The following is a 72089-nucleotide window of genomic DNA, read 5'->3' as shown; positions in this document are numbered from 1 at the left end:
TATTTGCCTAAAATTTTACCGCATATTGTTGTCTAAATAGTTTCATGTTTTTCATATCTAGACAATTACGATTTAAATTTGTTACAATGCATTCAACAAATTCAACACAAAAAATCCCACAATCTAATGATGAACCCTGTTGCAACGTGGCTTTAGATCTAATTATTGGCCAATGGCTGAATTTGAAATTTTCTACTGTTTATGCAGTCCAATAGCTACTGCCAGTGAGGGGATGCATCGTGCAGGTTTTGTAAAAGCTTCATTAAAAAGTTCTTTTTTAACATAGTTAGGCATAGAGTCTAACACAAAGATCTTGTACTTCCTCATGTCAGCTACAATAGCCATCCAGTGTTCCTTGATATTGATGCAGCCAATCATGTAGTTGGCACTTGCCCACCCTACTTTATCTAAGATTTCACCAACTACGAAATTAAAATAGTAAATTAAATCTTTTTCTGCCCATATAGCTATATGTGCAGTTGTGGTAGGCCATTCAACTACTTCTTTGTCTGGTGTCAGCACACGATCATCAAAAAGTCGTTCATGAATTGTTGGTTCATTGTTGATGTCAGACTTAAAGAATAAATAAAAAAAATTTAGCCAACATATGATTATGCAGTTTAATTTATGTACAAAAAAAGTTTAAAGAAGAATAACTAACCATAAATGACGAATCTATTATTGCAAAATGAGACTTGGAAAGATGCTTTATTGATAACATCTTATTTTGCACCTGATACAATAATGTATCCATGGTCTACAAAAATACAAATAATAGTTTAACAAATACAAACGATTGCTTAGCACATACAAGCAATTGCTTAGCACATACAAGCGATCGCTTATCAAAATTTCAATGATTGCGTAGCAAATACAAGTGATTGTGTACAACATTCTTCTCGAAAATAAGCAATCGTGTATTATATATAAATGAGCATTTAGTTAAATAAAGAATGTTGTAAATATAAATAAAATTTTGAAAGAGTACTTACATCTCCTATTATCCATGTGTTTTCTTCAAGCGTTTTGAAAAGTGGCTTCTTTCAGAATGAGAAGACTACAGTCCTCTCTTCATTATTTATTTTTCTAGATCTCTTCCATGTTAAGTATGCTTTCTACAATTTTGGATTCATTGGCCACATGGGATCGTATCTATCTACGTCTCTCAATATGACATCTAGGACAAGTACTATAGGCTTTGATCCGACTCCATTAGGTGGTCTGAGTGGTTTAACTTGTGGAATAGGCACTACATCTTTTTTTAAAACTCAACCATTTTCTCAAGTTCTAAATCTTTTCTTTTTCAACTTCATTTGGTTACATCTAAACAACCTTGTCATAACATTTAAACGTTAAACAATAAATCCTAAACCGTAAATGATCTTGTCATTACATGTAAATAATCTTTCTATAACATCTAAATGATTGAGTTGTTGGTTATAAAGGATCCTCTAGTCATTACATGTAAACGATCTTTCAATAACAACTAAATGATTGAGTTGTTGGTTATAAATGATTGAGTAATATAAACGATTGTTTATGTAAGTAAACGATCTTGTCATTACATGTAAACGATCTTTCAATAACAACTAAATGATTGAGTTGTTGGTTAGAAATGATTGAGTACTATAAACGATTGTTTATGTAAGTAAACGATTTGGTAATAAAATCCAAATGATCTTGAAACAACATCCAAACAAATGTTTATGTTGATTATTTCAAACGATTGTTTTACAATACGTAAGCAATGTTGTTATAGAAGTTAAATGATCGTGTAGCTTAATTCAAAATGTTTACATGTTAATGTTCAACAAGTGTAATACAGAGAAATATTCAAAGTGTTTATACATTTATTGTAAACGTTATTACATGTAAAATACATATCGAAAAAATGTAAACGTTTGATGCAGAATCTGAATCTGGAAGCTTGTAAAGTACTAGTTGTTTTAGAAGTAGAAAAATAGGATTTTTTTTAGCCGTTATCTTCCTTAATTAAACCCACCGTCCATTCCTTTCCATCTAAATCTGAAAATGTATATTTTCATGAACAAAATAAGTGTATAATTTTCACCATCCGAAAAATTGTACATGCATTTCAACCAAGAACACAAGAGTTTCAAGCCCTTATCTTCACTTCTTAAACCCACATTTCATTCATTTCCATCTAGATTTGGAAGCTTGTAACCCACCATTTTTCATTTGAAGTTGGAAGAGGATTCATAATCAAAGAAGTAGATGAGTGATAACTTGTAGAAATACAAGTTATTATAGCCATTTAAATAGAATAATAAAGCCAAAACTCGTAGTAAAAGTGTTAAAACGCATAACTTCTGTTGTAAACTCATAAGTATTTGAAAATATAGTGTACATAAGTCTCCATGTCTGTTTTACCATGTTTTCAGTGTCCTAGCGCAGGAAAAACACAAAAGAATAAAATAGTGAATCGCAGAGGACCTTGCACAAAGCTATATGAGAAGAGGTCGTCTGGCAGGTACAACTTTTAGGCGAGGATCTATGTCATCACGCAAGGAAGGTTCACAAGAAGACAAGAATGATAGTTGGGGTGATGTGACTTGACAAAGGCTGCGATTGGTACTAATATGATAAGAAGAATAGAAGTTTTACACCGAAAGTTGCTTATATAAATCCTCCTTCTCTACCAAGTAAAAGGGTCAACTTCGAGAGAAGTCAAATGTCTGAATTGACCGACCATGGTGCCTGAATGAGCCAAAACCTAAAGAGTGGCGGAAACGTGTAACCTTTCTTCCATTTGTAAAAGATATTCATTTTTTTCTCTATTTTGTAAGTAAGATCTTACAATTCGATAAAGAAGATGTCATTTTTTGTTTCCTCTAACTTGTAATGTCATTTCCATACTTTCCATTTTTTTATATCTTTGCAATGTATTTATTCATATTGTACAGTGACCTAAAGCCTATATTCTTTTATATATTGCATGTTTATACCTTTTCAATTCCACATTTCTCTACTGTTTACTTGTCAATGTGTTATTTGTAGGTTGGTTTTACAATAAGTTCTCGATAAGAAGCTTAGCTTGTAACTTTTATTGCGTTAGCTGAGCTATAGTCATCATTTGGCCAGTGTTTACCACCAACTACCCGAGAGCGCAAGTAGCAAGGATATGGCTAACGCGTCCAAGGAGGAGTTTGGAGACAAACTCCACCTTGGTGAGATAACTTTTATTATTTGTGTCCTGAAAGGAAAATAAGTATGGGTATTTGGCGTTAAGAGACTGTCACCCTTAAAAAAGAAGTTCTATAAGTCTTGTAAGTAAAATTTTCTAGATATCTTGCTTAATCAACACTACAAGAAGAATGGGGTATGCCGATGTAGAGATGCATCGGCAGAAGCCAGGAATGCTGGGAGAGCCTACGCCAACATAAAATGGACATCCACAATACGTCGTAAGAAAAGTGTTGTGAGAGGCTCTCTCGATGTGCTATGGGTCGACGTCGACAAAGGGTTATTGCTGACAAATTATTCGTCGACATGGTCAACATGTTGGCATTGAGGAACTACCAACGTCTAGAAGTGGCATCGTAAACAGATTACTATCGACGTCATCAAGTATGTCAGAGTATATAAACCACCGAGGCAGCATCAACAGACCTTTTGACGACGTCGCGTCATCAGAATAACCAATTGTGACGCATAATGTGCGTTACGAAATCCTTATTATAATATTTTTTAATTTTCTTTTTTAAATTTTAATTTTAATTTTTTTTGCAAAGAATCGAATTCGATTTAAATTCATTCAAATACTAAAAACAATGGACGTAAAAATAATGAAATCCAAATGAAATTTATATTAAAAATAATTAAAAATACAGGTTCATAGTTAAAAAATTACATACATTATGGAAATGAAAAAGTTAAACTAAAAACAGAAAGTTAAATACATAATCTATGTCGGTTCCCCATGCCTTCGAACCTACAATGACACGAAATTAAGTTTAAATATATATCACCAATAACATGAAATTAAAGAACGTAAAAGTTGAAAATTATGTACCTCAATGAAATCAAGCTTCTCTCGAAGCCCAAGAGAGGTCTTCAATCATTTTCCTCATTTCTTCCATCTGTGGAGCCAGTGCTTCCATCGAGCAAATACTTTCTCTATTCTTCTTGTTACTCTTTTCTTCCACAACCTCAACACGAGTTTTTAGCTCCTCATTAACCTCTCAAATGTGGGCCAACTTTCTCTCAATAGATGTAGATGAAGAATGATAGCATGTCGGGACTTTGGCTTGGGGCCCCAACTAAGATCTATTAAGTAGTCCGATCGTCTACCCAAAACGGTCTTGCATATCTCGTCGGAAAATAATAGTTAAGAACCCTTTAGGGTAGGCTAGGACTGAAGTTCCAGCATTTGATTTTGCAAATCAAATTTTTGTTAATTAAGTAAAACGTGTAAATCAACTGTTATGTGAAACAAGACAAATGACAGTTTATAAACTTACATGCACATCCACAGCTGCTTGCAAAACGAACAGGTCACCCTAGTGTGTGTTTCCCTAAATAACTCCACACGGTCAATCGAATGATCCTACTATTCAGCGAGCTCATGTTGTCGTTCTAGAAACGACTTCACGTCGCTACTATGGTTGTAGAGCTGCTTCGCTCTAGTAGCCTTGTTCATCGGCGATTGCTCCTACATGTAAACAATTAAAATGTTACATAATAAAACAAATGAAGTACCATTTGAGAACATTAAAAGTACTAAATCACCTGAAATTGTCAAGTGAGGTAGTAGTCGCAGAGGAAGTGCCAACCAACAGCGGTAAACACGGAACAACGAACAGCGGACGGTGAAGATAGTGACCCTCTCCTCTCTTTTCTTTCTTTCTCTTCTCTCTTTTTTGTTTACTTCTTCAAGTGCATCTATGTTTTGTGAATGCAGAACTAAATTGAGAGAGGATCTCCCAACATAGCTCGAAAACATCATGAGATCTTCTAACTCGCGACGCCATCACTTATGGCATTATCAGTTCGTAATGAATTGCTGATGCAATCACTTATGGCATCATGACAACTCTATCAAAAGACGACAAAATGACACACATCTCACAATGTTACCTACCCCACGTCGGCACAAGTCCAACCTCTCACGATGCTATACAATCTGACATCATGATATGGTTGTCAGATTTTTTTTACATGTTCAACCTTTGCCGACGTGGTAAGAGCAACATCCACAAAAGGTCGACCTTTCACGACTCATTGCATGCATCCTTGGCAATTAGAGGGAAACTGGGACGCGTACGTGCATGGCATCGTGAAAAGTCTATATTATTATTTAAATTAAAAGTTTTCACGGTATCTCCTCGTTCGGCATTGTGGAAGCCGCACCCTTTACCAACGTTATTTATGCGATGTCGTCATACCTTCCTACTGCCGACGCCTTCTTCATGGCATCGTGAAAAGGTTCTTCTTACGACATCCCTTTTTCCGACACCTCTTTCTGCGTCGACAGACCTCGGATTTTTTGTAGTGCAAGTTTAGTCTTTTGCATCCCTAGAGGCGAGCAAGTGTGGCGTTTATAATACCGAGAGATACTTGCCTTAATCATAAGCTAGTTATCTAAGATACATCACATCAAGGCTCCTGCATGGTTTAAATGCCTAATAATGCAGAGATTTTCCTTCACTATTTCTTGCATAAGCTAATTCGCACTCCCATCTCGCCTCTATTCTTATTCCCCTTTTATAGATTCTCTAGTGTAGATATTAGATATAGTTTAAACTTACATTCCTTCATATTGTATAGATGATTCTTTTATACCGCTTAAGTAAAGAGTGAACCCTAGAACTAAGATTTGATATCAATTCCCTGTGTTCAACCCTGAATTATCCAGAAAGCCTAATGTTTTACTTATACTTGGGCAAACAGTAGAAAAACTTGTACTTAACAAGGACTTAGTAACAACACGAGACATAGAGAGTATATAGCATACCATGACTATGTCTCATCTCATAAAGTAAGATATAGATATGATAGATAATATACATGCATAGTGGAAAACGGATCATAAAATTACCCTAATTGTTAAGGTAAAATGCATAAAAATAAACTACATGAAATAGGGTTTTCAAGAAATAACCTTTGTAGTTTTCAAATCACTAGAAATTTCACCAAACACGAACTCAGACCACCACTAAAGTTGACCCGCTATACTCCGAATGAAGAACCAGGTTCTGGGACCTAAAGGAAGAAGGAATTGAGAGAGAGTATAATGAAAATTTAGGAAAGGTAAAGAAAAAGTAAAAGGACTTAGGTGATTTCATTTTAAGTAAATTAAAATGGCAAAAAAAAAATTAAAACAAAATGAAAAATTACATTCAAACATTGCATGTAATTTGAGTCACCAAAGCCCAACAACTCACAATCCACTAACTATTAGTAGACTAATTCACCATTCCATTTTCTCTTAGTGGTCTTGATGTCATCACCATGAGGCTCCACTTAGCCCATTAAGAGTTAATGGGATTATCCAATAAAATGCTGGATTTTTCCATTAACTTTAGTCAAGGGGCAAAATGATCATTTGACCTTTCTAGTCAAAGTCAAAAGTCAACATTTTGACTTTTTACCATTTTGACCTTTTTGACTAATTCCGACCTCCCAAGCATGAATCCATGTTCATTTTCTCAAGTTTCAAATCATATTTGAATATATTGCGGTCAAAATTTGACTTTTCAAAGTCAAAAGTCAACATTTTGGCTTTTTACAACTTTGACTATTTCCATCTTTTCGAGCTTTCTAGTATGAATCTACATTAATATATTTAATATTTAAATCTAATTAAACATAAAGCTCTATGTATAATCTAAAATTCGACGACTATATCACATATACTTGTTAGTTTCTCTCTCCTCTTCTAATTCAAACAATTTGTATCAATCCATCATACTGATCTAAGTTTATTTCTTACGAGCTAGCAGGGGAACCTAATGGACCAATTTATCATTGGCTCCAACGATTCAAGATTGGCTGGCTAAACTTTTTTAGACCAAGATAATCAACATTCATTAACTAACAAATGGTTACACTAAAGTCTAGTAGTTACAATGCCCTCATTATAGTTATTCACCCGGTCTTACCCCTGAAATGAGAGGCTTATTGGGCCAGCGCTAATGAGTTGCCCTCACCTATGCAGATCTAAGGATAATCTCGTGTGAAGAGGAGTTCATAGTTAGCTCAGGATTAAGATTAAGTTACCTAGGTCAACAAAAAACGAACTAGTCAATTTTGATTAGTATACAACGTTATAACATAAAAGTAAACAACGTTATAACATAAAAGTGACTATTTCATGGTTCAGTCTTATGTAAACTGTTTACATAGGATGCCCCCACTTTCATGTCTCTACATGAACAATTCAGGATCACCTCGTTTGTACTAACTACGAAACGGATCGCATCCATAGTGTCTTCGAATAAGGCACCAAACCTTTATTCATATCTATTTAGGCTATATACTCAAACTTGATCCATGTTTATGTCTCTACATAAAGTTCAAGTTTGTTTAAAATAGCCTCAGGACCTTAGTTTATTGGATTTAAAATTATAGTATTCAATTTTTCAATAACGACTTTATTAAATAGAATATGATTACAAACTACACCCTAGTTTATAAACTCTGTAGTGAAGGAATGGAATTCCTAAAGCGGAAGCGTATGAACGCCATGCAAGTGAAATTCAATTTGTAAAACCAATAAATTAACACAAAAACTAAAGCCTAAGCATGCTTTTATAGAGGAAAAGGTGTAAAGAAACTAACCTTTGTAGAACCTTAAAGAACTCTTCTTCCAAGCTTTTAAGAACACCACGAAGTCTTCCTCGTTATTCTCCAAATAAAGAATCACAGAGAGTTGTGGGCTTCTGTACTTTTGGTGAGAGATTTTTTTTTTTAGACAATTCATTTTCTTTTGGAACGCAGAGAGATTGATTAGTTAAAAAAAACAAAGAGAGCATTTTAATAAATCTTTCTCTTTCTTTTTAAAATATATCTTGACCATTGATATAGAAAGGGAAGTTATCAAAATAACTTTTTCCCTCTTTCCCGTGTATTCTATTTATTTCAAAAACTATATTAATTAAAATAAAATAAAATTAATATAAATTTAATTTATATTATATCTCATATAATATAAAATTTATATTATATCATATATAATATAACCAATTGGTTAGATCTCTCATATGATCTATAGTTTTAATATGAATCGAATCCATATTAATTTTAACCTATAGTTTATTTATGAATCTTATTCATATTATTATTATTATTATTTGAATCATATTCAAATATTAACTTCTCTCATAAAAACTTTATATTACAATGTATCAAATACATTATATTAATTGTATCATATACAATTTATTCCCTATAATCAATTTAAGCAATTCAAATTAAACCAAAATAAATTTGATTCGCATTTATCATTATTGAGCTAACAAGAGGACCTTATGGACCTACAGAATGAAGCTTCAATGAAATGAGATTAATTAATTACTCTTTAATTAAATTAATATCTATTCATTAACTATTACTTATTCCAGTAAAGACTAATAGTTTCACTCTTCTTACTGTAGATATATTTTTATGTCCATTAAGTATAACCAATCAACAGTGCAATGACCCTTCACAAATTGCTCGTAAGTACAGCTAGGCCAAAAATTACTGTTTTGCCCCTGTAATTACATCTAACTCCTTAAGTACCACTGATTCCTCTAATGAACAATAATTATAGTCCTACTATAACTGAACTCCTCTCAGGCCAAGAGAGGGTGTGACACCACATTGTTCAAGCCTTGGAATCAGTCCTTAACAGAGCAATTTCTCTACTTACTCTATCTATAAAGGAGTGAATTCCTTCTTGTGTAGTTGTGTTCCCAACTTCCCAATCAGACGAATCATCGAAATGGTAGGCATATTGAGTTAATGACATAGGCCACTCTCACCCATGCAAATTAAAGGACCGCCTTCATAGACAAGAGTTCACAACTCACTCAGGGTTCAGGTCAAGTCACCTATGGTAAGCCTGGTGAAATGTAGACTCTACTAGTAACGGTGTTAATAACAGAGACTATTCATTTCATGGTCTGATCTTATACAAACTGTTTGTATAGAATACCCTCTCTCTAATGTCTTGACGTGAATGATTAGGATCAAATCATTTATAGCACTTTAGAACAATTGTAACTACTACAAAGTAAGTCGTATTCGTATCCAACCTTATCCATTTACAAGTGACCATTTAGGTTATCACTTAAACATCATTCACTTATATGTCTCCACATACCTGTTTAGGTTATAGAAGATAACATTGGATGTTAGTTTATTGGTTTTGTGGGTTAATGCAACTAAATGTCAAATAAAATAAAACATTTTACTTTATTAGATAAATAAAAAGTTTGTATAATATGTACAATTACAAACTACAAGACCATGAGATTTAGGACATCAATCTCAACAATCTCCCACTTGTCCTAAAGCTAGTGGGGTGTACAACATAAAAGTTAAAATACTATAATATACACAAAACAAGAAACTAGGGCATACAATACGCACCCAGTAAATCTCTCACTTGCCCTAGATTAAATGTGGCATGTCATGTAGACCTAGACTCTCCAGGTGACCCTCAAACACCTTAGCCATGAGGGACTTTGTAAATGGATCATCAACATTGTGCGTTGAAGCTACCTGTGTGACGTTCACGTCTCTATGATGCACTATCTCTCAAATTAAGTGATACTTGCGTTCAATTTGCTTTCCACACTTATGGTTTCTGGGCTCCCTAGAATTTGCCACAACCCCACTGTTATCGCAGTAAAGAGTAATTGGCTAACATGTTTGGAACTACTTCTAAATCAGTCAAGAATTTCCTAAGCCAAACAACCTCTTTGGCAGCTTCACAAGCTACGACATACTCTGCCTCCATGGTGAAGTTAGCAATACATCCTTGCTTGATACTTCTCCAAACTACAACTCCTTCGTTAAGAGTGAACACTAAATCTGAAGTAGATTTCCTAGAATCTCTATTAGTTTGAAAATCAGAGTATGTGTATCCTGTAAGAATCAAATCCTTAGAACCATACACAAGCATGTAGTCCCTCGTTCTTCTAAGATACTTGAGGATAGTTTTAACGACAGTCCAATGAGCTAATCCTGGATTAGATTGATATCTACTGACTATCACCACCGCATAACAGATGTCAGGTCTAGTACATAACATCGCATAATCAAGCTACCAACAACTGATGCATAGGCGATATGTCTCATTTCCTCAACCTCTAGAGGTAGTAAGCCTCTCTTGGAATTTTGCATTGAAAATTTAACAACTATATTGTCAATATACAATGCTTGAGACAAAGCTAGCGTTTTGTTCTTACGATCTCTAAAGATCTGAATACCCAGAACAAACTATACCTCTACCAAATCTTTCATTTGAAATTAGGTTCCTAGCCATTGTTTGATGTCAGTTTGTAAACCTACATTATTTCTAATAAGTACGATATCATCTACGTACATAACTAAGAAAGCTATTGAATTGTTGATGATTCTTTTGTAGACACAAGGTTCATCAATGATTTGATCAAATCCATAAGATTTTATTGCAGTATCAAACCTTATGTTCCAAGATCAAGAAGCTTGTTTCAATCTATAAATAGAATGATTAAGCTTGCAAACCTTTTGCTCTTGACCTGGAGTTATAAATCCTTCAGGTTGTTGCATATAGATAGTCTCCTCAAAATTTTCATTTAAAAAGGTAGTCTTAACATCCATTTTCCAAATCTCATAGTCAAAATATGCAATAATAGATAAAAGTATTCGAATAGAATTTAACATGGCAACAAGTGAGAAAGTCTCCTCATAGTGCACTCCCTCAACTTGGGTATAACCCTTTGCCACTAGTCTAGCTTTAAAAGTTTGTACCGTACCATCTACACCCCTTTTTCTCTTGTAGATCCATTTACAACTCATAGGTTTTACCCCACCAAGTTGATCTATAAGATCCAGACTGAATTGAAGTACATAGACTCCAATTCAAGATTCATAGCTTTGATCCATTCATCTTTATCCACATCCTCCATTGCCTTTTTAAAAGTCAATGGATCCTCAATATTGCCATCAGATATGACAGTTAAGGTTTCAATTAAACTCATATAACGAATAGGTAAGTTTGTAACCCTTCCACTTCATCAAGGTTCCCTCAACGATTGAGGTTGATGTGTCCTAATAGATGAACTGATATGAACAACTCTTGTTAATGCAGTAGGCTCTTCAAGAACTCTTGTTGAAGGTTCAGTAGTTTCATTGGAAAGTTCATTTAATACTATCTTACTATTCAGTTTGTGCTCCCTTATGTGGTCCTCTTCTAAAAATGTAGCATTTGTCGATACAAGCACTTTATTATCTTTAGGATCATAGAAGTAACCACATCTAGTTCCTTTGGGGTAGACTACAAATAAACATAATTTTGAACGAAGTTTCAATTTCTTAAAATTAGTCTCAAGCACGTGTGCTGGACAACCTCAGATTCTGAAATGATGTAAACTACCTTTATGATCATTCCATAATTTCAAAGGTGTTTCATAAACATTTCTAGATGGAACACAATTCAAAATATAGACTGCAGTTTGCACTGCATAATCCCAAAACGAATTAGGTAAGTGAGCGTAACTCATCATAGATCGAACCATGTTCAACAAAGTTCGATTTCTTCTTTCTGATACACCATTCTGCTGAGGTGTACTAGGTGCTAAGAGCTGGGATAAAATTCTACATTCCATCAAATAGTTTTGGAATTTTAAATCCATATACTCTCCACCTTGATCCGTTCAAATATTTTAATAGTTTAACATAATGCGTTTAAAACTTCAGCCTTGTATTCCTTGAACTTTTCAAGGGCTTCAGACTTATGTTGCATTACATAAACATACTTATATCTTGAATAATCATCAGTAAAGTGATGAAATATTCAAATCCTCTTCTTGCATTGACATTCATAGAACCACATAGATCTGTATGTACAAGTTCTAGGGGTTCTTTGGCCTTATGACCTTTTCAAGTAAAAGGTCTTTTGGTCATCTTACCTTCAAGGCATGACTCACATACAGGTAAAGATTTTTCTTTTAACTCACTTAGAAATTCATTCTTTACTAATATCTCAATCCTATTGAGATTTATGTGTCCTAATCTTAGGTGTCAAAGATGCTTCTATTTTAAGTCACTGTAGTTTTGAACATTTTAGTATTAAGAAGGGCTTTAGATGTTAATGATCTAAACACATAAAGATTATTTTCTTACTTTGCAGAACAAATCTCAACACCATTTTTGCAAATAAACATTTTATTTACATTAAAAGTTAACGGGTAAGATTGTTCTAGTAAGCACTTTATAGAAATCAAGTTCCTTTTTAAATCAGGAACAACATATACATTTTCTAATAAAAAAAAAGATTGCTGTAAACAAAGTCGAAGCCCTCCCACTGCAATCGTTGAGACGACATGTCCAGTTCCAACCCGTATCGTCATCTCTCCAGTCTCCAACTGCCAACAGGAGCTAATTCCCTGAAATGAAGAACAAACATGATTAGTGGCACCTGAATCTATTATCCTGGCTGAATCATCATTTTTCACTAAACGAGTCTCTAGCACTACTAAATCATATTTACCTTATTTGGCATTCTTCTTTTCTACCAAGTACTTGGGACAGTTTCTCTTTCAATGTGCGTTCTGGTTGCAATGGAAACATATTCCCTTTGTAGTCTTGGCTTTCTTACTCGTTTTAGCAGTAACGGAGTTAGCTTTATTTCCTTGACCACCCTTCTTCTTCTTCCACTTCTTAGTGCCAGATAAAGAAGGCACAGACTTAGTTCCAGAGGTCGAACCTCTATCGAACTTTCTTGTGGAAGTAGCAACATTTGCCTCTCCTTTCTGTCCCTTGATTTTAATCATAAACTTGAAAGTCTGTAGCTCATTGAGAAAGGTGGTAAGGGTATAAGCAATCTTATTCATAACATCATTACTTCTAAATTACATAAAACTCTTTAGCAGAGATTCTAAAATAAAGCTAACCTAACTGGCTTCGTCGATGACAGCCTCATCCATTTCTGCCACATTGAAATGAACCATCATATTGAGAACATGTTCTCGTACTGAGGCTCTCTCGTTCATGCGGGCATTATAAATGTATTTTAGAGCATCGTGCTTGATCTAATAAGAGGTCTGACCAAACATCTCCTGCAAGGAGTCCATAATCTCATGAGTAGTAAGCATTGATTCATGTTTCTTGGCCAATACTTCAGATAAGCTTGCCAAAATGTATGCTCGGGCTTTTTCATTTGACTTAACCCAGCGCTCTTGTGCTTTTCGAACAGTTAGAGTTGCATTAGCAGTTGGGACTTGAGGACATCCTCAACTAGGACAAATCTAAGGTCATCAATGATTAGCACAATGTTGATAGTATTTTTTTCAAGATAATTATTGCCATTAAGTTTATCAACAGCCAGCATATTCAAAGTACCACTCGTCATTATCAAATTGCTGAAAACATACAATTTATTCATATAGAAAACCAATCAATTTAGCAAAAATTTTAATATATCTTAAGTGATATCTATTTTGCAATGATGCTTCAACGAGGTAGGATAAAAACCTCCGTAGGGTGATTAATTATCCCTTCACTGAATTGAGACAATCTCAACTAAATATTACACCAGAATAACTCTTATTCCTATAATAGTTAGTCATCATTGTTTAGTCAAGAAATGATTAACTTACTTAAAAAGTGTAACCCTTCATTTTAGATTCTAGAGTTCCGCCCTAATAACTAATCTATAGGGAAAAACCGATTGGAGCAAAAATTAAAGAAATCCTATCCATTTCTGGAGTTTGAGTAAAATCTAATGCAAACACCTTCCATAGGGGGACACAAGTAGAGGTGCCTCGAGGCTGAGCATGAGAATTTACTAAAAACTAATGAAAGAAACTGCGGGATGTGTTGACACACATCCCTCGCCCACTTACTATAAATTCTATCTCCATTTACCTTGTTATTGACTTACACAAACACCACCCGTAGGGGGACACAAGCAAAGGTGCCTCGAGGCCGAGCATAAGTCTCACGGTGTGAATATTTAAGGAGAAACGTGAAAAGAAAAATGAAGTATCATATACCCATTTCCTCCCACTTAGTGTTTTACTTAAAATTAATTATCTTAGAAAATATGGCTAATTATTTGTCTAAGTCCATTGTTAAATTAGCCCAGTATAACCCTTATATTGGATAGTTTAACAATATATGATTATTGTTCATCAAACACTTTGATAAATAGAATCATGTATTGCATGCTTATAAAATGTTTGACTAATTCACCTTTTAGGTCAGTTCCTATGTAGGGGTGTTCCGTTACCGTTAGCTTAAGTACCCCAGCCTAGACAGAACCTTCCTTAGCCAAAGGTCCGTTATAAATAAATATTTTATAAATTTAATCTTTTATTGATATCGTTTTAATCCTATTAAAACGAAAAAAGATTAATCCTATTTCTAATCTCATTATAAATATTATTCATTAAGGTCTAGGCGAATTAATTTTAAACTACTAATTGTGACCTTATGTTAGCATGCAACACTTTATTATAGATTTTAATTCTAAATTCATAAACTTATAACACTTATAAGAAAAGAAAATAATTAAAACCTACAAACATGCATTTCTAATGTCATTTAATAAATATAATGATTATATTCACTAGGTAATGACATGCTCAATGCATTTCCATTTTCATCATACAATACAACAATTATATTAATGCAATGAAAATAAACACATCCATCAATCAAACTATATAATACAACATTTTAAAATATAGGATGATGCATGGAAATATTATTTATACATGTTATCATATAATATAACAATTATATTAAATATGATGCATGAGCATGCTTAGAAAATCATGCAACTAAAATATAACACTTATATTTAAGAATGATGCATGATAATTATAATCCTAAGGTAGGATTTTAAATTATGTCATACATTATGCATATAATTGGTTTAATCAAACATCACATATTGCAATAATAGATTAAATAGCAAAATAGATCGAATTTGACACCCTTAAAAAAAACAAATTAATATAATCAAATTATATTAATTTAATTAATAAAACAAAAGAGAAAAAGAAAAAAAACAGCAAACTGCACGTTCTGAAATTCAAACCCACGATCTAAGCATGCTTCTATGGAGGAAAATGTGTAAAGAAACTAACCTTTGTAGAACATTAAAGAACTCTTCTTCCAAGCTTTCAAGAACACCACGAAGTCTTCCTCGTTATTCTCCAGGTAAAGAATTATAGAGAGTTGTGGACTTCTATACTTTGGTGAGGGATTTTTTTTTCTTTTAGAGAACTCACTTTCTTTTGGAACGTAAAAAGATCAATTACTTAAAAAAATAGAGAGAACATTTTAATAAATCTTTCTCTTTCTTTTTAAGATATATCTTAACCATTGATATGGAAGGGGAAGTTATCAAAATAACTTCCTCCTTCTTTCCCACGTAGGAGTTATTCTATTTATTTAAAAAACTAAATTAATTAAAATAAAATAAAATAAATATAAATTTAATCTATATCATATCTCATATAATATAAATTTTATATTATATCATATATAATATAACCAATGCTTTAGATCTCTCATATGATATATAATTCTAATATGAATCGAATCCGTATTAATTTTAACCTATAGTTTATTTATGAATTTTATTCATATTATTATTATTATTATTATTATTTGAATCATATTCAAATATTAACTACTCTCATAAAAACTTTATATTATAATGTATCAAATACATTATATTAATTATATCATATACAATTTATTCCCTATAATCAATTTGAACAATTCAAATTAAACCAAAATAAATTTGATTCTCATTTATCTTTATTGAGCTAACGAAGAGACCTTATGAACCTACAGAATGAAGCTCCAATGAAATGAGATTAATTAAGTAAACTCTTTAATTAAATTAATCTCTATTCATTAACTATTACTTATTCAACTAAAGACTAATAGTTGCACTCTTCTTACTGTAGATATATTTTTGTGTCCATTAAATATAACCAATCAATAGTGCAATGACCCTTCACAAATTACTCGTAAGTACAGCTAGGCCAAAAATTACCGTTTTGCCCATGTAATTACATATAACTCCTCAAGTACCACTGATTCCTCTAATGAACAATAATTATAGTTCTACTATAACTGAACTCCTCTCAGACCAAGAGAGGGTGTGGCACCACATTGTTCAAGCCCTGGAATCAGCCCTTAAGAGAGCAATTTCTCTACTTACTCTATCTATAGAGAATGAGTGAATTCCTTCTTGTATAGTTGTGTTCTCAGCTCCTCAATCAGACGAATCCCCAAAATGGTAGGCATATTAAGTCGACAACATAGGCCTCTTTTACCCATGAAAATCAAAGGACCACCTTCATAAGCAGGAGTTCACAACCCACTTAGGATTCAGGTCAAGTCACCTATGGTAATTCTGTTAAAATGTAGTCTCAACTAGTAAAGGTGTTAATAAGAGAGACTATTCATTTCATGGACTAGTCTTATACAAACTCTTTGTATAGAATACCCCCGCTCTAATATCTCGACATGAATGATTTAGATCAAATCATTTATAGCACATTAGAACAATTGTAACAACTACAAAGTAGACCGTATTTGTACTGTCACCAAGATAAGGTATCCAACCTTATCCATTTACTATAGACCATTTAGGTTATCACTTAAACATCACCCACTTGTATGCCTCCACATACATGTTTAGGTTGCAAAAGATAACCTTGGATGTTAGTTTATTGGTTTTGTGGGTTAATGCAACTAAAAGTCAAATAAAATTTATTTTTTAGATAAATAAAAAGTTTGTATAATATATACAATTACAAACTACAAGACCACGAGATTTAGGGCATCAACCCCAACATATAGGTGATCCTCAAACACTTTAGCTGTGAAAGCTCATGTAAAAGGATCAGCTATGTTTTGCTCAGAACGTATCTGGGCACTACAACGTCACCACGACGTACAATTTCCCTGATAAGATGGTACTTGCATTCAATGTGCTTTTTTTGTTTATGGCTTCTAGGTTCTCTTGATTTTGCAACTGCACCACTATTGTCACAATATAATGTGATTAGCAGATGCATATTTGGAACAACTTCTAGATCTGTTTAGAATTTCCTTAGTCATATTGCTTCCTTTGTTGCTTCGCAAGCTGCTACGTATTCAGCTTCCATTGTGGAATCGACTATACAAGTTTATTTTACGCTTCTCCACACTACTGCTTCTCAGTTTAGAGTGAATATTGATCCCGATGTAGACTTTCTAGCATCTTTATCATTTTAAAAATCAGAATTAGTGTATCCTGTAAGGATTAGATCCTTAATACCATACACGAGTATATAGTCTTTTGTTCTTCTAAGATATTTTAGAATATTTTTAACGACTATCCAGTGATCATGCTCGGGATTGGACTAATACTTGCTGACCATTCCTACTGAGTAGCAAATGTTAGGTTTAGTACATATCATTGCATACATCAAACTCTCAATAGCGGAAGCATGAAGAATATTTCTCATATCCTCAACTTCTTGAGGTGTCTTAGGACATTGTTCCTTTGACAGGTGAATTCCATATATGTACGGCAACAAACCCTTTTTAGAATTTTTCATTTTTATATCTAGACAACATCTTATCTAAATAAGATGCTTGAGACATGGCTACTGTTTTATTCTTACGGTTTAAAACTATTTGGATCCTAAGAACATATTGTGCATCTCCCAAATCTTTCATTTGAAATTGCATAGCTAGCCATTTTTTTAATGACATTAAGATAACCTACATCATTCCCAATGAGTAGGATATTATCAACATACAAAACTAAGAATGCTACAATGGAATTGACGAACTTTTTGTAAGCACAAGGTTCGTCAACATTTTGTTCAAAGCCATAAGACTTGATCGCAGTATCAAATCTTACATTCCAGGACCTAAATGATTGCTTCAAACCATAAATGGATTTTTTAAGCTTACAAATCTTTTATTCTTGACCGTGTTTTATAAACTCTACTGGTTGAGTCATATAGATACTCTCCTCAAGATTTCTATTCAAAAAAGTTGTCTTGACATCTAACTGACAAATTTCATAGTCATAAAAAGTGACGATGGATAAGAGTATTCTAATTGACTTAAACATGACAACGGAAGAGAAAGTTTATTCATAGTCCACTCCCTCTCTTTGGGTATAACTCTTTGCCACAAGTCGAGTCGTAAAAGTTCGTACTTTACCTGTTTGCTCTCATTTTCTCATGTAGATTCATTTACAACCAATAGGTCTTACGTTATTTGGTTGATCTACTAGAATCCAGACAGAATTGAAGTACATAGGCTCTATTTCAAGGTTCATGGCTTTAATCCATTGGTCATGATCCAAATCATTCATTGCCTGTTTATAGGTTAATGGATCCTCTACGCCATCATCTGGTATGACGACTTGAGTTTCAATTAAAACCAAGTAGCGATCAGGTTGATGAACAATCCTCCCACTACGTCGAGGCTCTCTCAACTCTTGAGAAGGATGTGATTAACCAAATTTCCTAGTTTTATCAACTACTTTAATGGATGAACAAGGTTTATCTGTAGCACTTTTGGAAATCTCATTTAATACTAGTTTACTGCGAGGTTAATGATCCCTGATGTGGTCCTCCTCTAAGAATGTGGCATTTTTCGATACAAATATTTTATTTTCCTTAGGATCATAAAACAAACCATCTCTTGATTCCTTTGCATAACCTACAAATAGACATAATTTTAAACGATATTCCAATTTCTTAGGGTTTTGCACCAATATGTGTGTCAGCATCCCCAAGTTCTAAATTGATGTAAACTTTCTTTACGCCTTTTCCATAGCTCATAAGGTGTTTTTGAAATACTTTTAGAGGGAACATTATTCAAAATAAATCATATCCACAAAAAGAATCTGACAATTAAGCAAAGCTTATCACAAAGCGAACCATGTCCAACAAGGTTTGTTTTCTTCTTTCTGATACACTGTTTTGCTAAGGCGTACTAGGTGCAGAGAGTTGTAACTGAATTTATGTTCTATCAAATAGTCTTGGAATTGCAAGTTCATATACTCTCTACCTCAATCTGATTGAAGTATCTTTATTGTTTTACCTAATTCATTTTCAACTTCAGTCTTATATCCTTTGAACTTTTAAAGAGAATCAAACTTCCGATGTATTATGTAAATATGATCATATCTTCAATAATCATCAATGAAACTAATGAAATATTCATACCCTTCTCGAGTTTTGACATTCATTGATTCACAGAGGTCCGAATGTACAAGGTCGAAAGGTCCCTTTGGCTCTGAGACCTTTTTTAGTAACAGATCTCTTGGTCATTTTTCCTTCAAGACAAGATTCACAAGGGGTAAAGAGTTATCTTCTAACTGGCTTAGAAGTCCACTCTTAATTAATCTCCCAATCCTAATTGAGATTTATGTGACCAAGTTTCAAGTGCCATAAATAGGCGTTAGAAGAAATTGTCTTTTATTCTAAGTTTCAGTTGTTCTAAACATTTCAATATTTAAGACAAAATTTGCTCTAGTTAGTCTTAACTTATATAAGTTGTTTTCAAGTATAGCAGAACAGATTTGAATACCTTTATAGAACATGAACGCTTCACTAATTTCAAAAGATATTTCATACATTTGTTCCAAAATACAAGAGATATATATTAAATTTCTTCCCACTTGAGGTACATACAGACATTCTTAAGTATGACATATCTATCTTCAAAATACAGTTTTAAATCTCCCACTACTTCAGCTGAGACCATCTCTCTTGTTCCAACCTTAAGAGTGATCTCGCCTTTCGAAAACATTTTCCAAGAACTATTTTCCTGAAATGAGAAGAAAATATGGTTAGTGGTTCCTGAATCTAGTATCCAGGTTGAATTTTCATATTTCACTAAACATGTTTCAACAACTAGTAAATCATATTTACCTTGCGTTTCCTTCTTTGTTTTCTTCTCTATAAGGTACTTCGGGCAGTTCCTTAACCAGTGCCCGTTCTGGCCATAGTGGTAACATTACTTTTTTCTGCAACCTTCTTTCCCTTGTTCTGCTTAGGAGTCTTCCCTTTTTCCTTCTTTTAAATTTGAGCATTAGGTTTTAAGGGTCCATCTTTGGTTTTAGATGATGATCCTCTTGAAAACTTCCTTTTTATGGTAGCAACATTTGCTTCCACTTGCTTCCCCTTACCCATGGTAAGGTTTTAGAATTGTTGGAGCTCGTTCAGAAAGGTTTTAAGATTAAACTTTATCTTGTTCAAAGACGCATTCGTCTGAAATGGTATGAAGCCCTTCAAAAGAGACTCTAAGAGAAAGCTAATCTAATTAGCCTCCTCAATGACACCACCATTTACTTCAATGATGTTGAAGTGCATTATCATGTCTAGGACACGTTCTCTAACAGAGATCCCCTGTAACGCCCCAAATTTTCGAGGTAAATTTTATCATTTTGTGTGACTTTTTTTCGAAAATTTAAAATCTTGGTGTAAATTCTCAATTTCCTTCGAAGAGGGTAGAAAAAGAAATTTTGGGATACGAATTTCTTTAAATTTAATGTTTTGTAAATGGATATAATAATATATTATATTATTATTATTTATTATTTATTATTATTATTATTATTATTATTACTATTGTTTAATATTATTATTATTATTCTTATTATTATTATTATTATTTAATATTAATATTATTATTATTATTATTATTATTATTATTATTATTATTATTATTATTTAATATATATATATAATAAGAATTTTTTTTTAAAAAAAAGAAGAACCCTAGGACCGCGCGCGTTTCCTCCCCCAGCCGACTTCATTTTTCCTTCTTCTTCCTACGTCTGCACCCAACGAACGCCGCTGCCGTCACGCCATTCCTCTTCCGTCACGCACGCCTCCACCTCCGTCCCCGTCTCCGCCTCTATCTCCGTCCGCTGTCACCGTCCTCTGTCCCCGTCTCCATCTCCGTCGGTTCACAGCTCCACCGTTCGTTCGCCGCAGCCCCATCCATTCCCGATCTCCTTTCAGCCTCACGCAACCACAGATCCGTCGGTCGCCTCTGTCCCTACCGCAGGTGACATTCCCTTCTCCGTGTGCCGTCCGGTGCAGCCCAGAAGACCCGGGCTAAGCTGCACATCGTCGTCGTCATCGCCGCGTAAAGTTTTCGTTCGTTGTCGCGCGCAGCCGAAGTAGCCGTTCGCGTGTGCGCCGGGTGTCTCGAGTGAGTCGAAGACTAAGCCGAGCCGCGAGCCGAGCTGCAAGCCGAGTTGAGCCGAGCCGTAAGCCGAGTTAAGCCAAGCCGCGAGCTGAGCCGCAAGCCGAGTTGAGCCGAGCCGCAAGCCGAGTTGAGCCGAGCCGTGAGCCGAGCCGCGAGCCGAGCCACGTGTCAAACCGCGAGTCGCGAGTGAGCCGAGCCGAGCCGAGGGTGAGCCGAGTCGGGCCGAACTGAGTTACCTAAGCTTTCCTTCCTCTACTTCGGGTCACGATGAGTCTTCGGTAAGGATTATTTTGGTAATTTACCCAATGTTGCTATAACCGTTTCGAGTTTGAATATTGGAATAAGACTTGGTCCTACCTTTCGTCCCTTGAAGGTATTAAGGAGTTGACGTTCAAGTTCTTAGGTTCCGCGGCAGGTTTATTTGAAGTTAGCTTTCCTTTTCTCGGGTAAGCCAACGGATGTTGCTTAAGACCATTTCAAAATGACTTCTACTAGTATCATCGTTTAAAACCCTTGTGTTTTCGTTTAGGTGGATCCATTGAGCGTGGACTCGATCGAGGGGCATAACCAAGTATCAAGTAAGGGATTTCCTACTACTGGACCTCGGATCGAGGCTGGAAACGTAGTAATCCACAGGGGATTACACGTTAGTAACTGTACTGAATGAATTGATGCATGTTTGACTATTAAGTATCACTGTTATGCTCTTGTCTGATGTAAAGGTAAAGTGACCGCTAGTTGTAGATTGTGTTCCATCGGGTGTAAGGAGTTGTTTACGGATAGACACCGATGCCCTGATGTTCTGTATATTGTAGTTATGTTAATGGGCTACGTTGTGGACTGGAATTGTATGTTGATGGACTTTACAATCTTAAGGTTAGGTGTGTGGTAGTCTATTGTCTAGATGTTGATCATGGAGTGTTGTCGTGGAAGGACTATGAGTTCGATTCTTATTTGACTAGTTGAATGGATCTAAGGAATATCATAATGGTGTGTAAATTGGAAACGCATATAGCAACTGAGGATGTAGTTGTTTAAACCTATACTATCCGGCTGGCGAAGCCTATGGCGAATTTGTAATATGAATGTTGTCGGAGTGTGACTGTTGTAGACGGTGTAGTATGGACTGAGGGGTAATGGTTAGCTTCATCTATGGGGTAGTGTACCTTACGGATAGGTGTATCCTTCGGGATCACTGGACTGATACGTGCATCCTTCCGGATCACTGGACTGATACGTGCATCATTCAGGATCACTAGACTGATATGTGCATCCTTCGGGATTACTAGACTGATATGTGCATCCTTCGGGATCACTAGACTGATATGTGCATCCTTCGAGATCACTAGACTGACAAATGTATCCTTCGGGGTCACTAGACTGATACGTGCATCCTTCGGGATCACGAGACTGATGTGTGCGTTCTACGGAACCACTAGACTATTTACGCAGGGTACCCCTACATAGAAAGTTAACTGTTGTTTCCTAACGAGCCCATTAGTGGGTCCCTTACTGGGTATATTTTATACTCACCCTTTCTCTTCTTTAACTTTTCAGGTAAGGGTACAGCAAGGGGCAGACCGACTAAAGGCAGGAAGGATGCGTGAAGGCCATATGGACGCGTCTAGTTTTCTTTATGCTTCCGTTAATGTATTTTGTTAGAATATTTGTTTTTGTGATTTTGAGTTTGATGACTTGAGTATTGTATTTAAAACTCTCGTGACTGTGATTTAAATAGGGCCCGAAACTGTTTTCGTAATATCTCTAACGTTTTTAATGAAACGTAACCAGTCCTTTATGAGTTTTTGTGTTTTGTGGTCGAGTCTTAGTACTGAGTAGTGACCTCAGCTTAGTCCGGAAAGTTGGGTCGTTACAGATGGTATCAGAGCGTAAGTTTTAGGTTCTGTAGACTGACTTATGATATGAGTCTGTGTTTTGTGTCCTTATGGCTAAAACGATTCTTGCCACTCGTCAGGTACGCTCTCATGAAATTATATGTATAACTCTATATGCATTACCTTACCTAAGTTAAACTGTGAAGTTAATTATCACATATGACTAAAGGGATCATTGGTGGTTGTTAGGGAAATGCCACCAAGGAGAGGTGCACGTAAGGGTGGCCGAGGAGGCCGAGGAAGGGGAGCAAGACGTGTTCAACCTGAGGTGCAGCCTGTAGCCCAAGCCACTGACCCGGCTGCGCCAGTTACTCATGCAGACCTAGCTGCTATGGAGCAGAGGTTCAGGGATTTGATTATGCAGATGCGGGAGCAGCAGCAGCAGCAGCAGCAGTCTGCCCCGCCAGCTCCTACTCCAACTCCGGCTCTAGTTCTAGATGTGCCCCAGGTCGTGAAGGATCAGTTGTCGGCAGAGGCCAAGCACTTGAGGGATTTCAGGAAGTATAATCCCACGACATTCGATGGGTCTTTGGAGGACTCCACCAGGGCTCAGCTGTGGTTATCGTCTTTGGAGACCATATTCCGGTACATGAAGTGTCCTGAGGATCAAAAAGTTCAGTGTGCTGTTTTCATGTTGAAAGACAGAGGTACTGCATGGTGGGAGACTACAGGGAGAATGCTAGGGGGTGATGTGGGTCAGATCACGTGGCAATAGTTCAATGAGAGTTTCAATGCGAAATTCTTCTCTGCCAGTTTGAGAGATGCCAAGCGGCAGGAGTTCCTAAACTTAGAGCAGGGTGACATGACAGTGGAGCAGTATGATGCGGAGTTTGACATGTTATCCCACTTCGCTCCCGAGATGATAGCGACTGAGGTGGCCAGAGCTGATAAGTTTGTTAGAGGCCTCAGACTGGACATCCAGGGTTTGGTTCGAGCTTTTCGACCCGCCACTCATGCCGATGCACTGCGCCTGGCAGTGGATCTCAGTTTACAGGAGAGGGCTAACTCGTCTAAGGTTGCAGGTAGAGGTTCGACCTCGAGACAGAAAAGAAAGGTTGAGCAGCAGCCTATTCCAGTGCCACAGCGGAACTTCAGACCAGGTGGTGAGTTTCGCCGCTTCCAGCAAAAACCTTTTGAGGCAGGGGAAGCTGCCAGGGGGAAGCCGTTGTGTACCATTTGTGGGAAGCACCATCTAGGCCGTTGTTTATTTGGGACCAGGACTTGCTTTAAGTGTAGGCAAGAGGGGCATACAGCTGACAGATGCCCGATGACACTTACGGGGAATGCGCAGAATCAGGGAGCAGGTGCTCCACATCAGGGTAAAGTCTTTGCTACCAACAAGACTGAGGCTGAAAGGGCGGGCACGGTGGTGACAGGTACGCTTCCAGTATTGGGACATTACGCCTTAGTTTTGTTTGATTCGGGTTCGTCACATTCTTTTATCTCTTCTGCATTTGTGTTGCATGCCCGCTTAGAGGTAGAGCCCCTACACCATGTTTTATCAGTATCCACTCCTTCTAGGGAGTGTATGTTGTCGAAAGAGAAGGTGAAAGCATGCCAGATTGAGATAGCAGGCCATGTGATTGAAGTAACGTTGTTGGTCCTGGACATGCTCGACTTTGATGTAATTCTGAGTATGAATTGGTTGGCCGCTAACCATGCCAGCATAGATTGTTTCCGTAAGGAGGTAGCGTTTAACCCTCCCTCGATGGCCAGTTTTAAATTTAAGGGAGAAGGGTCAAGGTCGTTGCCTCAGATAATCTCAGCCATCAGGGCCAGTAAACTGCTCAGTCAGGGTACTTGGGGTATCTTAGCGAGCGTGGTGGATACTAAAGAGGTCGATGTATCCCTGTCATCAGAACCAGTGGTGAGGGACTATCTGGATGTCTTTCCTGAAGAACTTCCAGGGTTACCTCCTCACAGAGAGGTTGAGTTTGCCATAGAGTTGGAGCCGGGCACGGTCCCTATATCCAGAGCCCCATACAGGATGGCCCCAGCAGAGTTGAAAGAACTGAAAGTGCAGTTACAGGAATTGCTTGATAAGGGCTTCATTCGACCGAGTGTGTTACCTTGGGGTATGCCAGTTTTATTTGTTAAGAAGAAGGATGGATCCATGCGTCTATGCATTGACTATAGAGAGTTGAATAAGGTAACCGTTAAGAACAGATATCCCTTGCCCAGGATCGACGATCTATTTGACCAGTTACAGGGAGCTACAGTGTTCTCTAAAATTGATCTTCGGTCGGGATATCATCAGCTGAGGATTAAGGATGGCGATGTACCGAAGACAGCCTTTCGTTCCAGATACGGACACTATGAGTTTATCGTGATGTCTTTTGGTTTGACGAATGCTCCGGTAGTGTTTATGGACTTGATGAACAGAGTGTTTAGGGAGTTCCTAGACACTTTTGTGATCGTGTTTATTGATGATATCTTGATATATTCTAAGACAGAGGTCGAGCTTGAGGAACATTTACGTATGGTTTTACAAACACTTCGGGATAATAAATTGTATGCAAAGTTCTCGAAATGCGAGTTTTGGCTAAAGCAGGTGTCCTTTCTAGGCCATGTGGTGTCTAAGGCTGGAGTTTCTATAGATCCAGCTAAGATAGAGGCAGTCACCAGTTGGCCCCGACCTTCCACAATCAGTGAGGTTCGTAGCTTTTTGGGTTTAGCAGGTTATTATTGGCGGTTTGTAGAGAACTTTTCCCGTATAGCTACTCCTCTTACTCAGTTGACCAGGAAAAGAGCTCCTTTTGTTTGGAGCAAGGCATGTGAGGACAGTTTCCAGAACCTTAAACAGAAGCTAGTTACTGCACCGGTTCTTACTGTATCGGATGGTTCAGGCAGCTTTGTGATTTATAGTGATGCTTCCAAGAAAGGTTTGGGTTGTGTATTGATGCAGCAAGGTAAGGTAGTAGCTTATGCTTCGCGTCAGTTGAAGAGTCATGAGCAGAATTACCCTACACACGATTTAGAGTTTGCAACAGTGGTTTTTGCATTGAAAATATGGAGGCATTACTTGTATGGTGAAAAGATACAGATCTTCACGGATCATAAGAGCTTGAAATACTTCTTTACTCAGAAGGAATTGAATATGAGACAGCGAAGATGGCTTGAGTTAGTGAAGGATTACGATTGTGAGATACTGTATCATCCAGGCAAGGCAAATGTGGTAGCTGATGCTCTTAGTAGAAAGGTATCACATTCAGCAGCACTTATTACCCGACAGGCTCCATTGCATCGAGATCTTGAGAGGGCTGAGATTGTAGTGTCAGTAGGGGTAGTCACTATGCAGTTAGCCCAGTTGACGGTACAGCCGACTTTGAGGCAAAAGATCATTGATGCACAGAGTAATGATCCTTATTTGGTTGAGAAGCGTGGCCTAGCAGAGGCAGGGCAAGCTATTGAGTTCTCCATATCCTCTGATGGTGGACTTTTGTTTGTGAGGCGTCTCTGTGTGCCATCAGATAGTGCGGTTAAAACAGAATTATTATCTGAGGCTCACAGTTCCCCATTTTCCATGCACCCAGGTAGTACGAAGATGTATCAGGACCTGAAGCGGGTTTATTGGTGGCGTAACATGAAGAGGGAGGTAGCAGAATTTGTTAGTAAATGCTTGGTGTGTCAGCAGGTTAAGGTACCAAGGCAGAAACCAGCGGGTTTATTACAACCCTTGAGCATACCGGAATGGAAGTGGGAAAACGTGTCCATGGATTTCATTACAGGACTGCCAAGAACTCTGAGGGGTTTTACAGTGATTTGGGTTGTGGTTGACAGACTTACCAAATCAACGCACTTCGTCCCGTGTAAATCCACCTATACTGCTAGTAAGTGGGCACAGGTGTACATGTCTGAGATAGTGAGATTACATGGAGTGCCAGTGTCGATTGTTTCTGATAGAGATGCCCGTTTCACTTCCAAATTCTGGAAGGGTTTGCAGACTGCTATGGGCACGAGGTTAGACTTTAGTACAGCTTTCCATCCATAGACTGACGGTCAGACTGAGCGTCTGAACCAAGTTTTAGAGAATATGTTACGAGCGTGTGCATTGGAATTTCCAGATAGTTGGGACTCCCACTTGCATTTGATGGAATTTGCTTATAATAACAGTTTTCAGGCTACTATTGGCATGGCACCATTTGAGGCCTTGTACGGCAAATGTTGTAGATCCCCGATTTGCTGGGGTGAGGTGGATGAGCAGAGATTGATGGGTCCCGAGTTAGTTCAGTCTACTAATGAAGCGATACAGAAGATTAGATCACGTATGCATACCGCACAGAGTAGGCAGAAGAGTTATGTTGATGTTAGACGGAAGGATCTTGAGTTTGATGTGGGGGACAAGGTGTTCTTGAAGGTAGCACCTATGAAAGGTGTCTTACGATTTGAAAGGAGAGGAAAACTGAGTCCCCGTTTTGTTGGGCCGTTTGAGATTCTGGAGCGGATTGGCCCTGTAGCGTATCACTTGGCGTTGCCACCATCACTCTCGGCAGTTCATGATGTGTTCCATGTTTCTATGTTGAGGAAGTACGTGTCAGATCCATCCCACGTAGTGGATTACGAACCACTAGAGATTGATGAAAATTTGAGCTATACAGAACAACCCGTTGAGGTGCTGGCTAGGGAGGTAAAAATGTTGAGGAATAGAGAAATTCCTTTGGTTAAAGTCTTATGGCAGAATCACCGGGTGGAAGAGACTACATGGGAGCGAGAAGATGACATGAGGTCCCGTTATCCTGAACTGTTCGAGGAATAAAACTTTCGAGGACGAAAGTTCCCTAAGGAGGGAAGAATGTAACGCCCCGAATTTTCGAGGTAAATTTTATCATTTGTGTGATTTTTTTCGAAAATTTAAAATGTTGGTGTAAATTCTCGATTTCCTTCGAAGAGGGTAGAAAAAGAAATTTTGGGATACGAATTTCTTTAAATTTAATGTTTTGTAAATGGATATAATAATATATTATATTATTATTATTATTTATTATTATTATTATTATTATTTATTATTATTATTACTATTGTTTAATATTATTATTATTATTATTATTATTTAATATTAATATTATTATTATTATTATTATTATTATTATTATTATTTAATATATATATAATAAGAATTTTTTTTTAAAAAAAAAAAGAAGAACCCTAAGACCGCGCGCGTTTCCCCCCCAGCCGACTTCATTTTTCCTTCTTCTTCCTCCGTCTGCACCCGACGAACGCCGCTGCCGTCACGCCATTCCTCTTCCGTCACGCACGCTTCCACCTTCGTCCCCGTCTCCGCCTCTGTCTCCGTCCACTATCACCGTCCTCTGTCCCCGTCTCCATCTCCGTCAGTTCACAGCTCCACCGTTCGTTCGCAGCAGCCCCATCCATTCCCGATCTCCTTTCGGCCTCACGCAACTACAGATCTGTCGGCCGCCTCTTTCCCTACCGCAGGTGACATTCCCTTCTCCGTGTGCCATCCGGTGCAGCCCAGAAGACCCAAGCTAAGCCGCAGACCGTCGCCGCGTTAAGTTTTCGTCCGTTGTCGCGCGCAGCCAAAGTAGCCGTTCGCGTGTGCGCCACGTGTCTCGAGCGAGCCGAAGACTAAGTCGAGCCACGAGCCAAGCCGCGAGTCGAGTTGAGCCGAGCCGCGAGCCGAGCCGCAAGCCGAGTTGAGCCGAGCCGCGAGTCGAGTTGAGTCGAGCCGCGAGCCGAGCCGCAAGCCGAGTTGAGCGGAGCCGCGAGTCGAGTTGAGCCGAGCCGCAAGCCGAGTTGAGCCGAGCCGCGAGCCAAGTTGAGCCGAGCCGCGAGCCGAGCTGCGAGTCAAGCCGCGAGCCGCAAGTGAGCCGAGCCGCGAGCCGAGTCAAGTCGTGAGCCGCGAGCCGCGAGCCACGAGTGAGTCGAGCCGAGCCGAGGGTGAGCTGAGCCGTGCCGAGCCGAGTTATCTAAGCTTTCCTTCCTCCACTTCGGGTCACGGTGAGTCTTCGGTAAGGATTATTTTGGTAATTTACCTAATGTTGCTATAACCGTTTCGAGTTTGAATATTGGAATAAGACTTGGTCCTACCTTTCGTCCCTTGAAGGTATTAAGGAGTTGACATTCAAGTTCTCGGGTTTCGCGGAAGGTTTATTTGGAGATAGCTTTCCTTTTCTCGGGTAAGCCAACGGATGTTGCTTAAGACCATTTAAAAATGACTTCTACTAGTATCATCGTTTAAAACCCTTGTGTTTTCGTTTAGGTGGATCCGTTGAGCGTGGACTCGATCGAGGGGCATAACCAAGTATCAGGTAAGGGATTTCCTACTACTGGACCTCGGATCGAGGCTGGAAACGTAGTAATCCACAGGGGATTACACGTTAGTAACTGTACTGAATGAATTGATGCATGTTTGACTATTAAGTATCGCTGTTATGCTCTTGTCTGATGTAAAGGTAAAGTGACCGCTAGTTGTAGATTGTGTTCCATCGGGTGTAAGGAGTTGTTTACGGATAGACACCGATGCCCGGATGTTCTATATGTTGTAGTTATGTTAATGGGCTACGTTGTGGACTGGATTTGTATGTTGATGGACTTTACAATCTTAAGGTTAGGTGTGTGGTAGTCTATTGTCTGGATGTTGATCATGGAGTGTTTTCGTGGAAGGACTATGAGTCCGATTCTGATTTGACTAGTTGACTGGATCTAAGGAATATCACAATGGTGTGTAAATTGGAAACGCATATAGCAACTGAGGATGTAGTTGTTTAAACCTATACTATCTGGCTGGCGAAACCTATGGCGAATTTGTAATATGAATGTTGTCGGAGTGTGACTGTTGTAGACGGTGTAGTATGGACTGAGGGGTAATGGTTAGCTTCATCTATGGGGTAATGTACCTTACGGATAGGTGTATCCTTCGGGATCACTGGACTGATACGTGCATCCTTCGAGATTACTAGACTGATATGTGCATCCTTCAGGATCACTAGACTGATATATGCATCCTTCGGGATCACTAGACTGATATGTGCATCCTTCGATATCACTAGATTGATATGTGCATCCTTCGGGATCACTAGACTGACAGGTGTATCCTTCGGGGTCACTAGACTGATACGTGCATCCTTTGGGATCACGAGACTGATGTGTGCGTTCTACAGAACCACTAGACTATTTACGTAGGGTACCCCTGCATAGGAAGTTAACTGTTGTTCCCTAACGAGCCCATTAGTGGGTCCCTTACTGGGTATAGTTTGATGACTTGAGTATTGTATTTGAAACTCTCGTGACTGTGATTTAAATAGGGCCCGAAACTATTTTTGTAATATCTCTAACATTTTTAATGAAACGTAACCGGTCCTTTATGAGTTTTTGTGTTTTGTGGTCGAGTCTTAGTACTGAGTAGTGACCTCAGCTTAGTCTGGAAAGTGGGTCGTTACATCCCCTCCTTCATACGCTTGGTGTAAATGTATTTGATCGACTCGTGTCTTAGGAACCATTTTGGTTACTCAAACATTACCCTTAATGAATCAATAATCTCTTTAGCTGTGGCTAAGGATTCATGTTTCTTTGCCAAAACATCAAACATGTTGGCAAGAATGTAGACACGGGCTTTTTCATTAGCCTTCACTTATCGATCATATGCTTTTCGACTAGTTCGATTAGCATTAGAGGTAGGGGTTTGATGACATTCCTCAGTTAAGACAAATCTTAAGTCGCCAACCACTAGTATCGTGTTAAGATTTGATTTTCAGTTTTTCACCATTAAGTTTTTCAGAGGCTAAAAGTTGAATAATTGAGCTATTCACGCTGAAAAAACAAATATATTCTTTAATTTTAGAAAAAAAAAACTATAATCCTTTATGAACCAATCTATTTTAGCAATTACTAATAATGTACCCTTCATTATTATGTTTTGCAACAATATTTCAAAGATTTAGAATAACATCTACCGAAGGGTAGTCGATTACTCCTCCTTTGAATCAAGACAATCTTTGCTAGATTCTAACTCTAGAATAACAGTTTATTCTTTATAGCACTTAGTTATCACGAATTTGATTGAGAATATACTAACAACTTAATAATTCTTGTAAGTGTAACCCACCATTTTTGGATCTTATAAATCAGAAATCAATATGCTCCCGAAAGTGGCAAGTCAATATGAAAATCAATCTAAGAAACCTATCCATATTTGGAGTTCGCGGTGTTTTGAATCCTATAATACTACCTTCCGAAGGGAACGTCGCTCCAGGACAGACAAGCAGGTGCATTAAAGGAATCTCACGATGTGACCTAATGGAAGAGACCGTGGGATGTGTTGTCACATATCCCTCACTCACTTACTATGAACTACTTTCCCTATTCACCTTGATATTGATCCATGCAAACACTCTCCAAAGTGAGTCCGCTTCTATGCACGATCCAAAGCCTTAAATAGACCTTACAGTGTGAACTTTTAGGGACGTTAGAGCTAAAAGTACACTACTTCTCTCTAGCTGAAGTGTTCTATAGCAGTTTTAAGGGTATTTCTTTACTTGAGGATTATATTTAGACTAACTCAAACAAATCGTAAGTTTAGGTGAAACATCCGAGCATAACTATTATACCGGATTTTAATCTACGATGTCTAGGTGATAACTAGTTTTATTACCTCACACCTCCGGCACATACTCATAAAACTAAGTTCACTAAGCTCAAGAACTGATTACGATCTCCAAGTAAGAGGTGTTTTGCAAACTGTCAACTTAAGAACCTCCAACCTTAGTCATCTTATCGGACTGGTTGGATGATATTATTTAACCTAGGTGAGCATCCAGCTTATCTTTGTTATAGATTTTAAGAGTCTACTTGATTTTATAACAGTTATAAAAACTATTAGACTAACCTATAACAAACATTCATGCATTATATAACAATTATAAAAGGAGTAATTAATATAGATTTTAATTTAGTTATTCTTTAACTAAATCATATTTAATTATTTTAAATAAATTAATAATTAATTAATTAATTAATTTCATTAAATCATATTTAATAAAAAAATGATTAATTAATTATAATTAATTAATCATATTAATTAATTGACATGCATACTACATTATAACCATTATAACATACTTTCAATGCATGAATATGTTAACCTATGGTGGGATTTTAAATCTATATGACATACAATATGCACATACAAATTTAAAAATAATTAAAACATACATCACATACATAAATTAATTATAAACACCCTAAACTGGACTGATTTTGGCCTCTAAATTAAGCTAAAATCTAAATTATTACAAAAAAAGATTTGGTGAAGTACATAATTTCTCCCGAATTGCTCGAACCGGCTTGAAAACTAACAAAAAATTGTTAAACCGGCCCAATCCACACAAAACCTTCAGCCGCACAAGGGTACATAAAACTGGGTTGGACCCGAGTCAGACAGAATGACTCATTAGGCGCGCGAGTCGGGCACATCCAATGAACGCATGTCGCACGATGAAAGGGCACATGTCAAACAACGAATGCACTAAGGGAGCCGAGTCAAGAAGCGGTTTTTCAGGTCGACCTCCAACCGGGTCTATGAGCTTTTTCTCGGGTTTGGCTTGAATTTCACCATAAATTTACCTTTTCTCTCTCCCGTTTAAAGCAATTACAACTTAATTTGGACTCTAAAGACTAATAAAATTACAGATCCTTAAAAATACAACTTACAGACCCTTAATACAAAAAAAAACCACTTAATCTAAGGTCAAAATCATAAATTATCCATTTTAGTTCAACCATGATTTATCTAATAAATTTGAAACCACCATATGCAATTGAGTAAATTTAAGCATGCTCTGATACCACATGATAGATAGACATGCACAATGAAAAATAGATCATAAAATTACCTTAATTGCTAAGGTAAACATGCATAAAAATAAACTACATGAAATAGGGTTTTCAAGAAATAACCTCTATAGTTTTCAAATCACTAGAAATTTCATCAAACACAAACTCGGACCCCACCACTAAAGTTGACCCGCTATACTTAGGATGAAGAATTGGGTTGTGGGACCCAGAAGAAGAAGGAATTGAAAGAGAGTATAATGAAAATTTAGGAAATGTGAAGAAATAGTAAAAGGACTTGGTGATTTAATTTTAAGTATATTAAAATGGCAAAAAGTTTTGTTTAAAATGAAAAAACTCTCTTTTTATAAACAAATTGCATGCAAACATTGCATGTAATTAAGTCACCGAAGCCTAAGAACTCACAATCCACTAACTATTAGTGGATTTGTTCATTATTCCATTTTCTCTTGTGGGCTTGGTGTCATCACCATGAACCTTCACTTAGCCCACCAAGAGTTAGTGGGATTATCCAACAAAATGTTAGATTTTTCCACTAATTTTAGTCAAGGGATAAAATGGTTATTTGACCTTTATAGTCAAAGTCAAACTCTGACTTTCAAGTCAAAAGTCAACATTTTGACTTTTTATCATTTTGACCTCCTTGACTAATTTCAACCTCCTGAATATGAACCTGCATTCATTTTCTTAAGATTCACATCACATCTGAATATATTGCCGATCAAAGTTTGACTTTTCAAAATCAAAAGTTAACATTTTGATTTTTTACAACATTAACTATTTCCATCATTTTTGAGCTTCCGAGTATGAATCCGCATTTGTATATTTAATATTTAAATCCCATTTAAACATAAAGTTCCATCTGTAATATGAAATCTGACAGTTATATCACATATACTTATTGGTTTCTCTCTCCTCTTCTAATTCAAACAATTTGAATCAATCCATCATACTATTCTAAGTTTATTCCTTATGAGCTAGAAGGGGAACCTAATGGGCCTATAGATCATAGGCTCCAATAATTCAAGATTAACTGGTCAAACCCTTTTAGACCAAGTTAATCAATATTCGTTAACTAACGGGTCATTTCACTAAAGTCACGTAGTTGCACTCCTTTCACTATAGATATATTTGTGTCCATTTGATATAACCATGATTAGTAAGTTAATCTTTCACAAGTTATTCGTAAACTCGGCTAGGTCAAAATACCGTTTTATCCCTAAAACTACATCTTGTTCCTTAAGTCCTACTGATCCACTATTGAACAATTAGTTTAAGATCCATTTTTGAGCTTCCAAGTATGAATCCGCATTTGTATATTTAATATTTAAATCCCATTTAAACATAAAGTTCTATCTGTAATCTGAAATTTGACAGTTATATCACATATACTTATTGGTTTCTCTCTCCTCTCCTAATTCAAACAATTTGAATTAATCCATCATACTATTCTAAGTTTCTTCCTTATGAGCTAGAAGGGGAACCTAATGGACCTATAGATCATAGGCTCTAATAATTCAAGATTAACTGGTCAAACCCTTTTAGACCAAGTTAATCAATATTCGTTAACTAACGGGTCATTTCACTAAAGTCACGTAGTTGCACTCCTCTCACTATAGATATATTTGTGTCCATTTGATATAACCATGATTAGTAAGTTAATCTTTCACAAATTATTCGTAAGCTCGGCTAGGTTAAAATATTGTTTTACCCCCAAAACTACATCTTGTTCCTTAAGTCCTACTGATCCACTATTGAACAATTAGTTTAAGGTCCAACTTATAAACCAAATCCCTCTTAAGTGAATGAAAGGGTGGGGCCCCTTGTTCAAGATTTGGATTCAGTTCTTAAAGGAACAACCTATCTACTAACCCTAAAGCAAGTAGAAGTGAATTTCATCTTACACCCTATGTCTCCAGCTATCTACCCGGTCTTACTCCTGAAATAGGAGTCTTATTGAGCAAATGCTAATGAGCTATCCTCACCTATGTAGATCTAAGGATAATCTCATGTGAACATGAGTTCATAGTTAACTGAGGATTAAGATTATATTACTTAGGTCATCAAAAAATGAAATAGTCAATTTTAATTAGTAAACGATATTATAACATAAAAGCGACTATTTCATGGTTCAGTTTTATTAAACTCTTTACATAGGATGCCCCACTTTCATGTCTCTACATGAATGATTCGGGATCACTTGGTTTGCACTAACTATAAAGCGAGCTACATCCATAATGCCTCTAAATAAGGCACCCAAGCTTTATACATATACTATAGACTATTTAGGCTATATACTCGAACTTGATCTACGTTTACATCTCTACATAAAGTTCATATTTACTCAAAATAGCTTCGGGACTTTAGTTTATTGGATTTAAGATTATAGTATTCAATTTTCCAATAACGACTTTATTAAATAGAATAAGATTACAAACTACGAGTTTTAGGACATAAATTCCAACAAGATAGACACCACACAGCACATCTCCAAGTTCGAGATTAATTATTCTTTACCAATAAGAGCTTACCATAGTTTTTTCTAGACATTTTCGGAATCACTATCACAATTTTGTTAAAGAGGACTAAGCAAACCTTCAATATCTTTACGATCATAGCATCTTGCATGCTTTTTCCTTCTTCTTTTCAATCTTGTTGTTCATGGTTGAAATAGCAGCATCTTGAACCACATTTTGTGAGAGGCAAATGTTTGAGAGGAAAAGTTTAGAAACCCTAAACCTAATGGTTTGAGAGCATAGTTTTAAATGAAGACTAAGGATTCGAAAACGAAGAGTTTTTTTTTTGTGATAATATGTGAAAGACTAATAAATACCAATTGATTATTTACAACACGTAAAAATACCAAACTCTTTGCATGGTCTCCACATGACCTTAACCTCTTCATACGGTAGCTATGATAGACATAAACGATTGTATTGCTACATGTAAACGATGTTGTTATACATTTTACACGATCGTGTAAGATATTATTTAAATGATCGTGTAGGATATCATTTAACATCTAAACAATAATGTTGTTGAATCTAAACAATCGTGATACTAAATGTAAATAATTTTCTTTTACATCTTACGATGGTAATACTGTTAAATGATGGTTAATCCAAAACAATGGGGTGGGACATCATTTCAACAATCATATACATGTTATACGTTTTACACAATGGTGTTGGATATCAAGGGATAGCCGATGATAGTATTCTATCTCTATGTATTTGAGATTCTAAAATTAAGATTGGAAATAGTTTGAAAGCACAAAGACCAGATTTAATAAGAAACTTACAAACTAGAGTAAAAAGAAATACAAATTACTTAAGTATAAAACAAAGAAATGTTCAAAAGTTAAAATTTACAGATTTGAAGCTTTACAAATACTATAAATCATTTCTAAAATATTGAGAAATTTTTAGGTCAAAGGATGAAGCGGAATCAAAGTATTCTTAAGTTGATCAAAACCTTCTTTCTTTCTTCTTTCTGGTTTCTTCTTGTTTAGAGATTGGTTGTCTCCATTCCATGTTTGAAACCTTTGGCATTTTTTGGTCCCCACCATTTTTTTCCTTTTGCTTTTCCTTAATTTTTCTTTTGTTTCTTTTTGTTTCCACTTCTTCTTCTGCATCTTCTTCACTAGTATCAATGTCAATCTCTTCTTCAGTTTCATTATCATCAACATTAACAACTTGTTTCACCTTTTGTTTTTCTTTTGTTGTAAACAGGATTCGTTCACTATCAGTATTTGTATATTCTTGATTTTGCTCACCTTCAATTTTCTCATCCTCTTTTTCTATTTCATTTTCTTCAACAACTTGCTGCAAGAAATTGTAGAAGTTAATAACAAGAATAATGAATGGTAGAGAATGATAGTTGTTTATTCTTTTTAGATAGACAGAGATAGTGAAATATTGCAATATTTACCAATTGCTCCTGACTTTGTCTTTTTTCCCTCCTCTTAATTTCTTCTTCATCACTTTCATTTGATATTTGAATATCTTCTTCTTCATCTTCAGCTTCTTCTTCTTTTTCTCCATCTTTATCTTCATCTGTCTAAATGTAACAAAAAAATGTGCTATCAAAATGGTTGTGCAATACAATATAGACGACTATGCAATATAAAGTATCTAAATGATTGTTTAAAGATCTATACACGATAGTGTAAAATATGTAAACGATCGTGAAACCAATTGTATACTAAAGAAATTAAAACCTATGTCAACACTAGTGTTTTTTGCGTTTCTAAATTATAATTTCGATATTCTCTTCTTCTTCATCATCTATTTGCAAGTATATAAAGTAATAGTGTTAGAAAAAAATATCATATAGATGTCTAGGATTGTGCATTTTATATATGCAGATATAGAGGACTATTTTTAACTATCACCATAAACAGAGATAGATCTTTATCTCTGTCTATGCCAGATAGTGTGTGATAGATTTATTATTTGTAAAAGAATTAAACCTGTGACAATAATTGTGTTTTTGGTGTTTCTAAATATGTAGTTCTTATTGTTTTCAAACTATTTTGTGTTTCAAAGACCATAGTTCCCTACATAGAAAAAGAAACAACACAATTGTTTTTTATTTGGAATTTAAGTAATTTTAAATAACACAAACCAGTAGATAATGAACTAAACACTAACTGTAGAGTCATATGTTGCTATATAGTTGACCATTATATTAACTTAACTTTTTCATCTTCCTCAAGAAGGCCAAGGCTAGAAGTAGGTGGTTTATTTTTTTTTCCACAGCTTGTGGATATGCACTTTCTTTCTCTCTCTCAGTTGTTGAAGTTTGTCTAATGGTAGCCTAACATTCAAGCTTGTCATAACCAGTGTCAACTTACTTTTTATTTCTTTTGGCTTGTTGTAACAAAATTTACTTTGCTTCTATTTTTTCTTGATTTTTTCTGATTTCACTTATTTCACTCAAGATTTTTTTTGTTTTTATGTTTGTTTTTATTTTTTTTCTGTTGCTCTGCCTGTTCTTTTGTATCCTGCTCCTTAATATCTTTGAAATATTTCAAAAGTTTTTAAGGCTCTTCTTCGTTGAGTCTAGTGGTGTCCTAGAGAACTACAAGTAAAAAAGAAATCTTGAATTGTTAGTGAAAAGGTAGCAACTACTGTATTGATAAACAATAATAGATTTTTTATCACCACCTATTCCAGATAGACTTGGATATAAATCTTTCATTGTCTATCTAGATAGACATATATAGAACATGCTATAAATTTACTTACATTCTCAGATTAAAAAATGTTCATATTTAGAGTCCTCCAGTCAGTTGACTCTAAACATTCCCATGTCACAAAATTGTTGGCCCTTGAATTCCAAGCTTTCTTCCAGACCTAACATCTAAATTGGGAAGTCTTGATATTGTCTCAAAAGTGCAATGACTAAAGCTAAGGAAAATCTTTGAAGGCATACAACATTCTTGTCGCTATATGATGCTTCCTTAAAGAATTGATATGTTATGATGTATGATAATCTCCCCCATGGATAGTCTTTGAAGGTTTCTTCATGATCCAATATGTTTAGATGTTGGAGATTTATGTAGTCGTATTGTTGCTTGAGAATTAAAAACGCTTCTAAGATATAGAGGTTTACTAATTTTTCCTTCAATGAGTCTTCCTCATGCGTAATGCTTTAAAAGTTCTCTCTATATCTGTTCTTGTTATAAAGTCGTCATGAAGGAAATTACATTTTTCAGACCATTTTCTTTTTTTTCCTCCTAGATTTAACTTTGGGAATTTGTACCCTTTTAACCCAATCACCAAACATAATTCTTTCAACCCAAATTTTGCTATCTGTCCATTGAAGTTGAAAGCAAGAACATTGGACTTTCTTGTATGGCATTGCTTCCTTATTAAGAAATTCAGGAATTGTGTTGGTATTTTTGACATTTTAATGTTAAGGAACTGGCCAAAAGGGTTGTTCATTAAAACTCGAGGAAGAATTTTTTCGTTTATTTTTTATTTGATCTAAACTATAGCACAGTAATTATAAGATTTTTGTATTCATTTTCCATAATAATGTCATTTGGATGGTGTTTGACCTGTTGAAAAGATATAATACATAGTTTGTTATAAACAAAGGGCTAGTTCTAACAGATTCACAAATATACAACAGTATTCAGATTGATATTGAGAAAAATAGAGCAATCAAACAAAGACACACAAATATAGACAAAGATAGAATACTATATATTCACATTCTATTTTGTTACCTTCATTTCTTTTTCTTTCTTCTGTCTTTCCTTTAGATTTCATTGATTTGCTACTTGATGCTGCTTGCTTTTTACTCACCATCTATTTATAAAAAAAAGGTCAGGTTAAGTTACATAGAATAAGAATGATTATTCAATTAAATATAACAAATATATATTCAATCCTCTTTGTATGAGAGATGGATCATGATAGATGGAGATAGATTTAGTTGTGGAACTAAAATATTGAGCAACGACCAGAATGACAGAAAACAATTTTTGAAGATTGATGAGAACGGAAGATGAAGAACAAGACAGAGAAGAATTTCGAAAGTTCTATTGAAGAAGGTACAATGAAATAAATGATTGACAAAGAAGATGTACGACGAAAATGATATGAAGAAGCCGAAGGACCATAAAGAAGAGGAAAAGTCTGAACAAGTGCCTTCTCCTTTTTATAGCGCGTTGATTTTGATGATATTTTTGTAATTATGAGTGACTGGGCTTGGCTTCTCTAAACAATCATTTATACTTACATACACGATCAGACACACAAATGCGGTGATCGTTAAAGGTACTCTACACGATTGTTTATATCTAAAGTTTTTCGTCAATTGTTAGGGGTTTATTTTCTAATCATTTATATCTATGGTAATCTACAAGATCGTGTATTAATTGTATCTTTGTTTACACGATCTCGGATGACGATTGTTTAGTAGAACATACTCGCGCGCTTGTGGTCGATTAATGGCTCGTTTATTGAGGGTTTCTTTTTTTTGTATTTATCATTGTGGGTCGATAGACTTTTTTGTTTTTGAAATTGTTCTGTCGAGTGTAAATATTTTGCGGTTTTGCTATATTTTTTTTTTAAAAAATTCTATTTTTAAATGTAATAATAATATTTACAAAATACACAAAACGGTGATATATCGTAGCAAGTTGATTTTGCTATCATGTGTCAAATAGTTTGAAATTGTTTTGTTCTTTAGGCCGTTCTCCTATAAATTTAACAGAGTATAATAGATATAGATTAACTTTGTCCGAAAACTCAACATTTTGAAAAACCATTTACCAAGCATCATCTTCATTCCTCCCTTCTATTTTCTCTCGGAATTTGATTCAGAAAAAATGGTGGATCGAGACCGGGATTGGGATTTTCATCTCAGAACCTTATCCAACAGTGCTAGAGACTCGAATGTCGCCAACGATCCCGCTTCCGATCCCAATATCCTTCATTCAGTGAGTTTTGTTCTTGTTTTCCGTTTTGTGTTTCTCAGAAATTTATGGGGGATATTGTTTCAGTACTCTCCGTAATATGCTCATTTCCTGTTTTAAAGTTAGACCCATAACGCCTGTTCTTCATCAATGAGAGCTAAATTTTATTGGGTTTCCACAGAATTTTCTTTCCGATTATTCCATGTGTGCTTGTGCACAATTCTGACAATTGTATGCACATTTTTTCAGGTTAAAAAACTATATGAATTGTGCAAAGCTGAGAATTCTGAGGATTTGGTGGCTCGGGTTTATCCTCAGTTTAACAAGATTTTTCAGCGTTCAGTGTTGTCCCTATCTCAATCTAGAACCTCAAATGGTCTCCTCTTACTGGTGTGCTTTTTTATCTGTTAAAACTACGTTTCATAGATCTTAATACCAGAGGATAGTTGTTATTATTTATTTATTTATTTTGGGAAAATTTTCCATCTACTAGAACTACAGACAGAGAATTTTTCGTGGGCATTGTTGAGAGGGAATCAAATGAATACTTTCTCAATGAGCTTCACCCTTCCTATTTTAGTATTGTTTAGTTGAATTAAGATAAATTCAGAATTTGGATGGGAATTTTCATCTAGGATTTTATGCTTTCTGAGTGTGTGATTGCATAATCCACAGAGGCCCCAAGATGGCTTTATCAATTTACAGTTATTTGGAGGATGATATTGATAGACCACCAATCGTTTTGCAATATAGTAGAAGGAAGAAGAATGAAGTAGCACGTGTGCATAAGGGGAAAATAGTTAGTATGAGTGGAAACTATATTGGTGGGGACCACAGTTAGTTACAAGAAAAAGGGCGTTAAAAGAGAAGGAAGGAGGGGAGAGAAGGGGAAATTCATTTTTGTGAGGTTTAGGCTGCCAAGTTCCTTGAGAGAAAGGAGAGGCAGAGGGTATTTGTTTCTGTTCTTATTTCTTTTGTATTGTTCTTCTTGTTCTTGTTGATTGTTGAGAATTGAAGTATCAATTCTCTTTTGTAATCTTTTTGAGAATTATATCAATATATACAAACACATATTTCAGTGTTCCATCATATTGGTATCAGAGTACTCATACCTAGGAAAACATCCGCAATGGTAGAAAAGAGAATTGAGGAAAAGCTGGAGACATTTAATCAAGAGATATCTGGAATCCGTGCGGAATTACATGAGTTACCTACGATTAAAAAAAATATATCATCCTTGGCAAAAAGCATAGAACAGCTTGGTCTGCAAGCTGAAAAGCAACAATAGCGACAACAACTTCTACTGAAGTGTATTGAAGGAATGGTTAAAGAGAAGTCGATGATGATCAAGGAAACATAAGGATCATCAAGTAAGGGAAAATCTATTGAAAGTATGATCGAGCAATTCGATGATAAAGAAAAATCCGAAGACAAAATCATGAAATCGGAAGGGGGAAGACGCAGCGAATGATCGAAGTAAGTTCAAAAAATAGAAATGCCGGTTTTTGTGGGAATCGATCTCGATTCATGGTTATTCCGAGCAGATCGGTATTTCTAGATCCACAAATTGACTGAATCAGAGAAGATGATCGTTGTGATGATTAGTTTCGATGGAGCAGCCTTAAGATTGGTATAGATCTCATGAAGATTGAGAACCGTTTGTCGACTGGGCAGATGTAAAGAATAAACAATATGTGGTTAGAAGAATGTGTGGAATAAAAAAAATAAGAAGAAAAAAATTAAAAATAAATAATAAGAAGAAAAAAAATATTTTTTTAGAAAAATAAATTATATATTTTTTAGAAGAAACAATAAGAAGAGGCTACTGATTCGATATCGATCAGTGCATGAAGGCTCAATATGTGCGAGATTCTTAGCGATAAAGCAAAAAACCACTGTCGAAGAGTATCGAAATCTGTTTGATAAGTTGGTGGCGCCATTACCATTTCTATAGAAGGTAGTTTTGGAAGAGATGTTCATGAACGGGCTGAAGCCATGGACTAAAGCTGCGATGGAATGTTGGGAGTCCGTTGGGCTTGAACAGATGATGAATTTGGCCCAGAAAATTAAGAATTGAGAAGTGATTAGAACTGAAGCGGGCTTCAAACGAGTAGTGGAAGGTAAGGCCCAATCCGCTAATTCTTTTAAAACGAATTTACCTATCAATTCAAATGACTTGGAAGGAATTTTCTGATGAGAACAATAACATTGAGGGGAATGACGGTGGGCGACAACCGGTGGGAAGGACCATCAAAGAGGCTGTCCGATGCAGAATTCCAAGCCCAAAGTGAGAAGGGGCTCTGCTTCTGTTGTGAAGAGAATTATTATGCAAGACATCGATGTAAAGTAAAAGAACGAAAAGAACTCAGAGTCTTGGTAGTTCAACCAAATGAGGAGGAACTAGAGGTTATTGAAGAAGAAGACTATGTGGAAGTAATTGAGATGAAAACTATAGAAATTGAGAGGATAACGAGCCAGTGATAGAGTTATCCTTAAACTCGGTGATGGGATTAACTAATTTAGGCACAATGAAAGTGAAGGGGTGATCAATGAGAAGGGAGTAGTGGTTTTGATAGATTGTGGAGCGACACATAACTTCATATCAGAGAAGTTGGTGAATCAGTTGAATCTGCCAATGGAGGAGACATCTCATTACAGAGTCCTTATGGGCTCTAGCACAACTATGAAGGGAAAAGGAATTTGTAGCAAAATAGAATTGGTTCTGGGAGATTGGAAAATCATTGAATATTTCTTACCATTAGAACTCGGAGGGATGGATGTAGTACTTGGAATTCAGTGGTTGCATTCACTGGGGGTGATGGAAGTTGATTGGAGAAACCTCACGTTGATCTTCTACCATAATGAACAAAAGATCGTTATAAGGGGAGATCCTAGCCTAACTAAAGCTTGAGTGAGTTTAAAGCATATGATGAAGACATGGACAACATCATATCAGGGATATTTAATAGAATGCAGAGCCATGGAGGGAGGAATTTCGTTTGCAGAACTGTATGGAGTTGGATGAAGTTCCCACAGTTAGGGAATCTATACAAGCAATATTAGCCAAATTTGAAGATGTTTCTGAGTGGCTAGGAGAATTACCATCGAGGAGAAGCATTGAACATCACATAATCTCAAGAAGGGAACTGACCTAGTAAATGTTAGACCATACAGATATGCCTACCAACAAAAAGAGGAGATGGAGAAGTTGGTAGATGAGATGCTTGCTTCAGGGATAATACGACCAAGTACTAGTCCTTATTCCAGTCTAGTGTTGTTAGGGAAAAAAGGGATGGAAGTTGGAGGTTCTACGTGGACTATCGAGCGTCAAACAATGTGACTATTCCCGACAAGTTCCCTATTCCAGTTATCGAGGAATTATTTGATGAATTAAATGGAGCTAATGTGATTTCGAAGATTGATCTCAAGGTTGGATACCATCAAATTCGGATGTGTAAAGAGGATGTGGAGAAGACTGCATTTAGGACTCATGAGGGACATATGAGTTCCTTGTCATGCCCTTTGGCTTCACCAACGAGCCATCTACGTTTTAGGCATCAATGAATACCATATTTAAGCCTTATCTTAGAAGCTTTGTTTTGGTTTTATTTGATGATATTCTGATTTACAGCAGAAGTCTAGAGGAACATCTTCAACATTTGGAGTTGGTGTTAGAAATCTTGAGAGAGCACGAATTATACGCCAATCTTAATAAATGCATATTTGCCAAGAAAAGAGTGGAATATCTCAGCTGTATAATATCAGGACAAGGGGTGGAAGTAGATCCTAAGAAAATCAGAGCCATTAAAGAATGGCTAGTGCCAACTAATGCACGTGAAGTAAGAGGGTTCCTTGATCTTACAGGATATTATAGAAGATTTGTCAGGAATTATGGTAGTGTGGCTGCACCATTAATAGTTAATTGTTGAAGGCGAGAGTTTATAAATGATCAATTGAAAAGGAGTTTATAAATGATCAATTGAAGCACGAGAAGCATTTGAGAAGTTTAACAGGCATGATGACTCTTCCAATCTTAGCATTACTAGACTTCAACTTGCCATTTGAAATTGAAACAGACGCATCAGGGTATGGAATAAGGGCTGTGCTAGCTCAGGGCAACCGTCCAATAGCCTATATTTCAGTCATACCTTATCTATGAGAGATAGAGCAAAACCAATCTATGAAAGGGAGTTGATGGCTGTGGTCTTGGCAGTCCAACGGTGGAGACCATATTTGTTAGGAAGGAAATTTGTGGTTAAAACCGACCAACGCTCTTTAAAGTTTCTGTTAGAACAGCGAGTTATTCAGCCTCAACATCAGAGGTGGATTGCTAAGCTACTCGGGTATAATTTCGAAGTAATGTACAAACCAAGGCTTGAAAACAAGGCAGCAGACGCATTATCAAGGGTACCTCAATCTGTACATCCCAATCATATTACTGCTCTAGCCTTAATAGACATATCGGTTCTTAAAAAAGAAGTGTATGAGGATGAACGATTGAAAGAAATCATTGATTGGAAAAGGGTGAAGAAGTAACATCAGGGTTTGCTATGCATCAAGGCATGTTGAGATATAAGGATTGATTAGTGATATCGAAGAAATCAGATCTGTTACCTCACATACTGCACACTTACCGCGACTTTGTATTTGGGGATCATTCAGGGTACCTAAAAACTTATAAAAGACTCAAAGGGGAGCTGTATTGGGAAGGAATGAAGGCTGATGTGCAGAAGTATTGTGAGGAGTGCCTAGTTTGCCAACGTAATAAAACATTAGCCTTACCACCAGCTGGATTGTTAATGCCTCTAGACGTTCTGGATGCAATATGGAGTGAAATAACGATGGATTTCATTGATGGTCTTGCTAAATCTGCAAGATATGAGGTAATTTTGGTTGTTGTAGATAGATTTAGTAAATATGCTCATTTCTTAGCTTTGAAACACCTTAATACTCTAAGTTTGTTGCGAAAAATTTTGTGAAAGAGAGTTAGATTACATGGCTATCCCAAGTCCATTGTGTCCGACCGTTAAAGTAACTTCTGGAAGGAGATGTTTAGACTGTCTGGAACTAAATTGAATAGAAGTTCTGCATATCATCCTCAATTGGATGGATAAACAGAAGTGGTGAACAGGGGAGTTGAGGCATATTTGAGATATTTATGTGGAGAGCAGCCGAAAGATTGGACAAATTGGCTGCATTCGGTTGAGTATTGGTACAATACTACGTACCAACGATCGATTGGGATAACTCCTTTCCAGGTTGTTTATGGCCGGTTACCACCACCTCTCATTTATTATGGAGATATGGAGACTCCCCATTCAACATTGGATCAACAACTTAAGGAGAGGGACGTGATTTTGGGTGCGTTAAAAGAACATCTCAGGATAAGGAGGCATGTTGAATTTTAGGAAGGGGAAATGGTATTTCTGAAAATTAGACCTATAGATAAGTATCCTTGAGAAAGAAAAGAATTGAAAAGTTGTCTCTGAAGTTTTTTTGGCCCTTTCAAGGTGATTGCACGAGTAGGGCCGTTTGCTTATAAGCTGGAATTACCATCTACAGCAGCAATTTACCCTCTGTTTCATGTATCCCAACTCAAGAAGGTGCTCGAAAATCATGCTGAGGTGCACCAGTTGAATCCATTTTTGAATGAAAATCTTGAATGGATGACCAAACCAGCTGAAATATTTGGGTACCGGAAGAACAACTCAACAAAGGATTGGGAAGCACTTATTAGTTGGGAAGGATTACCACCACACGAGGCAACATGGGAGAATTGTGATGATTTTGCACAACAGTTTCCTCATTTCCACCTTGAGGACAAGGTGAGTTTCGAAAAATGTAACGATAGACCACCAATCGTTTTGCAATATAGTAGAAGGAAGAAGAATGAAGTAGCACATGCGCATAAGGGGGAAAATAGTATGAGCGGAAACCACATTGGTGGGGACCACAGTTAGTTACAAGAAAAAGGGCGTTAAAAGAGAAGGAAGGAGGGGAGAGAAGGGAAAATTCATTTTTGTGAGGTTTAAGCTGCCAAGTTTCTCAAGAGAAAGGAGAGGCAGAGGAGTCTTTCGGTATTTGTTTCTGTTCTTATTTCTTTTGTATTGTTCTTCTTGTTCTTGTTGAATGTTGAGAATTGAAGTATCAATTTTCTCTTGTAATCTTTTGAGAATTATATCAATATATACGATCACATATTTCGGTGTTCCATCAGATATATTGGTGACCTCGTGTTCCGATAGTTTGAATATCAGATTTTCAGTTGGAGCATTTGTTTCTCATCAGAAATGAAATTTCAGCATTTAACGTTCTTTGTTTCGTATCACATCCCCTCACCACATTGAATTTGTTGGCAGGTTATTTCTAAAGAAGGAAATTGATATAGTAGGTTTTTCATATAGGCTTTGTTATTATTATAATTTTATATGAAATTTTTTACTGGTTGTTTTGTCAGTAATTCTTTTTTAACTTAGTGGGTTAACTTCCACTATAAATGAAGGAACAATCCATTATACTGTCACTATTACGTTTGAGCTGAATAATTTTGTCCAGTAATTTACTATTTTTACAGTTGTATCTGTCAGATCAGATGCTAGTTTGCGTTAATTATAAACCAAAAAGATAGTCCCCATTTACTTGTCCAATTGTCTTCTTGGCCCCCCATTTTTCCTTTGTATAGAGCATCTGGTGAATTTGAAAAGGTTTGAGTTCCAGTTTATTTTATTGATAATTTACTGGAGTAGAGGATACCTTCTTTGGATGTTTTTATTTTATTTTATTTATGTACGTTCTTTTTAGTAGACATGTGCTACTACAGTGTAGGGTCATTAATCCTCTACATTTGATTTCTTGATTCTTGAAGATTATTATTGCCAAGTATCCTTTACAGCATGTCTTCTAACTATCAGATGTGAAGATGTCGTTGTAAGTTAGCTTCTAATTTTTGCACTTGTTTACCAGGCGATTCTTCAATTTTTCATTGATTTTGGTGAAGTAGTCTTACATGATGCCGATCCCAGTCTGAAGACATTTTTCCGTTCATGTTTGAGCCGGTAAGCACAGGCTTCAAAGAATTATGTCTTTAACTACTTGGTTTTACTTATGTTTATCAAAATAATAGGTATAAAAATTCATCTCTGCTCAATCAACTTCCATGCAAGTTTCTCTTTGGATTTTCCAATAAAAATTAATGAGTTTTAATTACTTGTGATGTGACAATTGACTTATGTGGTGTATGAACAGAATAAATGCAAAAGGGCTATGTTTATGTTATGTAGGGGGAATCAGTACTGTGGAGTTGTACTGTGGAGTTGTATGGAAGTTGTTTCCTTAAATTATTTGAATATTTGGATATCTTGCTTGGCTCTCAATCATTTAGGGGATAAATACCTTTAAGTTTCCTACTTCTTTGTGTTGAGATGCTGAGAGTCCCACATTGGAAAAACCAAAGAGACTCACACTTCTTATAAGATAAATGAGTTAGTCCTCTCATTGCCAATTGGTTTTGAGATAGAACCCCATACTATCAAACAGTATTAGAGCCCATTAAGCCCAAACGGGTATTTAGTCTAAGATAGGTGAACCCAAAGAGACACTATCTTGAGGGGTATGTTGAGATGTTGAGAGTCCCACATTGGAAAAATCAAAGAGATTCACACTCCTTATAAGATAGAAGAGTTACTCCTCTCATTGCTAATTGGTTTTGAGATAGAACCTCATGCTATCAAACACTTCGAGAAGAGTTGTATTTGGATTCTGCATTTCATGAATTTTGTTTAATGATCCTGAATATCATTGGGAAATTTGGCTGGAAAAGCAACCTTAATCTATGATTTGAGGTCCCCGAAACCAATAAGGAGAAACAAGAAGTCATCAATACCACTAAGTTAAGAAAGGGGTTCCGACTAAGTAAATGTTTTTCAAGCAAATAATTACAAAAGGTCTTTGTTACTGAAGCCCAAAGGGACACATGAAATCTAGCTAAGGACCAAACCTCCCTAGGGTCCTTTTCCCTATCTCTAAACACCCTATCATTCCTCTCCCCCAAATATCCCAAAACATAGTGCACACCACACACTCCAACCAATCACAAAAAACGACATTTCTCTTTGAAAGGCTGAGGAAGAAGGAACTCCTCGATTGTCTTGCGAACGGTCCTTAGGCCAGCCAACCTAACATCGAACTCCTGCAGAAAAGAGCCCCAAACAGCTCGTGCATATAATCCCAAAGAAGATGATCAAGGTCTTCCTCTGCCTTCCGACAAAGAATACAACAGTTGCTCGACCATCGTGGTTCTCCTCTCCTAACAAGCCTATCCACAATGTTTGCACGATCAAGCAAAACTTGCCAAGTAAAGAATCTAACTTCTTACAAACCTTTATCCTCCACGACGCATAAAAAACAAACTCTCTAGGTGGAGAGGGGTCTAACAACAAGGAAAACAAGGACTTGGATGAAAAACCCTGACTAGGGTTGGGACTCCAAACATGGACGTTCCTTTCTCCCTCCCCTAGAAGAGCAACCCTCAAACAAAGAAAAAAGGATGCGAACTCCTTTGTATCCCTGTTGGTTAAATGTTGACGGAACCCGAATGAAAAGGACGCTGAATTCTCAGACCATCTCAAAAAATCTATCACCGAACGATTTTTAAAAGAGGACAAATGATAGAGGTGTGGAAACAAAGAGCGAAGAGGACTCTCCCCCACCCACTGATCCTCCCTGAAATACGTATCCTTGCCGTCCCCACAAAATAGCAAGTGAAATGAGAGAAAGTTGGAGCTTAAAAGAAATGTCTTTCCCCAGGTTTTAGTTGAGTGCTTAGCACATGATTAACTTACCCTGGCTTCTTACAATTAGGAGCGTAGGACAAGCACAGGCACAAGCATACATGCAATTAACTACAAACTAACTAATTCGATAATTGGGATCCTGCTTGTATAGATTTTGGATCATTTTTCACTTGTAAGTACATCTCTGTATAGCTTACTTTTTCCTTGTGGGTCAATTCTTGTGGAATCCTTGTGTTCTTAAACTGATTCAATCTTTGGGTTGATGTGTGGATTATATCTACTAAAGCTTTGGATTTAAGTCTTACGGAAATGGAGATTTTGGAGTGGCCCTTGGTTCCTCTTTGATTTTTACTTTTAAATCTCTAATGGCTGATCTGGTGGGTCCCATGGATTTAATTTTATCTGATCTTTATTCAATCATTACGAAAGACAGTTATCATAAACGGATAAATTTTTTTCTTTGGGAGCTTAGTTGGGTGCCATTGATACTCCAGACCTTTTACAGTGCTACATGCCTTTTATGGCTCTTTCACGCTCTTGGTGTCATGTGGATTGTCAACATGCTGAAACTCGGATCCATTTGTTTTTCCACTGCTCCTTTGCTGTTATCTTTTGGGTCACGGTTTTGCTTGCTTTTGGTTGGTATTTCACATGCCCCAATTCCATTTCTGAAGCATTGCCTTCCTTATTGTTAGGTCATCCTTTTGGTGGTACAAAGAAGTTGATTTGATTGGCTCTCTTGTGTTCTTTCTTTTGGAGTTTATGGGGCTAGCAGAATACATCTTTCTCAGGACTCTTTTTATACCTTTAATTAATCGTTTTATGGACTCTGTTTTATCCATGGCTTTTTTCCTGGTGTAAAACACAAGTGTTTTACACACTTTAGTTCATCCTTTTAAGTCAGTAGTTGGGGCACTCTGATGTAATCTTACTTTGGTTTTTGGGGTCCTCCCCTTATTTCATTCATCTATGAAATGTTTCTTTTAGCTGGAAAAAATTATCTTCTCAAGTAATTGCATCCTCTTTGAACTTCTGTATCTCTTGATGAATGTCTTGAGTTTATGTAAAGGAGAGGAAAAAAAGGGGATAAATACCTTAGTTTTAAGGAACGTGTGCATTTGGTTCCTAGGGTTTCAAATTTGCCATTTCCTCTCTCCTCTTTCTTCCCCGTCGTCCTCTCCTCCCCCCTCTCCCTCCTTTCCTTCATCTTCTTCTCCTTCATCTTCTTCTCCTTCTCAACTTTCAACTTCTCTTTTCACTTTCAGGCATCTATCTAAGATTTACTTTTTCTCAATAGCAAAAGATGGTTTAGTATTTTTTAGAGCAAACATTTGAAAAGGGGTAGAGGAGAGGATAGAGAAAACATTTTAGTGGATTGAGAAAATATTTTTATAGTTTTTTATTTTAAAAATGCATATCAATATTAAATAACAAAATGTCATATCAATGTTATTGGGCTACGAAGGAAACAAAACTCGGTATTGTTTAGCTTTTATGCACACATCACAAGCGAAGGAAGAAACATCAACTTTAGAAAAGAGATGAAGGATTAGGTATTTCATATATTTAAAGTTGTGATGACCTAAATGGAAATGCCACAATATAAGTTCTTTTTCAGAAGTGGTAAAGTAGGAAGATAAAAGACTCGTCCTAGAAATGCTACTAGAGGAGGCATCATCATCAAGCAAGTAAAGGCCCCTATTGTGCTTGGTAGGGCCAATCATCCTCCCTGAGCTCAGGTCCTGAAAAGAAATAGAATCAGGTAAGAATGTTGCTTTGCAGTTTAATTCATGAGTAATCTTGCTAATCGACAGAAGATTATATGAAATTCTTGGCACATGCAACACATTGTGTAATGAGAACCCGTCAAAAAGAGAAATCTGCTCTTTCTCGACAATGGGGGCCAAGGAGCCATCAACAATTCTTATCTTCTCATCAACACATAGAATGTAGCACACAAAGTGTTCAGAGGAACCGGTTAAATGATCTGGGCACTAGAGTCTAGGATCCAATGATTCTTACCATCAATACTAATGAGACTAAATGGCTAAGGTATACCTGACTGGACAATAGCTCCAAGTGTGGTTGGACTAGCATTCTCATTCACATAGGAAGAGGATAAACTAGGGAATGAGGTTACCAGATTCTTAGAAACATATTGGTACAAGAGTGTTGGATGTCGTCCCTAGGGTAGCCTCAATTGCTGCAATCTGTTGTCGAAGCCCTTTCAGTTGTTGAGCTATTCCCGAAGAAGAAGAGGAAGCTTGCATGTTAGGGTTGGAATGTGTTGAAGATTCACCAACCTCAAATATTGAGTGAATTTTAGGGTTCCTAACATCGAGATGATAACTAAGGTCAGTGGGTGGCAGACATATGGATTTGACTGCAGAAGCGGTGGTGGCCGGTCGAAACTAGGTGGCAGCACATGAATCGGCATGTGGGGGACACTATAGGCGCGGATGAAGACGAGGGTGACACAGTTAGGTTGGCCGGCAGCGTTTGAACAGGATAGGCCGGCGTGTGGACTTTTGGCGGTGGCATGTGGGTGGCGCATGGCGGCACGTGGGTGGTTTCTGGCTGTGCGGATGACAAGAAAATCTACGGAACTATGCTTCCCGGCGTTTTCTAAAGGCGGTAGAACCATTCGTACTTGGCAGAATTGATCTGAGCATCGATGACGACGGTGCTAAAACTGGAGGCTGTCTCCCTCTATTTGAGTTCCATCACTAATTGTGTTGTCTGGGGTTTGTTCAATGTCCTGCTCTGACACCATATTGAAAATAGAGACAAAGAACAAACAAATTTATGTGGAAACCCGAGTATCGGGAGAAAAACCTCGATATTTTTCTTTTTATTATTTTCTGATAAATTTTACAATAGGTACCATGAGGGAGAATAAATAGAATACACAAGGGAATAATAAAAGAAAAATATTTAGGAATTAGGGTAAATATTTCTATAATCTTTCCGCAAATACCCTAAAGGCCAAGTCCACTAATTTCAACAATTCCTAAAAAGTTACATACCAAAAAATTAATTATCCAAAAAAAAAGTAAATAAATAAAGTTCTAAGATGAAAAGGTATAATGCCATTGCACAACTATATTTTCACCGTGTTGTAGCATCTTTGGTGCAAAAACTCTCTATCATCAATTTTACAATATATTGTATACTGACCATCGTACTTTCGTGATTTACTCTAATATGATCACATTGAGCTTTCAGATCCCGTTGTTGTAAAAGCAGTTCTAGAATTTCTGAATGAAAGTCATAATAAATTTCATAACTTGTAGCAGTTTTGATGGAAAGGCCCTGAATTTCGATTTTACAGTATATTGATATGCTGACCATATAATGTGCTCTTTGATCTTATTCTAGTATGGTTGCAGTGAGTTTGCAGATCCAATTGTTGCAGAAGCAGTTTTAGAATTTCTGAATGCAAATCAGAATAAATTTCTTACTTCTTTTCCTACACTTCTGCCACAGGTATGAGTCGTTGACTTTTTTCTAATTTTTCACTCATAATAGAAATAAATTTCTAATTTTTCTAGCTGGTAACACCCAGCTTTATGGAATGTTCTCTTCAGTCTGTTTTTGGAGAATGAAAACGCATTTAGCTTCTCAAACATACAGGGGAAACAAATTTTACCTCATATCATTGTTACCTTTCATTGACTTGTTTTTGAATTTTTCTAAATAATGCTACCTATAAATCCAAAATAAATTAGACATGTCCATATAACCTTCTGGATAAGTGGCACTTCCCTTCGAGCATTTTATACACACAGTTCTTAAGTTCTTAAGGGCATGCATATTTTTATTTTATAAAGCAGTCGTTTAATTTTTTTACTTAGTCTTAATGCTTATTCCCACTAATTAATAATTAGTTCTAGGAAGGAGAGGAACAACCAACCACCTCTTCAACAAAAACAAAGATCTTTTGACAGCTTTTTTAACTTATTGTCTACCTTGCTATGTCTTGGTGCATCTTTCTTTCTTACGCTCTTTTAACCTTACATCTCTTTTGACCAATTGGAGAAATCTCTTGCCACTCCATTGCCTTGGGCTATTTCCCTTCTTTTGATACACCAATGAAATTTGTTTCTTATCAAAGGAAAAAAAAGCATATACTTAAATCAGGTCATAATTTATAATTTTAGTTTCTGTATTACATCCTTACTTGAACAGGATTTGTTCTATAGGTTGTACAACTGTGTCCTTGAAAAAAAAAATACTAGTTTATGTATCTGCAAAAAGTATGGGAGTTTTGATTATGGGCAAAAAGAAAAAGTTTCTCCATTTTCTTCCCATTTATAGGTAAGACCATACTTTACTTATGAACTGATTGAGTGAGCTAGAGATTTTTTTCTCCCCTTCCCTTTGATGGCTGCCGAATCGACAAATGCTGCCCTTGTTAAATCATAAATGAGCCTAAACGCTTAGCCAATGGGTTGCTGTAGATTTAATTATATGAACATGATAACACAAGTTTATAGTCACTATTGTCAACATGTTCTCACTATACCTACAGCAGTGTCTTCTTTGGCCATTCACTGATTAGAATCTAATGTTCTAGGAGAAAGATGTACCTCTAATTCAGATCCATATATTTGCAGTTCTTTCCATTACTGCTAAAGCTGATTGCATGGAATGGAGAAAAGTAAGTTGTTATACACGATTGTTTTTGTTCGAGTTCTATATTCTCAAATGTTTTTTTTTTTTTGTTATTTTTAATGGATGAGCAAGTTTTAGAAATACAAACTTAGGTCGGGGTCAGAATTTTTGGAGATATTTTCTTGGGAATTGCTTAACTTGATGTAATTTGTGGACGGCAGCTAATTGGTGCAGTTGCTTGGTTGCAGATTAGAGAAACCATTTTTGAAAATCTTTCCAGCATTGATTTCTCCTGGGTCTTTTCTTCCGCTGTTTCCATCTCTCATGGATTTCCCTAGTGAGTTTAAGCTCCTGGGTCCTTCCTTATGCTTTTTCATTTTTGTTCTCATTCATCTAGTCATGCTATTTGAATCCAAATTTCTACTTCTGTTGGTTATTGATTACAGTATTGGTAGTTGCATTGGAAAGGGTAGAACGTTGTTCTGGATCACTAGTTGGAAATAGCATTGCTTCAATCCAGAAGAGTAAAGCACCTGAGGTTTTATCAGAATTCAGATTACCAAAAAGCCCATGGATAAAAGTCTAATTCATGACATGATATAATCCTCATGTTATATTTGTTACAGATGCTACTTGCACTCATGGATGAGGCTTACACTGGTTCAACCATTGGGGATGGAGGAGGAGACTCTGAATCTGAGGATAGCAACACATTAGATGTTGCTGATCCTCTCTTCCTCGAACTTTTAAAGGATGAAAATGATGGTCTTTCGGTATGGGTTCCTTCTCTACGTTTGTATTCTGCATTTTAGTAACTGGTTAACTGGAAATATCATAGCACTTACAAACTATATTATGGGAATACTTCAATTTAAAATAAGCTCCACAAATATGCATCTACGTCTATATTTTGCACTTTTTGTTGCTAATTTAAAATAAGCTCCATAAATAAGCTGCATTACGTCTAAGCTCCATAATCTGTATATGGATGGACATGTTCTGCAGACTGTCATGCGCCCTAGCATTACATTCATAACCCATAATTGCTTGTTTTATTTGTGCCTTGACTAACGCATTATTTGGAAATGTTCCTTATGCGGCTAATTAAATAAGAAAACGACAGGGAAAACCTAGCTAGACTGCTGGTAAGGAGTATATCAATCTAAAATAATCGATCTAATTCAGAGTCCCAGACAATATATTATCCAACAATTCTAGATCAAATTTGAGTTCCAAATTATGTGGAATAAGCAGTTTGTAATTTGGTAGCTTAAAAGAATTGATAAACCAATCTAAGCTTTCAAGCAACAAGAATAGAGAGGTGATATTTGGTTTATATTGGTTCAAGCTACGTCCAGTTCTCTGCTACCATGCAGATTCCACTAAAAATAGCCAGGCAGAATAATACTAGCTCAAGAACGATATCTCACTTTTCCCTCAAGAAAATGCTTATTAACCACTTGAACAAAGCTTACAAAACTCTCAAATCTTAATGGAAACGGAAAGAAAATTACAGAACAACACTTCTTTGTGCAAAAACAAGCTCTCGACACTCACTTCTTTTGGCAAAACGAGACTCATGGTGTTGTTCTTCAAGTACGCTTCCAATCTTTGCTTTTAAAGAAAAAACCCATCTTCCATATCCCTTCTTCATAATGACTCACCTCCATGTAAACCAATCAAATGACTTCTTGTGGGTTAAGCTTGCTTAAGCAATAAGTAAATGAAAATGGACCTTGATCTTTTGGCCTACATATTTTCTTAACTACTGTCGACCAACTCTAATAGTTTGTTTTGAGAGATGTAATCGTATAAAGCCGAATTTTATAGATTAAGACCTTAAGAAGTAAGAACAAGTAAAGCCGAGAAGGAATTTGGACCCTCAATGGGGAAGGATGAAGTGAGATCATTGTCTATGGATACTATAGGCTTTTAAATGGCTTCAAAAGGAAACTTTCTTACCTACGTAATCTTTCTTCGTTGGGTAGTAGAAATTTTTAGATTACTTAAATATTCTTTCAGGAACGACATTGGAATTCTCCTGGGATGACTGCAGTAATTCAGGCTGCATTAAATACTGCTCAATCTGATAGGCTGAAACAATTGCTGAACATGACACCTCGGATTCTTGATGTCTACTTTTCCGTGGCACTGCAAGTGGTTAACGATTGTATGATTCTGCTTTTTGAGTTTTCCTTTAAATCTTGGAATTTCTTGTCTGCTTTAGTTAAATCTTAGATTTTTTTTTTATATTTACATTTTACCTTTCTTTTTCAGCATTAATCTGTGCGTTGATTCCTTTGCTTATGTCAAGAAACTCAATATTGTTTCCCAACAAAGATTTCTGCTATAAGGTGTGCGTTGAATATGATTTATGTTATGTTCTTCTTGTTGTTAGCTTTGACACATATAAGTATTACATTATGCTGACTTCAGTAGCGTTTAATTACATGGATATATAATGCTGACCTGATTTATGATTCTGCTGATTGAGTAAGTATTCTACCATTCTTGCCTCAAAGGCTAGACAACCTGTGGCTGTTATAAAGTATTATTGAAAGTAACGAGAAAGATACACAGATTTATGTGGAAACGCTAGTACAGGGAGAATAACCATAGTAGAGTGTTTTCTTATTATTTTCTTACGTAACAAATGATACAAGGAGGAAAAAGTAATAGGCAACAAAAGTCTAAATAAAAAGGAGAGAATAATTAGGATAACCTAAATTACACAACTACCCTTGGGCTTTCAACACACAACGAGCCCACTAGTTCTAACACTCCCCCTCAAGTTGGGACTTAAATGTCAATAAGACCCAACTTGTTAATACATGAATCAAAACTTTGTCTGAGAAGCCACTTGGTGAGAATAACAGCAACCTGTTGACTTGAGGGAATGTAAGGAATGCATATGCTACCATTGTCCGGTCTTTCTTTAATAAAGTGTCTATCAATCTCCACATGTTTGGTTCTATCATGTTGAACCGGGTTGTCAGCGATGCTAAGGCAACCTTATTATCGCAAAATAATGGCAACTTATTGACTGACGGTTCTATCATGTTGAATCTGGTTGTCAGTGATGCTAATGGAACTTTAAGTGTTGAAGTGAAAATCGTTACAACGAAGAACGGGGAGTGCCGAATTACCTACTTTGGACGAAGAGGATGAAGTCGGCAACATTGTAGAGGAAACCAAACCAATCAAAATTGATGCACGACAAATTTTTCTGTCAGATGAATAGTTCCTTTTCCTGCAATAGAATTGAAACTACCATCTACAAGGTGAATTTTCTCAGTGCTACACAGAGGGGAATATAAGTCAAACAAGTGAGATGTACTAGTCATATGGTCTGAAGCTCCTGAATCTATGATCCGTGGAGATGAATTAAGACAAGAAAAAGCTCAAGGATCATTACCTGTTTGTGCTAAGGAAGTGCTAGGATTACCTGATGGCAAACTGATCAATAGCAGTTTCAGGGGTTGATCAATAGTATTAGCAATAGGAGGTGTGGACTGATTGATTAGTGATATACGATTAAATTCGCCTTCAACCACAAGCTTAAGCTTTTGGGTGAATTGGTGGTTTAATATGGTATCAGAGCAGGTGGTCCTAGAAGGTCTTGTGTTTAAGACCCTGCATTGTCGTTTCCTCCCCAATTAAAATTGATTTCCACTTGTTGGACCTTTCAAATATTTCAAGCCCACAAGTAGGGGGAGTATTAGTGATATATAATTAAATTTGCCTTCAACCACAAACTTAAACTTTTGGGTGAATTGGTGGTTTAATAGTTTCCTTTGTCAATTGTCTTGTTGTTCTTCTAGTTTGTAGGCTACTCATGGATTTTCTAGTTTCGTCTCACGAGTATGGCAGGATTTGTTACAATGATCACACCATACTCGAGGTTTGTTTGGTAGCAAGGAAGCCTTATTGGCAGTAGCTTCAAGCATCATAGCAGATGTCTCAACGAAATCTGAACTTTTCTTGGTCAACTTAACACTTGACGACTTTCCTCCCTGCAAACCTCAGAAAAAGCTTCATTGATGGAGGGGAGAGGTTTTCTATTGGTAACTTTGCTTCTAATCTCATCGAATTCATCATCGAGACTGGTGAGAAATTTGTAAACCCGACTGTTTTCTACCACCTTCTCGTAGTGTGCTTGATCCTTAATCGATTCCCATTCATAACTGTAAAGAAGATTTAAGTCTTGCCAAAGTCTTGTCAGCTTGTGAAAATGCTGTGTAAATGTATCTCCTCCATGTTGGATATTACCTAGCTTGAGATTCAACTCCAATACTCGTGATTGATTGTCAAGATCTGAATACATTTGATTGACATTGCGCCATAAGTCCTTTGCGGTAGAGTAACACATGTAGGTGGAACATATTTCCTCAGTCATGGAATTGACCAACCATGTGATGACCTTGGAATTCTAAGCATCTCAAGTAGCAAACATCAGATCCGTGTTGGCTGGTAGCTTTTTTTCACCGGTAAGAAAGCCAATTTTCCTTGTCCACGAATATACATATGAACGCATTGGAACCAACAAAGGAAGTTGTCCCCATTAAGTCGGATGATTTGAACAGTGGGAGAGTGGTATTGGATCTAAACAACACAGCAGATGAAAAAAAGGAGTTAGAACAAAAATAACTCACAAACACAGCAGCAGCCTCACCGAAAAACAAAGACCCAATCAGCAGTCTCCGATGAAAAACACAGACGAATGTGTGAATGGAGGACCCAAAGTGTTGACGACGGCAATGGAAGACCAGATCTGGAGCCAAGGTTGATGACCAGAACTTTTTGACAGGCAGAATTGAAAGAAAAAAAAACAGCATTCTTGATCTGAAAAAATGTTGACGGCCAGGTCTGAAAGAGAAATGTTGGTGATCAGATCTGAAACCAGCGACGGCTGCGACGGTGGAAGTTGAAGAGGTCAGTGGTGGGTGTGGCGGAACAACAATTAGGGTTAGGTTTTTTTTATTTGATGCTCTGATATAACGATAAACCACCAATTGACTCAAAAGTTTAAGCTGATGGGTGAAGGTGTATTTAATTGTATATTATCTAACACTCCCCCTCACCTATAGGTTCGAAATATGAAGAAGACCCAACAAGTGGAAATCAATATCAAACGGGGAGGAAATAATCAATATTAAATAGAGAGAATGACATTGCAGAGGCTTGAACGTAAGACTCCTTTGGCCTTCTGCTCTAATACCATGAGAATATTTCTCACTTATTATTATTGCAAGGGTTCAAAAGCCCTAATTAAATAGAATACAACCTTAGTGAAATAAGGAAAATATAGGTATTAAAGGAAAGATTCCTACAAATTAATTACAACAAATAAAATAAAATAAAATCAAGTATTGTTGCACAAATTAACAGAATTATTGATCAAAATAAAGAGGGCTGAAATTTGACTGGAAGCTTAAAATATAGGGTGAAAAGAGAAATAGGGAAGAGCGGGAACAGAATTAAAAGAAGATAACTTCACTAGCTTAGATTCTGGTGGGCAAGAAAATCTTTTAAGTGAGAGGGGGTACTTTTTTGTTGTAAGCTAGGATAGTAGTAAAGAGGGAAAGAGAGACTGGGTAGTCACTTATAGGTGCCTGGGATTTCATCTTGATGTTTCTTATCGTGTATTTCCATGAAGATAATTTTCAATTATATTTTAATTTTTTATGAAAACCTTTGATACTTTTTAGGGGAATTGTTATGGATAGCACAAAAAATAAAAATATTTACAAAATATAGTAAAAAATTTAAATGGACTATAGAGAGTTTGATGAATTTTGCTGTATTTTGTAAATAGTCTCAATATTTTGCTATTTTTGAAAATGCCTATTTTTTATTTGTTTTCTCGATTATGAAATAGGTTGGAATTTGCTTTTTCGATTATGAAATAGGTTGGGACCCGGATTAAAGCCAAGAGGTGATTGTTAAAAGTTGAGTCTTTTTGAGACTAGTTGTTCAATCTCTCTAATTGACTTGGTTCTTTTCCCCTATAGACAATTTCTTTCTTACCAAATCTGGAAACCAATTGTATTGTTTCAATCTTTCTCGCCCTATGGTTTATCTGCATTTTTTAATTCTTTTTCCCCATATATGATATATTTGTATTTGCTTACCTTAAATCTATTGATAAAGATGATATTTCTTTTGTTGCCTAGAACATGGATTAACATTTGCAGATCATACTAGACTGTGAGTTGAGAATTTGAACTTTTAGCATATTTATAGGTTCGTAAGAGGCTCCTAGAATTTATGCTTGCTGCATTTCAGCGGTCGCCTGCCTTCATTGCGCTTCTCAAGGTATTCTGTACTTTTAATTTATTGGCTTTATGTTTTCGTGAGTACATGATGATGTAACTTCTCATTAGTTTTTCTCCTTTTACTGTCCCTTCCAAAGATAATTTTTGAAGTAAATCACAATTCTAAAGGTCATTGTTTACTACTTCCATTATTGGGTCACTTATTTTCCATCAATGGTGAATATTTTGTCACTCTCAATGACGGTAACTGAGATATTATTTAGGCTAATTGGTAAGGGGATCTACCCTCTGGAAGGAAGTATGCGTAATGTGGCATTTTATGCTCAACGCACTGAGGTCTTATTATTGAATACCATTCTTTCAGCTGTATCAAATTTCTGTTCCTTTTTTCTCCTTTTTATGAAAAAAGTTTTCTTTTTGCTTTTTTGCAGAAGCCTATAATGGACCGTCTTGGAGAAGCTTATGAGAATCCTGCCAAGGTTGTTGTTTACATATTGTATAGTACAATAAAACAAATAGATGCAACAACTGCTTCTGTTTGTTGAATTTCTTCCTCGTTTTTCCTTCTAGACCGAACTGGCATTGCAATTGTGTTGGGCAATTGGAGAACATGGCGGGGGTGGCAGATGTCACAAAGATGCAGCACGTGAACTTTTTGAAAGCTTAGAGTTGCTTTTATATGAAAATCTTTTATCTAGGTATGCTTTTTATCGAAACTACCTTTACATTTTTGTTTTAGAACTTTCAACTAAATCTGTTGCATATCTTTTGTTTGTTTCCATAGTCGTTTAGGTTTGAGACAGGACTCGGGTGATAATTCCAGTGGTGAAAGTTTCAGAAGGTCATCGCAGTCAAGGCTTTTATGTTTTGTTATTACTGCAATTGCAAAACTTGCCACATACCACCGCGAATTACTACCGAGAGCGCGAGTCTCACTGGGAAAGGTTTGTTTCTCAGCATTTAGCATGACCTATGAAAACTTCGGCTAAAGGATCTCAATATCTCGTGTTCTTGCATGGAGCTAAAACAAAAAATGAAGTTCTGCATTTCTCCCTTTTTTCCTCTTTACTTTATGCTCCTACATAAGGCAAAAATACGTTGTTTGACACTACTGAACTAAATTTTGCATGAACAGGTAGCTCGATCTCGAACCTCAGATTCCAGGGTCTGGACTCGGGCTCACGATTATTTAGGACTATTGAGTGACCCTGGAGTTTCTTTGTCCATTTTGGGGCCTTCAAAACCTGCCAGTGAAGATGCACACAACCCAGGCACTGTCGACTGGAGTCAAGGCAGAAATAAGATGGTTGCACACATTCCATTTTACATTCTCCGCGAACAAGAAGGTCTTGAATCTATAGCCTTCTTTCATCCTCTCTCTCTCTTGTCTTCTTACCCTTGTGTTTTCTTATGTAAAGAAGTCGATACATTGGGTTCTCTATGCTCCAGAATATTGAATAAGATGACAGATTAGGGAAAAATTATGAAAAAAGGGAGTAACCATCACCAATGTGGATTATGTTTGCAGTATAGCCGCTTGATATTATATTTTATATTTATTATATATCGAAACGATGTAACAAACCATACCATATTAACTCTATTTTGCAGGTCCTCCTTTCCATGATTTCTCATTTTCAGATATTCTTCCAAGGAGATGATGAACCCTGAGGTAGCATAGGGCAATAATTTCTCATTTTCAAGTTTTTACTCCTCTCAATATCGTCATCGGTCTGAATGTTCGTGATCAGCACTCCTCAAGCTACCGAACAATTCATCACCGAGTAGTTCACCTTGAGGTTTTGTGCCTTGTGGGATGTTCAAAGTTGAGCTTTCACATCAGAAATTGCTCAGAGTTTTTCTCCCTTTTAATTTAAATTCCATTCTCCCCACTGATCAAGGAAAAGGGGTGAAACATATTTGTAAATTATTACACAAACAGCTTGAAAGTTGAAAGCCACCTATTTCATGCTATATTTGGCTGACACCTTCAGAATATAGCAGTACTTGTCCTAAGATCTGAAAGAACATGTTTTCATACCAATTACCAAATATGGCAATGGCAATTATTACAGTTTCTTATTCAAAATTGTTGAATTTTGAAAGCCCCCTTGATTGAGGCAACAGTTTCGGTCATAATTCTATGCATCGAAACCATTGATTGAAAAGGCACTCGTTGAGTTACTGAATGATCGATGATGTTGAGAGCAACCGTTAAAATGCTTCCATCAGCTACATCTTCCTCTCCATTCATTCTTGGTCTATCGGGAAGGATTGCGAAGCCAGAAGGCAAGATAGCCACGTAATCTGGGTTTCCTCCACGTAAGACCACTGCCATTGCGTAGATATCAACAGGTGCAAAGACTATATAGGACCCCGATGCGTCAAAGAAACTCTCTTGCAGGTAAAAGATTTCGATTCGTCTTGGTGCTGACTGCAAATTTGGGAAGTTCATAGTTATAGTTCGAACAGCTAAAGTGCTGGTGCGTAGAAAAAGTCGAAGCAACAAACTTACGTTCACTTGAATTATGGACACTCTGTTTCTTGAATCGGTGCCATTGATGATGCAAGAAAGTTCTGTAATGACATGACCGTATGAAAGGATGTCCCACTACGCAATATATATAACGAAAGTTGATTAGAATTAGTAGATCTTGATTACCACATGAAAGTGTAAATGTAAATGAAAACGATTTATATCTTAGTTCAATTTTATATTACCACGATTCAATAGTAATTTGGATATAATACTTTTATTTAGTATCATGGTATTTAATACATCATGACTTCATCCCATGTCAAAGCTTACTCACCGATCAAAATTAATCCAGACATGTCAAAAGCACAATTCAATTGACACGGTCAAAATTCTCAACTAAAAGAAAAAAAAATCTATCCAATCCTATTTGAAGAATCTTTCAATTAATAAAACTTTTGAAGTCTCAAACTCTACCAAACTCGAGAAAAGTATTGCACCACCTTAACGTATTGATTGGTAAAAAGATTACAAAGTTTAATTTAAAGAAACTAGGGTTAATTAATAAATTTAGTCCATAAACATTTGGAATTTTGTCTAATTTTAATTTTTGAATTTTGATTTTGCTTTTTCAAATTCAAGAAAGACATAACATTAGAGTTTAAGATTTCATTAGACAAAATAAAAATTTGTATTTAAATAATCTATTAATTCTAGAAATTGTAAAGAATGTAAATCCAAAGTTAACAGTTTTAAATTCAACAGATTAAAAAGACGAAAATTCTTAAAATATACAAGCTATTCTCAATTTAGTAGGTTGAGACATGAAAAAATCCACATGCACAAATCAACTTTATTGCAGCCAATTTCTCAAAGCAAACAAAAGTTTCCAATGGTCAAACCAAGTCCATCATGCAGCCATCAATCGACACTTCTACATATCTTTCAACTACCCCCAACAATTCACAATCTCGAAAACTTTTAATTTCTTCTCACTAGTTATCTTGTACACATCTTAGTTACTAAATAACAGTGACATTAGACTGCATTTAATCAATCAATTTTTGGTAGATATTAAATCACACCATGCAACAATAAAACAAACAAACAAACCTTATATTAAAGATGTAAAAATTTGAATCGTGTACCTTGTTACGAGACTTCTCATGACGAAGGTAATGGAAAAGATGCTTTGGGTTGGTCGGAACGTGAACGGAGGTGGCGAAAACCACCGAGGTACATGGAGGTCTTCCAGGATCATCATTGAGATTTGGGGTCACCACAACCCTAATGTCTTGAGGTCCAGGAAAGGGAATTTTAACCCATGGATTTTCTTTAGAACTACTCACATTTCTGTAGAAACTCTTTGTCATTCTCTCAGCCAACTTCAACACACTTAACCTTCCAGCTTGTAATAGTAATACTACACATATCATCACCAAAGACTTGTTACACACACTATTCTTTTCTTAAAAAAAAAAAAGTTAATATAACTTTACACCTCATTTACTCTACAAACGATCATTTACGCTTTAAAAAAGTCTTGCCATGAAATAAAAGATTCAAACTTCTGATCATCTTTCAATTAATAACATATGTTTTTAATCGGTTAAACTATACTATACTTACATTAGCAAAAGAAAAATAAAGACTAGAATTTTCATTTCGAGTCTAATCAAAAAATTAAACACGTCCAACTTTAGTAACGGATTAAAAGCTCAAATTAAACTAATAAATATTACCATCCAATACAAAAAAATAAAGCCATTCTCTTCTAACCATAAGGGTATTAATGATTACACCACTTATTCAAAAGTTTAACTTCTAGAATTAATCAATGAATTAAATGAAGTTGAAAATTCAAGATCATGATTAACTCATCCACATACATATTTCAAATCAATCAAAGCTTTCCCTAAAACTAAAACCAAATCATCCAATCTCCTTTCCCCTTGATTATAATCAAATCAGTAAATAGAAATAACAACAAATACTACAATCAAAAATTCATTCCTAAACCTAGCTGGACAACAGTAACCAAGAGAACCAAGTGAATAAAACAAGAACTATATTTTGATAAAGAAAAAAGGGAATAATAATATAACAGGGGATAACAAGATCAGTTGTATACGAGTGTACCTCCGTTGAGTGTTGAACAACTCTTAGCCATTAAAGTAGCTTCCCAAGTGCAATGTCTAACCAAAGAGGAAACCCATCGCTTTGCACCAAATGCCAATCCTGAATTGATGTAAGCTTCGTACATTTCATTAACCATTATTGTTTGCTGATCAACTTCCATATGTTCTACCCATATCACCTAAAAAATCAATTATGTCCATCAAAATATGAAGAGAGATTTTGTTTTGTTTTGTTTTTTCTTTTTTTGGTAAGAAAAATCCATTGATTTGATAATAGATATATCTTTCAGAATTTTGAATATATGAGGAGGATCTAGTGAACAAGTAATTAATAGTGTGTAACCTTGGAGAGATCATTTGGAGATGCTTGGATTAAACAGCCAGAAGGTTTTCTTCTAAAACCAACAGGTAATGGATAAGGGAAGAGATCTTCCAAGGAAACATCAACAATTCCCCATGTATATGGGGCTAATTGTTTGCAAAACCTCCCAAAACAACTCTCTCTTGTCTCAACAATTGGCGAGGGGATTTGAAACTCAGCTCTCATCTGAAAAACAAAACACAAACCCTTTTAATATTTATGTATAATTACAATAATATTATATTGTTCTCTAAACCCAAAGAAATTAAGGACAAATCTTGAAGAGAAACTTATGCATAAAAACCCCAATTTCTGATCATTATATATATTTTTGCCAAAAGAAGTCCATAAGGCTGACATCACATAATAATAATATATGGGGTTTGAGGGGACTCGTTTCTCGACCTACATTATATTCGAGAATACAAAATATTGCTAAAGGATGAATATAGAATTAGTTTTTGATCAGTACGAGGATACAAAATCAAAAAACTATATATCTCAAAGCAAAGCACTTCCAAATTAAATATTTCTTCTTTATTAGAATTCTAACCTTGGAGAAAAAAAAAATTGGGGGACATAAAAATAATTTATGTTAATTACCCTAAATCCTAAAGAAAAAATTAAAGTGGGGGCATAGACAAAAATAAATGCTCAAAGTCCATTATTTAGCTTACCAACTTTCACTATTCAATAATCAAAGCAAATTCTTAAATTTACCACTAGCAAAGTTCCATTGTAGTTCCCTCCAACAGGTTCCATTGATGACCAAGTTTTAAGAATTGCTGCTCTTGCAACAATGTCAGAGAAGACATAAGTCCATTGTTCCTAAAAATAATAACAATAATAAAAAAAAAGCATTAAAACTCTCAAAATTCTTAAGAAATTAGAAAAAAAAATTCTCAACTTTAATTATTCTTAAATAATAATTAAGAAAACACACCAAATCCATAAAAAACCCAACAATTCTGAGTGGCTCCATTTTGACATAGGCAATTTGTCTTGAAAATTCAGTTTGAAAATGGTGTTGTTCTTGTTGTTTGTCTTCATGACCAAAAGTTGTATTGTTTTGATTATCACTGCTTGGTTCGGGGTTGCCAATTTCAAGATCTAAAAGATCACTAAATTGAGTCTCACCAACCTCAACCATTTTCATTATATCCATCAATGTATAGTAAGAATCAGCTTGATCTTGATCATTTTCTTGTGGCTTCCACAGAGGATCTCCATCAAGGGCTACTTTCGTGAGCTCATCCATGGCAGCGTTGACGAGCTCGTTGATTCTCAACCGATTTTCTTCGGTGCAAACTGAGACTGCCATGAGAAGGTCACTTGCTCTATGGAGTTGATTACTATCATTATTGCTTCTTACATTGGAGTTTGATGATGCTGAATTATCCAAGAGGTGAAAGTTGGAGGAACATTGAGGAGAATAGGGAGTGTGAGGAGAAGAACCAACATCTTCATAATTGCTTTCTAGGTTATTACTTGCCATCTCTCTAATAGTAATTGCTTGCAATTGAAAAGAGAACAAGTGAGGGATGAGCACACACATATATTATTTGGAAACCCTAGTTTTATGAACTAGAGTCAACAAAAAAAAAAAAGAAAAAAAAGAAAGCAAACAGAAAAACACATTATACCGACGATCTTTGATACCAAACGATACGAATATCCTAGCAATTTAAAAATAAGAATCTATTTAGCTGTTTGAACTCTCAATAACAAACTGACGTAAAATCATCTAAATCAAATTTAGCATAACTTCAAAGAAGGTTAGACAAAGGTTTACCTTTTACTCGAAGATCAGAAAGTAAGGATGATTAGTTCTCCACTCAAGGTTTGAACACTTCTTTTGAAGTTGAGTACTTTTACCTAGAATGCTTAAGCAAATGCAAAACTAGATGAAGAATAGCACAATAAGAAAGAGAAGTTGGTGACAAATCAATGCAGAGGGAAAATTTTCAATTTCCAAATTTCAAAATAAAAAAAAAAAAAAAATCGTTCAACATAACTTAATGACCAGAATTAAGAAAGCCATATCCAAAAACTCCTAAGGTGTGCCATGCCATACACTACACGTTCTAGTAAAAATGACAAGAATGTACTCTTATTTAACATGTTTTCAGTATAAAACTGCCTCTAAATAATTAAAGAAAATAACAATAACTTTGAGCCTTGGGTGGTTTTCATCAAAATTAAATTATACCAAATTTCTATCACCCAAACCAAAAACTTATACTTAGGTTATTAAATATCATTATTATTGTTATTTTGGCTAATGTCACTAAATGGTTTGGAAGAAAAAGCCTTGGTTACCCTAAGATTTTCAATTCTTCCTCAAATTTTAGGTCTATTCAAATTAGCTTTTTACTTTTAAAAATTAAACCTAAAAACAATTCTACTATCTACTTATGAATTTTTTGTGTTTTTTTTTTTTTTTTTTGTTTTGTTATCTATGGTTTCAAAATTCAAACTAAGTTTTAGAAACTTAAATTAAATAGTTTTTAGATTACCATATAATTATATGAGAACAAACACAATTTTGAAATACAAAAAATAAAAATCAAATGGTGATATAAAAGTAATGAGCTTGTAAGCTTTTAATAGACTAATATGAAGAGAATCTGCCGATGAAGAGAAGAAGTATTTTGGATTAAAGATTTAGATCTTGACTTTTTCTGCATTTATATTGATCTATTTAGATCTTTGTATACTTAAGTATATCTTGATTTCAATGTTCTTAAACTTTCATGAATTAAAGTTGTATATTTCGATCTAATTTTGTTCAAAATCTAGCTGTTTGAGCTATGTGTATAATTCTTTTACTTTTTACTTTTTTTATTTTTTAAGATTTCGTTTAGGCTTTGAATCCACTCATGCACATTCATAAACAAAATTGATGTAAGATATAAATCGTTTTCAGATATCAAAGTGTTTATTCAGAATCCAATTTATTATTTTTATTTTTTGAAGAAACATTTGTGAAATCCAAGCATAAGTATTTTAAAACTAACATAGTTTCTTGTAATTTCTTTTATGATAAATTTTCAGAATCTAAAAGGAAAATGGATGGATTCAACCTGCAAAGTAATTTTTAGAATAGCAAGATTAATGTTAGGAGAGAATCAATGAACATGCATGACCCTTTTCCATTCATCCAACAAATCCAAAAAAAAAAAAAAAAAAAAGTCCAAATTTTAGGTCAAAAGAAAAGAATCAAACTAGCTAGGGTCCTTTTTCTGTTCTTATTATCTTTATGAAATTGGGATCTCATTTAAGTTTTGTTGAAGAACAATCTAAACATGACCTAATTGAAAGCTAAAAAAAAAAAAAGAAAAAAAACAGAGATCAATATAGGGTTTTGATTTTTAGGGTTTTTCTTTGAAAGACTGTGAATAATGAATTGAATCATCAAGAACATAACCAAATGAAATAGGCTTTACCTTTACAATAATCTCTTCAGCTTGAAACCCTAATTTTATTCCCTTCCATCCTTTTTCTCCCAAAAAATTTGCTGCATCCTCTGAAAAGAAAAAAAAAAACCAAGAAAATAATAAGATCAAAATCAACTGATAGAACACAAAGATCAGCAGAAACGGTACCCAATAATTCTAAAATCAAATCAAAATTTAAAACAATTTAAAAAATACCGTTGAAGAATTATGAATAATAAAAAAAGTATATATCCTTGTTGATGCAAGGAGGTCTATGTTCTTCATATATATATATATATATATATATAATGAATTTATAAGAATGGAGTTGTAGGTTTCTTTTTGGTTTATGGGAGGATACGATGAACAAGTTCAGTTGTGGACTGTGGGTTTCCATCTATGGATGCTTCAGCGAGTGATCCACGTGGCAAAGCTGACTTGGCTCTTTGCTTTTCTTTTTTCTTTTTTGGCATTTTGTAGTCTTTGGAGTATATATATTGAGACTCTCTTGCTGTTCTCTACGGTTACACGATTTTTTTTCGCTCTTTTCCTTCCTTGTTTTCAGTGTATTTATCTTTTTTATGATTGTTTTCTCAATATGCATTTTTTAAACTTCAACATTTTATTTAATCATTTATTTTGCTTAATACTACATTTTGGGTTCACTTTTAAATTTTTTTATATTTTCAAAGTTTCTCTTGTTTATTACTTTCTCATGTTTCAAAATTACATGGACAGTGGAGTTCAAGTTTATATTTATGTTGAGATTTAATGCGATGTAAGTTGATCATTACTTGATATTTTTCGACCTGTCATAAATTAGGTCATTGTAACTTTAGTCGTTTATAGTTAAGCCATTGAGAGAATTTTCTCTAGGTTCTTTGAAAAATAAAATTTTTGATCTCTCCAATATGTCCTTGTATCAATAGATTCTCACTTGACCTTTATGCGTTGAATTTGGTTGGCTCAATTAATTAAAATTTTTCTTACCTAACCTTTTGGCCAAATTAATTTTTTACTCAATGTAATTCTTTAACCCAAATAACAATATCAAATTGGATAAAATTATTCCATTTTAACCCTAACGGTTGTGGTGATAACATTTGACATCGTTGAGATTAACCCATTTATGTTTCTAATTTTAATTAGCTCCAAATTTAATTATTTATAGTTTCTTCATTAATTTGGTAGATAGGCGACAATTTAAGATTTTTTTGAACAATTTCAAAATCTAACGCTACCTTCCTTGAGATTTCAATAATGCTCAATTTTAATTCGATAGTAGATTCATCGGTGACTTAACGAAAGGGTTAAAGAGGAATATCGAACCAAAATATATTGATAGTGTGACTATTTTGATATTCATAGAGTAGAATATTCTTTTTTTTGGAAAGTCAAGAGACACTTATGTTGGAAGAGGCAGTACCCGTCAAATTCTTGGAATCTTTCCATTTTCATAGAAGAAGGTAGAGGAAGCGGGCGAAGCTTGAGGAGGAAACTTCTAATTTTATTTTTGCTTGTTTATTTATTTGTGTTGTATAAAACAATGATTTGGAACCTTCATGACATTGAAAATTAAGCAAGGTATTCCGTCGACGAAGGTGTTGTCTTGCAGTAACCCATGAAAAATTAAATCTGGGACTCGAATATTCATGTTGTTGAAAATTAGGGTTTTCTTTTTTGCAAATGCACGGCTACGACGACGATGGTGATGGTTTTGTCAAGGATTTCAACTTAGACCGATGTCTCCCCCATCGCCAAGATCGCGGGCTTCGTCTCCATTGTGCCTTCTTCTGGATAGCTACCTCGATTTTGGGGTCTTTCCATCTCTGGATCGCTTGATTTGTCACCTATTCAGAGAGAAGAGAGAAGATGAAAAGGAAAAAGGAGGAGTGAAAGAGAAGAAAGAGGTGGAAAATATTAATTTCTTTTTACCAACACTGGATTCCAAAAAGCTGTCTCTTGAATTTCTTCTACTTTTATTATTTTTGTATTTGCCCTGTCAAGAATAAATAATATTAAAAATATTTATAAATATAGCCAAATTTCATAATATATCAACCTAAGATTAAAATAGTCGGATCATCAATATATTTTAGTTTAAAAAATGAGGTTTTTTAAAAAATATAACAATACGATAAAATATTTATATTATATAAAATAATATAAATGAAAAAAGCTATGCACAATAGGAAAGACAAAAAAATTTGAGTGATTAATTGGCACCTAGCGTGTGTAATATATTTGGTAAAAAATCGTTTATCATTTAGATTTTATCGTTTAGATTTACGATTTTTTTCAAATTTCTTCTAAAAACGATCGTTTAAATTTGATATTTAAGTATATGATCATTTATATTTAATCCTCAAAATTTGGATAGTTAAATCTAAACGATTTTTTTAAGATATTTTGTACATCATCGTATTTAATCATTTGAATTTGGACAGTCAAATCTCAATGACCTTTTTAAAAAAATTTTTGATATAAGATTGTTTATATTTGGTACAGGATCATTTAGATTTGATTTTTTAAATTTAGATAACCAAATCTTAACGACTTTTTTCAAGTTTTTTTTGTATATGATTGTTTAGATTTGGTACGATCGTTTACATTTGGCTATCCAACATCCCAACGAATTTTTTTAATAATCTTTTATATTTGGCACACGATTTTAAATAACTAAATAACAGTTTGAAAAAAAATAAAAAATAGATATTTTATATTTGGTACACGATATTGAACCAAATAACAGTTTGAAAAAAAAAAACAAAATAAAAATTGCAGAAAAAGAGAAAAAGACGGTGGAAATGAAAAGAAAAATGAGGCTTTTGTAAAAGTAGCAAATATGCAAAAAAGAAGGTGCTAAAAGCGGATAGCCTTCTGATATCTCTTTGATATATTTAATTACTTGTCATATTTATCATATTTGCAATATGCAAAAAATAGGTGCCATGGGTTGCTTTTTTCTAATTTTTTTGTCATTTGATGCAATTTCGCAAGAAAAATTGTATATGAAAGAAGATGGAAAGGAACGAAAAATGGAAATATTTAAAAAAATTGCAGTAGAAGAAGAGAAAAAGATGATGGAAAGCAAAAAAATCACAAAAGAAGAAAGACGATAAAAAGGAAGGGCAAACCTGGAAGATTTAAAAAAATGTCCAGCTTCATGGGCTTTTTCATTTTGTTACACGGGTCGTAAATATTTTGTCGGTTTGTTATTTTTATGAAAATTAACCTTAAAAAAGAGGTCTAGTCATTCCTTTCGTTAAGTCACTAACAAATTTGTTCCCTCGACTAAATTTGAGAATTATTATTAAAATCTCAAGAACAAAAGTGTTAGATTTTGAAACATAGATACCAAATAAAAAGTACTAAACCCAAAACTTAGGGACCAAAGAGTAATTTTTCCTAGGTTATAAAAAAGTTACCTTTATTACCACATAATTATTTTAAGAAAATATAA

General features: G+C 35.6%; 2 protein-coding genes across 3 annotated transcripts; one reads left to right on the top strand and one right to left on the bottom strand.

Annotated features, from left to right (window-relative positions):
* Positions 1-40342: 40342 nt before the first annotated feature.
* LOC103494922 (uncharacterized) lies at positions 40343-62303 on the top strand. Of its 2 annotated transcripts, XM_008456306.3 has the most exons (16): positions 40343-40557; positions 40783-40923; positions 47497-47588; positions 52715-52811; positions 53942-53985; positions 54188-54276; positions 54386-54477; positions 54566-54712; positions 55962-56109; positions 56217-56293; positions 60183-60254; positions 60646-60693; positions 60785-60912; positions 60999-61158; positions 61350-61560; positions 61826-62303. In XM_008456306.3, exons 1-16 carry the CDS (start codon positions 40447-40449, stop codon positions 61873-61875), a joined length of 1707 nt encoding a protein of 568 aa, XP_008454528.2. In that variant the 5' UTR covers positions 40343-40446; the 3' UTR covers positions 61876-62303. The 2 variants fall into 2 exon arrangements, with proteins under 2 accessions (XP_008454528.2, XP_008454529.2); XM_008456307.3 differs by lacking the exon at positions 40343-40557 and having other exon boundaries at positions 52704-52811.
* LOC103495037 (homeobox-leucine zipper protein ROC2-like) lies at positions 62298-65421 on the bottom strand. Its single transcript, XM_008456459.3, has 5 exons — positions 65172-65421; positions 64830-65007; positions 63839-64113; positions 62730-62825; positions 62298-62648 (listed from the first exon to the last, which is right to left on the bottom strand). Exons 1-5 carry the CDS (start codon positions 65373-65375, stop codon positions 62298-62300), a joined length of 1104 nt encoding a protein of 367 aa, XP_008454681.3. The 5' UTR covers positions 65376-65421.
* Positions 65422-72089: the final 6668 nt, after the last annotated feature.

Source organism: Cucumis melo, chromosome 4 (assembly GCF_025177605.1).
Source record: "Cucumis melo cultivar AY chromosome 4, USDA_Cmelo_AY_1.0, whole genome shotgun sequence".
Classification (NCBI taxonomy): Eukaryota; Viridiplantae; Streptophyta; class Magnoliopsida; order Cucurbitales; family Cucurbitaceae; genus Cucumis; species Cucumis melo.
This window is presented reverse-complemented; position numbering and strand designations above follow the sequence as displayed.

Excerpts from the sequence above, each read along its gene's own strand:
- LOC103494922 (XM_008456306.3), top strand. The coding sequence starts at position 40,447 with ATGGTGGATCGAGACCGGGATTGGGATTTTCATCTCAGAACCTTATCC. Across the intron at positions 52,812-53,941 it reads TTCCTACACTTCTGCCACAG|TTCTTTCCATTACTGCTAAA; the intron begins GTATGAGTCGTT and ends ATATATTTGCAG. Across the intron at positions 61,561-61,825 it reads CATTCTCCGCGAACAAGAAG|GTCCTCCTTTCCATGATTTC; the intron begins GTCTTGAATCTA and ends TCTATTTTGCAG.
- LOC103495037 (XM_008456459.3), bottom strand. The coding sequence starts at position 65,375 with ATGAGAGCTGAGTTTCAAATCCCCTCGCCAATTGTTGAGACAAGAGAG. Across the intron at positions 65,008-65,171 it reads CTCCAAATGATCTCTCCAAG|GTGATATGGGTAGAACATAT; the intron begins GTTACACACTAT and ends TTGATTTTTTAG. Across the intron at positions 62,649-62,729 it reads TGTCCATAATTCAAGTGAAC|TCAGCACCAAGACGAATCGA; the intron begins GTAAGTTTGTTG and ends CCAAATTTGCAG.